The sequence below is a fragment of the Symphalangus syndactylus genome, chromosome 3 (genome assembly GCF_028878055.3).
Source record: "Symphalangus syndactylus isolate Jambi chromosome 3, NHGRI_mSymSyn1-v2.1_pri, whole genome shotgun sequence".
NCBI classification, from domain to species: Eukaryota; Metazoa; Chordata; class Mammalia; order Primates; family Hylobatidae; genus Symphalangus; species Symphalangus syndactylus.
In genome coordinates this window covers 50,425,386-50,483,699 of record NC_072425.2, presented here as the reverse complement: position 1 = coordinate 50,483,699, position 58,314 = coordinate 50,425,386, and the positions used below count along the sequence as shown (strand labels likewise).

Here is a 58,314-nt window from a genome sequence, read left to right as displayed (position 1 = left end):
ATTCTAATGAGTTTTTTTATTGACGTGGACTATAAGTTAATCCTAAAATCCATATGGAAAATTAAAGAATTGCAACAAAAATGCAGCACAGGAAGTGCTTTAGAAGGACTAGCCCTTCCAGATTTGAAAACTTGACAAAGCCTCTGTAATTTAAACAGCATAGTAATGGCACATGAATAGGTCAAAGTAACAAAAGAGCAGAATGCACTTAAAAATGCCTATCAAAAGGTGGAATATCAAATCACTGTGGCAAGTACTCTTTTAATAAATGGGACATTGACTAGCCATTTCGAAAATAATAAAATTCCATTCCTCCCATCATACATGAGAATTTGTAATGGGTCAGAGATTTCAATGTGAAAAAAAATTTTATTTTTTTTCACATTGCTAGAAGAAACATGCTAGATACTAGAAACATGCTAGAAGAAAACTTGGATGAAATAATCTTTAACCTGGTATAGGGAGAGGCTTTCTAATTCTAAATCCAGAGCCAATAAAGGATTAATAAATAATGTCTACAAATACCAAAAAACGTTTGCATGGACAAAGTGTACCGTAACATCAAAAGACAAATGACTACAAAAAAATCTTTATCAACGTGTAAATCACCATACTTTACTGATAAAGGGTTAATCCTGAGGCCGGGCATGATGGCTTACGTCTGTAATACCAGCACTTTGGGAGGCTGAGGAGGGCGGATCACCTGAGGTCAGGAATTTGAGGCTTGCCTGACAAACATGGTGAAACCCTATCTCTACAAAAAATACGAAAATTAGCCAGGCGTGGTGGTCCACATCTGTAATCCCAGCTACTTGGGAGTCGGAGGCAGGAGAATTGCTTGAACCAGGGAGGTGGAGGTTGCAGTGAGCTCAGGTCGTGCCATTGCACTCCAGCCTGGGCAACAAGAGTGAAACTGTCTCCAGAAAAAGGAAAAAAAAAAAAGTTAATCCTTACTTTGTAGATGTTTTAAAAATTGAGGGGAAAAGATTAGAAATCCTATAGAAAAGTGGGCAAAAGACATGCACAGACTCTTTACCAAAAGATGTATAAATATGTGAAAAGATGTTCAACTTCACTCATGGTAAGAGAAACGTAAATTACAACTACACTGAGATACCATTTCTCACCCATCAGATTGTCAAAAATTTAAAAGCTTAACAAGTACTCTCTACGGGTAAGACTGTGGAGAAACAGGCATTTTCATACATTGTTGGTGGGAATGCAAAATGTTTTAAGTCCTATAAAGGGAGGTTGGCAGTATTTAATTATACATACACATACCTGTTGACACAGCAAGCAAGCGCAGGGATAAATAAGAATTTATCCCTTAAGAGTCACCTCCAGGCCGCATGCAGTGGCCCACGTCTGTAATCCTAGCAGTTTGGCAGGCCCAGATGGGCGGATTGCCGGAGCTCAGGAGTTCGAGACCAGCCTGGGCAACATAGTGAAACCCTGTCTCTACTAAAATACAAAAAATGAGCCAGGTGTGGTGGCAGTTGCCTATAATCCCAGCTACTCAGGAGGCTGAGGTACCAGAATTGCTTGAACCTGGGAGGCGGAGGTTGCAGTGAGCTGAGATCATGCCACTATATTCCAGCCTGGGCAACAAAGGGAAATCGTCTCAAAAGAAAAAAAAAGACAGGCCAGGAGCTGTGGCTCACGCGTGTAATCCCAGGACTTTGGGAGGCCAACGCGAGGTCGGCAGTTCAAGACCAGCCGGACCAACATGGAGAAACCGCATCTCTACTAAAAATACAAAATTAGCCAGGTGTGGTGTTACATGCCTGTAATCCCAGCTACTCGGGATGAACCCAGGAGGTGGAGGCTGCAGTGAGCCGAGATCACGCCATTGCACTCCAGTCTAGGCAACAAGAGTGAAACTCCATCTCAAGAAGGAAAAAAAGGAGTCACCTCCAGTGATATGAATTACAGGTGCACATGATTACTTATCAGCATTATTTATAGTCGCAAAATATTGGAAGTTGCTTGGACATTCAAGCATAGGAAATGGATTGAATAACACATGATGGAGTCAAATATAACAATGAAAAGAATGAAAAAGGCCAGGTGCGGTGGCTCACACCTGTAATCCCAGCACTTTGGGAGGCCAAGATGGGCAGATCACGAGATCAAAAGATTGAGACCATCCTGGCTAACACAGTGAAACTCTGTCACTACTAAAAATACAATAATTAGCCAGGCGTAGTGGCACATGCCTGTAATCCCAGCTACTCAGGAGGCTGAGGCAAGAGAATTGCTTGACCCCAGGAGGCAGAGGTTGCGGTGAGCTGAGATCACACCACTGCACTACAGCCTGGGTGACAGAGAGAGTGTTTGTTTCAAAAAAAAAAAGAACAAATATTTTAGGAAGATAATTTTAAGATATGTAAATAATTTTTTTTTTTTTTTTTTTGACAGGATAGGGTCTTGCTCTGTTACCAAGGCTGGAGAGCAGTGGAACAATCATGGCTCACTGCAGCCTCTACCTCCCGGGCTGGAGCAATTTTCCCACCTCAGCCTCCCAAGTAGCTAGGACTATAGTCGTAGTCTGGCTGGAGTGCAATGGCACAATCTCAGCTCACTGCAACCTCCGCCTCCCGGGCTCAAGCGATTCTCCTGCCTCAGCCTCCCGAGTAGCTGGGATTACAGGCATGTACCACCACGCCCAGCTAATGTTGTATTTTTAGTAGAGACGGTTTCTCCATGTTGATCTGGCTGGTCTCGAACTCCAGACCTCAGGTGATCCAGCCACCTCGGCCTCCCAAAGTGCTGGGATTACAGGCGTGAGCCACCGTGCCAGGCCCATGTTAGTTTTTAATATTTTTTTAATATGAGTGTGCATGTAGTTGTTAGTATGTTATTTTATTATCTCTTAAATGACTACGGGATCTGTGGTTATATCTCCTCTTTCATTGCTGGCATTTTTTTTTTTTTTTTTTTTTTTTTTGAGACGGAGTCTCACTCTATTGCCCAGGCTGGAGTGCAGTGGCGCAATCTCTGCTTACTGCAAGCTCAGCCTCCCAGGTTCATGCCATTCTCCTGCCTCAGCCTCTCGAATAGCTGGGACTACAGGTGCCCACCACCACACTCGGCTAATTTTTTTGTATTTTTAGTAGAGACACGGTTTCACCCTGTCAGCCAAGATGGTTTCGATCTCCTGACCTCATGATCCGCCCGCCTCCTCCTCTCAAAATGCTGGGATTACAGGCGTGAGCCACTGCACATTGCTGGCATTCTTAACTTGAATCTATTATTTTAGCATCAGAAGATTATGAATTTTACTGATCTTATTAAAAAACAATTTTAAGCCAGGTGCAGTAGCTCAAGCCTGTAATCCCAGCACTTTGGGAGGCCAAAGCAGGCGGATCCCCTGAGGTCAGAAGTTTGAGACCAGCCTGGCCAACATGGTGAAACCTCATCTCTTCTAAAAATCCAAAAATTAGCCGGGTGTGGTGGCATGCACCTGTAGTCCCAGCTACCTGTGACAGGAGAATGGCTTGAACCCAGGAAGCGGAGGTTGCAGTGAGCCAAGATCACACCATTGCGCTCCAGCCTAGGCATGGTAAGACTCCATCTCAAAAAAAAAAAAAAATACATTAAATTGTATTGATTTTCTCTTTTCAATTTTATTGATTTCATCTTTTAGCTATTATTTCCTGTCCTCTGCGTGCTCTGATTTTATTTTTGCTCTTTTTCTGGTTTCTTTATGTGAAAGCTTAAATTATTGATGTGAGACTTTTCTTCTTTTCTAATATATGCTTCTAACACTGATTATTTCCCTCTTCACAATGCTTTATCTGTATCTTACCACGTTTTATATGTTTTATTTAGGTCTGTATTGTTTTTAATTTCCCCCAAGATTACCCTTTAACTCATGAGCTATTTAGAAGAATGCACTTCAATTTCCAAATGTTTGAGAACTTTCCTTTCCTTCTCATTTTTATATAATTAAAGCTTATACTATAGACACATTAGATTAAAATTCAATTACACTTGTTTAGTTACATTGTATAGGTTGTTCAAGCATCATTGGAGCAAACTTTTCAAATATTAACTTTATGTAGTGGTTGTCAGTCTTTTGCACTTGTAGAGTGGCAAATAAAAAATACCCTGAAAATATGACCCTCAGGCCGCTGGAGAAGCTCACAGAGACAGAAATAGTGGTAATTTTCTGAGTCCTCAGTGCTCATTACTTTCTAGGCCAGCACACAGGGATCCAATAAAGCCAGAGTTAGTGTTCATTAAAGGGCAGTGGGATAGAAGGATGGGGAATGCCCTGGTATCACCTAGCTGGTTCTAATGACCCATGCAGAATCCCATGGTGTAAGCTGGCTTGTAACGTTACTCTTTCAAGACTCCTTCTGCGCATTAATGAGCGAATCTGTATTTGAACATGTTCACATGAACAGATTGGAAGAGATGATAAATTTACCATGACCAATCCCTTTAGGATTGGTTTTAGGAACTTACTGATCCTGTATTCATCTTGGGCATTTGTCTGTTGTATTTGCTGTCACAGAATGTCTTTTAATCCCAAATACAATTCTACAGATCCATCCAATACAAGTCCCTAGTCATGATCTTTGGAATGAAGTAATACATTTCAAAGAACCTTAGAAGGAAGGACTATGGCAGGAGAGATGGAATTGGTCCTTCAGAGGACTGGGATGAAGATGAGAAATGAACCAGCATTAGAACAGCCTTAGTCCCAATACGTTTGCCTAACATAAGCTCAAAGGGCACAGTTGTGTGCACAAAGTATCCTTGATGACATCATAACTCAGAATTCAGTAAAACAGCCCATCAGGTCCCTCACAGGGGATGTGGTAGGGTGCTGGCCACTCTTGAGAGTCTGTGCCCAGTGATGAAAAATAGTATGAAGATTGTTTAAAAATGAAAAATAGAATTACCATGCTATTCAACAATCCTACTTCTCAGTATATAACCTAAAGAATTAAAGGCAGGATCTCAAAAAGATATTTGCACACCCATGTTTATTGCAGCATCATTCACAATAGCCAAGAGATAAAAGCAATCCAAATGACTTTGGTGGATGAAAGGATAAAATATTGTGTATATATGTGTACTTGTGTATATATATATATGAAGACTAAGCAGCCTTCGGAAAGAAGGAAACCATGTCACATGCTAGAACATGGGTGAACCTCAGGCACATTATGCTAAGTGAAATAAGCCAATCACAAAAAGACAGATTTTTTTTTTTCATATGAAGTATTTAAAGTAGTCAAAATCACAGTAGTGGTTGCCAAGGGCTGGGAGTGGGAGTGGTGATGCAGGGATTAGTGTTTAATATGTACAGAATTTTAGTTTTGGAAGATTAAAAATTTCTAAAGATCTAAATTTCTAAAGATTAAGAAGTAAGAATACACTTAACGTGTTAAGTATATTCACAATGATGTAAACATACTTAACATTACTGAACTGTATAATTTAAAATGTTTTAAATTTTTTTTTAAAAAGCAGCAGCATAGGAATAAGTCTTCATGACCTAGCACTAGTTCATGATTTCTTAAATATGACACCAAAAGCACAAGTAACAAAAGAACACATAGATAAATTGAACTTCATCCAAAGTAAAAAACTTTTGTGCTTCAAAGAATACTGTCAAGAAAGTAAATGATGGCCAGGCGCGGTCTCAGGCCTGTAATTCCAGAACTTTGGGAGGCCGAGGCAGGCGAATCACAATCAGGAGTTCGAGACCAGCCTGGCCAACATGGCAAAACCCTGTCTCTACTAAAAATACAAAAATTAGCCAGGCGTGGTGACACATGCCTGTAATCCCAGCTACTGGGGAGGCTGAGGCAGGAGAATCCTTGAAACCAAAGGCAGAGGTTGCAGTAAGCTGAGATCACGCCACTGCACTCCAGCCTAGGCAAAGGAGCAAAACTCTGTCTCAAAAAAAAAAAGAGGCTGGGCACAGTGGCTCACGCCTGTAATCCCAGCACTTTGGGAGGCCGAGACTGGTGGATCACGAGGTCAGGAGATCAAGACCATCATGGCTAACGTGGTGAAACCCTGTCCCTACTAAAAATACAAAAAAAAAAAAATTAGCCAGGCATGGTGGCACGTGCCTGTAGTCCCAGCTACTCGAAAGGCTGAGGCAGGAGAATGGCGTGAACCCGGGAGGTGGAGCTTGCAGTGAGCCGAGATCGCACCACTGCACTCCAGCCTGGGCAACAGAGAAAGACTCTGTCTCAAAAAAAAAAGAAAAAAAAAAAAGAAAGGACAACCCATGGAATGGGAGACTATTTCTGCAAATTATATCCTGTAAAGGATTTAAAAATATATATATATAAAATATGTATTTTCTTTTTATTTTATATATAATATATATTTTTTCTTTTTCTTTATTTTATATATATAATATATAATAAATATTTATTTTATGTATGTATATTATTCACAGTAGCCAAAAAGTGAAAACAACCCAAATGTTCATCACCTGATGAATGAATAAGTTTCAAGATATCCACCAATGGAATATTATTCAGCAATAAAAAGGTTTGGTGTAATGATAGATGCTAAAAACGTGGATGAACCTTGGAAATATTCAACGTAAAATAAGACAAGTGTGAAAGACGTATATTGTATGATTCCATTCATATGAAAGTCCAGAGCATGTAAAGCTATATAGAAAGTCAATTCATGGTTACGTAGGCCTAGGGTGTAGATCGGTGGGGGGCAGGGGGTGATAGCTAAAGGACAAGGGTTTTTTTTTCTTCTTCGTTTTTTGAGATGGAGTCTCACTCTGTCACTCAGGCTGGAGTGCAGCGGCACAATCTCGGCTCACTGCAACCTCCGCCTCTCGGGTTCAAGCGATTCTCCTGCTTCAGCCTCTCATGTAGCTGGGATCACATGTGTGCCACCATGCCAAGGTAATTTTTGTATTTTTAGTAGAGGTGGGATTTCACCATGTTGGCCAGGCTGGTCTGGAACTCCTCACCTCAAGTGATTCACTCACCTCGGCCTCCCAAAGTGTTAGGATTACAGGCGTGAGCCACTGCACCCAGTCTAGGGGTTTTCTTTTTGAGGTGATAAAAATGTTCTAAAGTTTATAGTGATGATGCTTACAAATTCTATAAGTAGACTTAATGCAGTGATGGTTGCAAATTGTATCAATATGTTTAATGTGGTGATGGTTGCAAATTCTATGAAAAACCCAAATTGTACACTTTCAATGAGTGAAAGCACGCTATGTGAATGTCTTCATAAAGCTTTTATTTAAAAAATGAGCAAATGGTAGAATGTTAACATGGCCCACGTCTATGTGGTGTCTATATTGGTTTCTATTATATGTTTTCTATGTGGTTGAAACATTCCTAATAAAATGTGCATAGTTTTTTAAAAAAGAAAACACATCAGTGGACATGAATGCAGAATGTCTTATGAATGCTCACACAGAAGCTCCCATTCCTGAGGAATGCAGCGAAAAGCAGGAGATGGGGTAGGAGTTGGCATGGCCCAGCTAGCTCAGATGACACACGATGGTCCCAGTGGCATGACTTGGTTTGTGCAATTTGTGCTTTGGGGTTTTATTTTGGCACATTATAAAGGAGTAAAGCCTGTATACAGTCAGTTTCTATCAATTCTAATGAAGGACAAGGGGATGAAGGGATTTACCTTGACTAACCATCCACTTACATTGATTAGGAATCTTGTGATCCTATCATCACCTGTGAGATTTCTATGTTGTTTGTGTTTAATGTCAGAGAATATCTTTTAATCACTCATACAGTTTATGCAAATACTGTATACGTGATAAACATCCCTACAACATGATCTTTGGAATGAACTAAGACAAAGGAAATTCTGAGGAAGGACCATGGCATGAAAGGTGGAATTCATCCTTCCAAGGACTGAGATGAGGATGCAAAATGAACCATTGGTAAATACAACCTTAGTCCGGATACATTTGCCTAAAATGAGCTCAAAGGGCACAAGTGTGCAGACAAAGCATGCTCAATGACATCATAACTCAGAATTCAGTAAAACCCAGTGTATCAGCTCCCTCACAGGGGATGTGCCAGGGTGGGGGCCACTGTTGAGAGTCTGCACCCAGTGATGGTCAGGGACTCAGTGACAATGACTCTGGCAGCCCTGGCTGGGTATCAGCCAATTGGCCAGGAGGGGGCAGCCTGGCCCAGATCCCCCAAACCAGGTGACTCTCACTAACATTGCCCAGGGCACCAAGACCTGAAAGACATCATGGGATGCTGAAATTAGAATCAAAGTGCAGCTACAAAAGGGCAGCCACCTGGAGCAAGTTTATCCTGGTAGCTGTCAGAAAGCACTGCATGTTCACTAACGGGGGCCAGCCTTGCTCACATTGTCAGATGGAGTTTCTCAGGAGGCCATGGCTTCTTCAGGGATCTGTCATCCAGTGGTGAAGGGAGGAGGCTAACCTGCCTGGGGCCGCCCCAGCCTCACTGGCTCCCAGGGAGTGACCTGGCTGTGTGAGCAGGGAGGCCAAACCCACCAAGAGCCTCAGCACACCCCCAGCACCTGCCGTGAGCAAGCTGCATGGCTTCCCCAAGCATGGATATGATGATGTCATGGGTGTTTACAGATTCCCTTGCACTGTGTCCCACAGCAGTCCTGGTTTGTGTGTGATACACTGCGCTTGGGGTGGAGGTGTGCTGACAGTCATAAAGAGCCAAGCCTTTCTTCATTCTTTCCCATGGCTTTGATACAGTTTCCAGATACCAGTCAGGAAGGAAGTTCCTGAGATGACGGACGTTGTCCTAGTCACATAGGGCTGCTAGGACAAAGTGTCATAGACTTGGTGGGGGGGGGTGGTGCGTATTAAGAAACAAAATGTATTTGTCAGTCTGGAGGCTGGAAGTCCAAGGTTAGGGTCACAGCAAGGTGAGGTTCTGGTGAGGGCTCTCTTCCTGGCTTGCAGATGGCTGCCTTCTCACTGTGTCCTCATGTCAGGGAGAGAGAGAGAGCGCTGAGATCTCTGCTTCTTACCAGGGCCCTAATCCCATCATTAGGGCCCCACCCTCATGGTCTCTTCTAACCCTGAATAACTCCCAAAGGCCCCATCTCCAAATACCATCACGTTAGGAGTCAGAGCTTCAACACAGGAATTGGGGGGGGACACTTGTTAAGTCTATCAGAGCCCCCCAGTCAGCCCCACTGTGCCCGTTTAGGGGCAGATTGTAGGGCTCAGGTGGGACACAGAGGTGGAGGAAGCATAGGTTCTGCTTCTTGGAAATGGCTCAGCCAAAACAAGGACAGGGACAGTGGGGCAGAAAACAGCTAGTGGGGTAAACCAGCAGAAGCCCCGAGGTGTGACTAAGCCAAGGTATCACTTTCAGACTTAGGTGGGGAAGTTAGCTGAGCACCCACACACACCAGATTAAGGACCACGTTCCCTTCAAACACAGCTCACTTAACATTCCTAAACCCTGCAAAGGGGAGGTGTTACCTTGTCTCCTGAGGATGGCCCTGAATGTAGAGGAGTCACGGGAGCTGCCCACATCACCCACCAGTGACTCTTCTCTCCCCACATTTTCCCTGAGGGCCTGATGTGCACTGAGCTGGGGAAGCCCTGCCAAAATAAACCGTCCTTCCCAAAGGCCAAAGAGGGCAGCAGGCCTCTGACACTGCCCTCGTCGAGCAGAAGGGACGGGGCAGAGAGGCATCCGTCCGGCTGACTGCTGTGTTCCGTGGGCGGATGGGGCCGGAGAGAACCCAAACATGGCTCCCTTTGTCACTTGGCAGAGGGGCCAGGCCGCCATATACCAGACAGCTTTGCCCCATCAGCCTCTGCTGCTGGGCCAGCTCCCAGCACCATGACCACAGCTCTGCATGCAGGCAGTGCTGGGACCAGTGCTCTGGCAGTCACAGCAGTCCTGAGCCAACAAAGGCCCTGGGGAGGAATCAGAACTCAGACTGTGGAGAAGAAGGTGTTGGCCAGGAGGGAACCAGGGCAGGTGCCAGGTCCTGTCCATGCTGGGATCTGAGATTCTGAGAGGTGGGTTAGGGGTAAGGGGGGCAGAGGTCAGCCACATGGGGTGAGGGGAGTTCAGCAGAGATGGGGAGGATGGGACAACCTGAGAAAGAGCAGAGCGTCCTCCCCAGCCTCAGTCCCTCTCCTGATGCAGTCCTCATCTCACTCATAGACTCCGGAAGTCTCCCTTCAGTGAACACCTGGCCCCCAACTCTCAGGGCACTTCTCAGACAGCCAGTACCACATCCCAGGTAGCCCCTGCTCTGCCCTTGGGGTCTGTGCCTGGCAGAAGGGTGACCGCCCCTCGGCCCCTCTTGGCCTGGGCCCCAGCTCCCCCTGGCCCTGTGACCAGCAGACACACCCACCATGGTGTGGAGGAGGAATCATAGCTGTGGAGGGCTCCATGCAGGACCCCGAGGGCCCCTGAGGCCATTCCCTGTGGCCACAGCAAGGAGCATCTGCTTCAGCCAGTTGGACAAGACTCTCTCCTGCCCAGAAACAGGCAGAGGGACTTCCCCTGCTCTGCGCCCCTCGTCATATCCCAAACACACCCATGTGGACGGTCACCTCAGTGTCTCCCCTCAGCCCAGTGCCTGCACTCCTCTTGATGAGGGTTAAGCAGGAGCGGCCACCTCTCTCCAGGTCCATGTTGCAGGCGGCTGCCTTCTCCGCAGCTCCCACCGAGTAGAACAAAAGCCAGCCAGCTCTCTCCATCCCAGGATTTTCCAGGAATACTGATAACAATGGGAGGCACCGAGAAGCCTCCCTAAAGCAGGCGGGGCCTTGTGAGTGGGTGGTAGGAGGGATCAGGGCTTCCTCAGCATCTGTCAGTCCCCGGAGCATCTGAAGGGTCCCCCTATACTAGGAGGAAAGAGTAGAGCTGGCCCCTGTGGGTTCCCAGTGCCTGGCCTCTCCCAGTTCCTCAGCCCTCCCTCACAGACACCCTCCACGGAGCAGCACAGCACCGAGGGCAGAGGCAGCAGCCCCGAGAGCATTTTCCAACACAACTACATTTATTCACATTTACACACAAGGCCCCCAAGGCACTGCTTCCCACCTCCCAGGCCCTCACTTCTCGCCCTCCCCATTCAGCCACCCTCTCCCTCCCCTCCCTTCCCTACCCTCCTCCCTTCCTGCCCTTCCCATTCAGCCACCCTCTCCCTCCCCTCCCTCCCCTCCCCTCCAAAGCTAAGGCCCAGCAAGATCAGCACTGGAGGAGAAGCAACCTTGCTTTGGGTGCCATGAGGGTCCGAGAGTTCAGAGCCCCACCCTTGGGGATTGGCACCAGAGAGCCTGCCCCATGGTGGCCCCTACTGGCTACGGTGCCACTTCTTCTTCCTCCTGGAGACCAAGGGGTCACCCTTTCTCTTTTGAGACTGTGAGGGTCCACCCAGCCCCCAAGCCAGGGATTGCTCCCCAGAGACCCTGAGCCCAGGCCCTGGGTTGGGCGTCTTTTCAGCAGGGGATAGGCTTCCAAAGAGAGGTCGCTTCTTGGACTTGGTGGCAGGAGACTATGCTGGGCTGAGGCCTCTTCTCTGACCAGATGGAGACTGAAGAACTCCCTGGGGTCCTCGCCTTCCTGGGCTGGGAAGGCCCAAGGAAGGGACACGGCTCTGGGACAGCCTCCAGGGCCGCAGCCTATGGTGGGAACCCACGACATAGACCATGCCAGGGAGTTCCCTCTCCTCACTTGACGCATTAGCCAGCCTGTGTGACTCCCTGACAGGAGACCCTCCAGGGAGATCCAAGGTGTCATTGGTCCCCAGGCTGGGGCAGGTGGGTCTGTGGTTCTGGGGAGGAGAGGTTGGCCGGGCAGCCCTCAGCCCGGGGGAATCCTGATATCCCAAAAGCACAGTCTTTGGACCAGGCCATGCCAGTGCGCACTCTGCCCTGTCCCTGAGGGTCCCGGGCAGCCGTCTGGGGTGGGAAGGTTTCCACGCTGACCCTTTGTGGGGGGTCAGGGACGTCTCTCTCTGCTCCTTGGCCAGCTGCAAACTTAGGACTTGAGTCCATCCGGGCCGTGCCATGACTAGGGGCTGCCCTTGCACGCGGTTTCTCCTTCAAGGGTAGGAGGCGCTTCTCCACTAGCTGCGGGAGGAAAGGGGCACTTACTGGCACTGCCCCAGGTGTGAGCAAGGCCCAGGGTGGTGGAGACCAGGGCACTTGGGCTGGAGGCAGGGAAGCCTGAGGCAGCTGGGCTTCATGTCAAAGGGAGAGGGTGTGGCTCTGCTGGGCATCCCGTTAGGCCTCACTGCAGCTTGCATCGTGACTCCCCTCCCTGGCTCCTCTCCATCCTACTCCCTCTGAACCTGCATCTTCCCACCCCAGAGTGGCTCCCCAAGAAGCTGAGCATCCCCAGCAGGGTGGGGTTAGACAATCGGGTGGGCCTTGTGTGCCGGGTCCCTCCTGCCCCTGGGGTACCTGGGTTCCCCTCCCTTCGCTGCTCTATCTGGGCAAGGGTGAGTCCTTCCTCCTGCTCCAGCTCACGGCTTAGGGCCAAGAAATCCATCTGTGGATCTGGGGAAGCAATTCTTCCAGGAATCAGGGGTGAATGACGGCTTCCACCTGGAAACAGAAGGAAGAAGGCGTGAGCTTCCTGGGCAGGGAGTAACCTGGAGCCAAGGACACCCAGAGGAGAGGCAGAAAGCGGGAAGGGCCCCGTCCCCACCCTTCTGGGGCTGTTTCACATCACAGCGACCACCAGCTACACACACAGACCACAGACCTGGTAGCATACACACATACAGACAGAGACACACAAACCACACACAGACACACAAACGGATCCATATATGACACAGGAAAAGACACAGACACAAGTAACATACACATTCACACCCACACAGACACACAGTAACAAATCACAGACACAAACACGCAGCAACACATAGACACACACAATCACATACACAGACACTCAAATCTACAGAAACACACCCACCTGCCCCCTGCTGAGTAGCTAAGGAACAGAGCTTAATTCCAAGGGCCTGGGAGTGCCACCCCCCTGAATCCTACAGACCCCAGCACTCCAGACAAGCCCACCTTAGTGACAAAGTCTTCCTGGGAACACAACTTGTCGATGTAGCTCAGGAGGCCTGGGTCTGGGGTCACCCCATCCTCTTCCTGCGGCTGCCCCACTTTGCCCTCTTCCCATTGTTCCTCAGGCTCCCCTGTGGCCCCAAGGTGAGACCCCAGCAGCTCCTCCATGATGTCCACATACTCCTGCACCACTTCTGGGGGGATCTCCTCAGGGACCTTGGTCTCTGCTGGCCTCTGGGGCCTGGGTGGTGGCAGGCAGGCAGTCGGGGCCTTGGGGCCGGCCTTGCTGGGAAGGTGCACTGAGGCAGAGAGGGAGGAGGCCGGGCGTGGTGAGGGCAGCTGCTCCTGCCTGCACCACACAGGGCAGGGCAGGGCTTGGGGATGTGAAGAGGTTCCAGCTGGGTCAGGACCACCTGAACCACAGTGCCCCTGGAGGAGATGCCACAGGAGGGGCACATCTGGGACAGCATCTCTTGCGAGGAAGTTTGGAGCCACTGATAATGCCATGTACTCTCCCCACTCATCCCTGCTTCCTGGGCAGAGCATATGTGGAGTTTTGGACGGGCGAGGGGAGACAGCAAGTAGGAACCTTGTCCCAGTCAATACCCAACATATGCTCCCGGAAGCTGTCCTGTTGGAGGGAGCAAATCCCCCTCTTGAAGGGAAGCATGGGGTGTGGGGACAGTGGCCTCCCTTGGCCCCTTTGGCCTTTGCCATGGCTCTTGTGGGAATGTGGGAAGCTGTACCTGGCTGCTTGACCACCTCAGGGGCAGGGAGTCCTTGAGGTTCAAGCCTCGGCGGGGCTGGAGGAGGCAGGCACTGGGGCCCCTTCATCCACTGCGACTTCTGAATCTGCATCACCTCCTCAGCCTCAAACTCCAGGAACCTGGGGATGAAGGAGGCACAGGCCATGCTGAGAAGCTCCAGGCCCCCTGCCCCCAGGACCAGGCAGTGGCCAATGGTAAGGATGGGAAGGAGTGCCTCGGGTGGGCTGTCCAGGCCCTCACTGGGTCCCATCTCCCAGTCCCAAGAGGGAGCTGCTCCCAGAACAGAACCACAGTTCTGGCCTCACCCTCCCTCACTCGGCCCCTGCAGAGCCCATGGCATCAACGGGGCTTCCTGACTCAAGTCAAGGCCACGAGGTCCAGGAGGGTCCCGGGGACCCCTCCTCCAGGTTTCAGCTGGCCAGGGGTGGGGTTGATGGCAGAAGGCATCAGGGATGATGCCCAGATGCAGGAGTCCTGAGGCTGGAACTGTGGGCCCCTGAAGGGTAACCCAGGAGCACGAGGCCGGGGAGACCCCTGGTCAGGAGGAAGCAAAAGCTGAGCCCAGAGGACAGGGCCCCTTTCCCCTGAGGCTGCTGTCTGTCTTCATGGAGGGGACTGCCCAGGAGCAAAGGCAGTCAGGCCAGAGAGGGGTCTCATGGTGTCCCGGGCGCAGATCTCCCCTGACCCAACTCCCTGGCCGGGCTGGGATGGGAGAAAACCAACTTCTGGCCACTGCTGTGAGGAGCCTGCCCCCACTCTGTCTATAGTCAATAGCACCCCTTCTCCCAATCCCCACAGCTGGAGGTGACCCCCTTTGGGCTGTGATGCTGGCTGCTCCCACCATGACCTCCAGTGTTAAGGCAGGGTTGGCCCCAGGCCAAGCACCTCTTGGTGCTTCCCAAGAGGGCAGGACAGAGACCCCAGAGCACCCTAGGTGGCAGGAGCAGCTTCCTGAGGGAGCCAGGGGCCCAGGGCATCCTGTGTTTATCCACACCCTCCTCATGCTCCATGCTGAGAAGCCACCGCGGCCACTGGGCCTCTGTCACCCACTCTTACCCTGCCACAGGGGCCCTGTCCCCCATGACCCCAGACTCACTTTTCCGCCATCTCTTAGAAGATCATCCAGTCAAAGTTGCTCGTGTGCTGCCATTCCCACATGGCCCTCCACAGTCCTTCCTTCAGTGTCATGGTGGGCTACTACCGGGCCAGGGATCGGAGAACTGGGCTGTAAACCAGTGCAGTCAGTCCCAGTCTATAAGCCCACCCTCCATCCTGAGCCCACCTGGTCCCAACACCCGGCCCCTGTCCTCCCCACACCTGTCCTGCCACCTGTCCTTGTCCTGTTCTCCCCCATGTGGGCTCCTCAGGCCCCAGGACACGCTCCCAAGATCAAACATCAACACAAGCTACTGAGTGGCCTCTCCGACTGCCTGAGTCCTCGGTGTTATGATGTTGACAAGTGAACTCAGTACTGTGGGTGGAACACGTGTGTCCCCAACATTCCTGTGCTGAAGCCCTCAGCGCCAGTGTTTCGGTATTTGGAGGCAATCAGGGTTAGAGCAGGTTATGAGCGTGGGTCCCAGTCATGGAATCCGAGCCCTGATAAGGGCAGGAGGAGACGCCAGGGCTCTTCTCTCAGCCGCAAGAGGACACAGCCAGAGGCAGCTCTCTCCAGCCAGGAAGAGGGCCCTGACCAGACACCCAATCTGCTGTCACCTTGATCTGGGACTTCTGGCCTCTGGAACTGGGAGACATGAATGTGTCTTGATAAAGCATCCAGTCTATGGGATTCGATACGGCAGAGCCTCAGCTGACTGAGACCCCAGGCACGCAGAATGACCTGGGGGCGAGGGTTAAAGTGCAGGTTCCAGGGCCCCAGGACTGAGCATTTAACCAGCTTCCTGGGGACTCTGGAGCAAGGCAGCCCCTGGGGACACAGCCTCAGGGTCCTGGAGCTTGAGGAGCAGGAGCACACGTCCAGAACCAAAGGAGAGCGGTGTCCAAGCTCAATGCATGCAGACCCTGTGAGCCTGGGGCGGCTCCGCTATGAGAATCAGAGTCCCCAGTGCACCAGGGCTCCACTCCAAGGGGGGATGCAACCAGTTCCAGGGTGCAGGGGCAGCGAGATTGTTGAGGAGGAAGATGGGGCCGCCTTCCACCTACAACCCAGGCAGGGGACTTCCCTAGGGGAGTGGCCAGTGTGTTGCACGGTGGATGTGCTCAAGCTCCTGTTTGCTCATCAGCGGGAAACACAGGGTCACAGAGGTGCCGCAGGGTGGAGAGAGGCAGGGACTGGGAATGAAACCACAAACTCTCCCAGATGCTGACGTTGCTGCCTCAGAGTCACCACAGTGCACGGCTCTGGGCTGCTGGGCTCATGGTGCACTCAGAGCTATCACTGGAGCCTGTGGCTTTGGGGAGCGCTCTCTTAGATGGCCTCGTCCTGATAATGACAGTAATGGGGACAGTAATCGTAATTGCTGTCATGTAATGTGTCATAGAATATGCCAGGTACTGTGCTACACATGTCATACATGAGCTCAAGTCATGTCTTTGCCATCCTCTGAATGAAGCACCATTGTCCTTTTTTTTTTTTTTTTTTTTTTTTTTTGAGACGGAGTCTCGCTCTGTCGCCCAGGCTGGAGTGCGGTGGCGCGATCTCGGCTCACTGCAAGCTCCGCCTCCCAGGTTCACGCCATTCTCCTGCCTCAGCCTCTCCGAGTAGCTGGGACTACAGGCGCCCGCCACCACGCCCGGCTAATTTTTTGTATTTTTAGTAGAGACGGGGTTTCACCATGGTCTCGATCTCCTGACCTCGTGATCCGCCCGCCTCGGCCTCCCAAAGTGCTGGGATTACAAGCGTGAGCCACCGCGCCCGGCCCATTGTCCTTTTTTCTAGGGGGGATTGAGGGTGAAGATGCAAATACCTGCCCAGCATTGACCTAGTGCAGGGCCCAAGACCATCCCCCTGTGCAGGCTCCACCACTACTGTGCTAACTGGACCTCAGCAGAACAGTGTGGGTGTGTGCCAGGTTCCTGATGGGCCCTTTCCCCAGCCCCATGTGATGTGCCCCTGGCCATCGACACTCAGTTCGAGGGAAGGCACTGGGGTGTACACTCAAAGACCTAAACCCAGGGTGGGTGCGGTGGCTCACGCCTGCAATCCCATCACTTTGGGAGGCTGAGGCGGGTGGATCACAAGGTCAGGAGTTCAAGACCAGCCTGCTCAACATAGTGAAACCCTGTCTCTACTAAAAAATATAAAAAATTAGCCGGGCATGGTGGCGGGCGCCTGTAATCCCACGTACTCAGGAGGCTGAGGCAGGAGAATCGCTTGAACCCAGGAGGCAGAGGTTGCGGTGAGCCAAGATTGCACCATTGCACTCCAGCCTGGGTGACAGTGTGAGACTCCATCTCAAACAAACAAACAAAAAAGATCTAAAGCCAAACCGTGGCTCACGTCTCACCAAGAACCCTCTCTGACCTGGGTCTTCTGTAAACATTGTTGTGAAAATTATTGAAAGTAAAAGCCAGGAGCGGTGGCTCATGCCTGTAATCCCAGCACTTTGGGAGGCTGAGGTGGGCGGATCACCAGGTCAGGAGATTGAGAGCATCCTGGCTAACACAGTGAAACCCTGTCTCTACTAAAAATACAAAAAAATTAGCCGGGCATGGTGGCGGGCATCTGTAGTCCCAGCTACTCGGGAGGCTGAGGCAGGAGAATGGTGTGAACCTGGGAGGTAGAGCTTGCAGTGAGCCGAGATCGCGCCACTGCACTCCAGCCTGGGCAACAGAGTGAGACTCCATCTCAAAAAAAAAAAACAAAGAAAAGAAAAAAAAGTAAGTATTGGGGCCGGGCACGATGGCTCGTGCCTATAATCTCAGCACTTTGAGAGGCTGAGGCGGGCAGATCACCTGAGGTCAGGAGTTCGAGACCAGCCTGACCAACATGGAGAAACCCCATCTCTACTAATAAAAAATCAGCCAGGCATGGTGGCACATGCCTGTAATCCCAACTACTTGGGAGGCTGAGGCAGGAGAATCACTTGAACCCAGGAGGCGGAGGTTGCGGTGAGCCGTTATCCCGCCATTGCACTCCAGCCTGGGCAACAAGAGCGAAAGTCCATCTCAAAAAAAAAAAAAAAAGTAAGGATTGGCTGGACTCACAGAACGGTGACAGGCAGTTGACATGAGGCCCCTGACAGTCTGTCCTGAGCCGCAGCCAGATTAATGTTGCTGAAAATGTACCTCCCCATAGTGCAACCCATCACCCTCACAACCGCCCTGCAAGCTACCCTGAACAGCGTGACCTCCTGTCCATCCAGCAGCCTCTTTACATGTGAGCTGCAGGACAAGCTCCGATGCCCCAAGGACACTCACATTAGGAAGCAGGAAAGTGCTTCAGTGTCAGGACTCTGGGGAAGGTGCCTCCAGGCCAGAGGCTTGTAGTGCTGCCAGAGTCGGAAGTTCTCATAGACACTCTTGTGGTTACAGGAGTCGTCCGGCGGGGCCTTGGCCTGGGAGGGAGCCAGGCTGCCCTCTCCATGAGCCCCTTGTGGCCATGGCCCAGCATTCCCTGGGGACACGATGGGGGCCACCTGGGCAGCCAGTGGTGGTGGAAGAGGAAGGCCGTGGGACCAGCCTCCCTCACAGGCCTGGGTGCCACCAACCACCTGGGCAGATGTAACGGGCACCCCAGGAGCAGCTGCCAGGAGTAGGGGAGGTGGACACACGACACCTCGGCAGAGGGCGCCTGGAGCCTGCCAGACGAGGGGAGCCTGAGTTAGGACCAAGGTCTGTGCCTGAGGGGCCTTCACAGGCCCCACTTCTGTCCTCATCTGGACAAAGACGTTGGAAGCCCCGGCCCCACGCGGGCCACAGCCATCCTGTCCTGCCACCAGAGGTGTGCTGGGGAAGGCAGACAGCACCAGAGGGCTGCCTGGAGGAACTGCTGCAGTCACAAGGGGCAGCCCATGTGCTAGGCTGGGAGCGGGTGTGGCGAAGGGCAAAGCCGTGAACACAGACAGGGAGGTGCCAGGGTTCATGGTCATGCCCGGTCCCAGCACTGGGCATGCTGTGGAGACAAAGGAAAGAGATGAATGAGTTGGGGTCTCCAGCTCCGCACTAGTCACTGGGGAATCAGAAGGAGTCCCAAGAGCTGAGGGCGTGTGACAGGGAAACTATGCAGCTTGCAAGTGTCCCTGAGTGTGCATCGGATGCTCTGTTCCTCCACGGGAGAGTCGCTCCACTAGACAGCCTTGCCCTGGTCACCAAGACTCCCTGACCTTTGTCTGCCAAGAAGAAACAGCCAAGCCTTTGCTGTCTCTGAGGGTCTCCCTCGGGTGTCCCTGGCAGCCTGCACCAGCCTCACAGGCATCTCCCACGCCATGGGTCAGGGATGAGTCTCTCGGCTTGGTGGTCCTCAGCGTGCTCAGCAGGAGGTGAGGGGCCTACCCCAGGGCAGTGCTCAGCACTCAGGAGGCCGACGGGAGGCCAGAAGTTTCCGAATATTATGGCCCCATCTCGTCTTCAGTCTTCCTTTTCCTGAAGCTCTTGTAAACCCCTTTCTTTCCTAGCTCAACACAACAAAAGAAAACCACTGGATAGGCCAGGCGTGCTGGTTCCTGCCTGTAATCCCAGCACTTTGGGAGGCCCAGGCGGGTGGATCACCTGAGGTCAGGAGTTCAAGACCAGTCTGGCCAACGTGGTGAAACCCTATCTCTACTAAAATACAAAAATTAGCTGATGGTGCATGCCTGTAATCCCAGCTACTCAGGAAGCTGAGACAGAAGAATTGCTTGAACCCAGGAGGCAGAGGCTGCAGTGAGCCGAGATCGTGGCACTTCATTCCAGCCCAGGTGACAGAGTGAGACTCCATCTCAAAAAAAAAAGAAAACCACTGGATGGAAACTCACCCAAGCCAGCGCCCTAGGAACCCTGAAGATAACCCATAATGCATCACGCCCAGCATGCAAGTGATTGTCCTGGCACCACCCACACAAGTGTTAAATAGGGGTCAGATTCAGGCCACCCATTCCTCAGTGCTCAGTGGTCCCAGCTGCCACTCAGGAAGCTCCGTTCCCAGGGAACAGATCTGAGAAGCAGTGGTGGAGTCCTCTGAGATATTGTCATTGTGTAGCCAGCAACAGCTGCACATGATTAGAACACAGCCAGCAAATGATGAGCAGCAGGGCTATCAGGGGAGGTGTCTAGGGATTTTCACAGCTGCTGGTCATGTTACAATAGGTAGTGGGACAAGGAGCCCATCTCTGGTCCTGCTCCTTTGAGCTCCCAATAACTGAACATAGTGACCAACCAAGAACCAGGGGTTCTTGGGCCACAGGCCAGGTGAGGCAAAGTTGTCTGGAACTCATCCCTGTTCACTAGGACCTCATGCAGTCTCTAGTCAAGGGGAATAAGGGATACAGCACATGCACCTCATCAGTCAGGACACACATCCTAATTTGAATAATAATAATAATAATAATAGGAGTGTCTTCCTATTTGTGCGCTACTCTCCTTCCTCTACTGAAAAGGAAACCAGCCTTTTCAGACCCTTCCACTGAGAACCAGCAAGAATCCACACCTGTCCCCTGTTCATGAGGTAGTATAAGTGGAATGGGGCAAATTCTTCATCTCCACACAAACACAAAGTGCAGAGGACAGGCCACGAGCTAGCAGACAAGAGGAAGTGGGTCTGAAGACCTGAGCTTCCACAAAAGGGCAAACGATTCAGAACAACTCAGGAAGCCCAGGCCCTGTGTTGCCTGAACTTCCCCATCTGTCCCCACCTCTGTTAAATCAAAGCCAATGGCTACCTGAACTGATGGAGAAGCCAGCTCTGGGGAGGGAGCTGAGAGGCTCTGGGCTGTGGCAGTTACAGTGGCCCCCAGCCTTGCCCACCCAGAGGCTGTCACTACATGCTCTGTCACAGCCAACCCACCCAACAGTTTTCTGGCTGAGACCACTTCTCCCCACTCCTCCCTAAGAACTAGAAAACTCCAGTCCAAATCCCTCTAAACACTATGGAAGGGCACCTTCCAGGTGCCTGAAGACACAGCACAGGGCTCAGGCTTGCCCATCATTCTCCCTGGGCCACCAGCACAACACGATCCCACCACTCCCTACAAACACAATGACGTGATCTGTCCCCCTCTAGAAAGCATCAATCCATCCACTCCATCCTTTCCCCTACACGGTGTATTCCCCCAGCCATCTTGGTCCACCTCTAAGGAGCCGTCCTCCCTAACCACAGACTCAGGGTGCCATGGCCATCCCCAGGTGTGATGTCCTTGGGGACATCCAGTGCTCCCTCCCTCCTTGACATCAGCCCTATCAGCTGTCCCCAGGGGCAGTTCAAATTTGAATTCCTAAGGAGTTGAGGCATGGCAGACTCAGATAATGCCCCAGTCCCTACAGGTTCACCTCCATTTGAAGCCATCCCCTCAGGCTGGGTACTGACCACCACTGTCTGGCAGCTTCCGCAGTGAAAAAAGTCAAGGGCAGGACCTAGAGAGTGACCTGACTCAGCAGATACTCCTGAGTCCAACTGAAGCAGGGAAAATTTGAATGTAAATAGGTTTGGAACACAGGACCCCAGGCATTCTGCAGAGGGGGAGGGGCGGTGGGCAGCTGGGCTTGGCAGGGGTGGGGGACATTCTGTGAAGGGCTCTGGCCAGTAGGCAAGAACCTGAGGTTCCCTTCCAACTGGACGGCAGCAACACAGACGGTGTGCGCCTCTTCAGGGACTTTTAAATTTTCCTTCTGACTCACAGCAAAAGCTTCTACCTGATGTCCCCTTTACTTCCATTCTTTATCAACAGACCTACTTTTGTGCCAATCAACCCATGCTCCTTCCCACTTTGGCTCTTTCCCACTCTTGATGAATTTCCACAGGGGCCGCACTTACTTAACAAAATTCAGAACACGTTTTCAGTCTGAGAAACACAGGGGTTCTTAGGAAGGCAAGGGGACCGAGTGTTTGAAATCAGAATGGTCTCAGCCGATCCAGCTATTAGGTGGCTGTGTGCTCATCATTGTTTAGGAGGCAATCCTTGTGCCCCCAGGTCATGTATGTTGCTGGAATCTGTCCACACCAGTAGGCCAGCCTTACTTCCCATCCCCTTTCTTGGGAAGACTCAGTCCAGGAAAGAGTGGCTATGTGACCTACAGCACCGAGACCAGAAATCCTTTCATTTTGTTTCCCAGCATATTGTGCTGGTGTTAAATGTTTATTTTGTATCTTTACATGAGTTTAACTTAACTAAGCAATACTTTTGCATGGTTCCAAATTCAAATTGTGCACAGTGGAATAGGCAGTGACCAGTCTTCCTCCCACCTCTTTTCTCTGGCCACCACATTTTCTTTCCTGGAGGAAACAGGTGTTATCTGATTCTTTTTCATCTTTCCAGAGATATATTATGCAATCAAAAGCATAATGAAGCTATTTTTGCTGTCTAAAAATATTTTCAGGTTCTTTGGGTAAAAATTAATATATTAATATGTTCCAGTATTCTTCTGATATTTGCAGTGACTGTATTTGTCCCAGTAATGTGGTTCCTCTCTTTATTTCTGTAGGCAAATTGCTAGAATGAGAAGTTGGACTGTTTTTTAAAATTAAAAATACATGAAAGAACATAGTGGCCAGATTTAGCAAGTATGAATAAAGAATACCAAGTGGAATTTGAATTGAAGATAAACAGTGAATTAGTTTTTACTATAATTATGATCCATATGACATTTAGAGTACACTTTTACAAAAAAAAAAAAATCTGTCCTTTATCTGTGCTATTCACATTTCACTGGGATCTTGCACTTTATCTGGTAACTCTTTCCAAAAAAGTATAACATATTAGGTAATTATTATTAACTCTCCACTGTGAGAGTGAGAACTTGCAGTAAGGAGACTCAAGTGTGAATCTTGGCTGCACCACAAAAAGATGCTGCACCACAACCATTGCAGAAAACAATAGCAGGCTGATTTGATGAAAGGAAGTCAGGAGTAGCCATTATACCCTTCTCAGCTTCCAGGTTTAGTGGCAGTACGCACAGTTTTAAGGGACAGGAGGGCAGAACACCGTCTTTTTCTTTCCTAACATAAAGTGGCTTACAATTCCTAGAACTCTGATTTCTCCAGGAGTTAGAAATCCACAACCCATGTCCATTCTGAGACAAGCAAGCATGCTAGCCACCAATGTCCCATCCCCATTCCCATGCATCCCCTTGCATGTGTGAATCCTGGCTGGCCTCTCTCAGCTCATTGCTGTCCTCATCTTCATCACAAATGTCATCACATGTGGTTCTCAGCATGGAAATTATTGTAGCCTGTCTTTAAAAAAACTTCATTCTCATTTTCACACGGAGAATTGCTGTTTATCAGCGTCAAAATGACAGGAAAGGGCACTCATGTTCTGTGTTGTGAACAAGGGGAGTGTTAGGAAACTGGTCAAAGGAGATGAGGAGTGAGTACTCAGAGCACAGCAACAAAATCTGAGACACACACGTCACTCCGTGCTGGGCAGCAGTCATTTTGCACTGATGGGTGGGTGTTAGGGAAGGGAAGAGGCCTTCAGCCGGACCAGTGCACAACTGTGAACATTCACTGAAACACACCCTGTTGGCACTTAAGCATTTGCCCCTTTTGAAGACATTTGGACTCAAGAAGGCAGAGTTGCAGAAAATGTAACAGGGGCCACACTGCAGAGGCAGGTGGTGGATTGCAAGTCTCAAGCCCAGGGTTCTCCCCTCCTTGCCCCAGTTGTAGGAAAAAGTCATTTCCTAACTCCTGTCCAATATCCTCATGAGTTCTCGGTTTTGTCCCAACTCTAAACCTGAATGGTCCAGCGAGCATTTCTATGAAATGCCTCCACAGTGGCCACTGGGAGGGGAGTGACCTCCACACAGTGACTGCCTGTCTGGGTGCTCCCAGGCCTTTTGTCCTCTGAGACAGAGCTGCCTCCTCACACGCAGCCCTCTTCCGCTGTGCAACTCTACCTCGATCTTAGCTGAGAAGATCAACGGAGAGCAATTCAAGCAAAATCATGGTAAACTCACCAAAACCAAACCAAACCAAACAAACAGTAAACACTTTGGAGATCTTTCTGAGACTCGATCTTTTATCACGGGGCAAAAACTTAAATGATTTTCAATTAGTAACTTCATCTAAGAGGGATGTTGAGGCAAAATATCACACTCAGGCACTGAAGAAGGGCAGAATTCTTGGTTGCTTCCTCTCTTATCAAGTCAGTCAGCTGATGCTTTCTCAAGATGCTCATGCATGGCTTTGATACAGGATTTGAATGAGTCTTTTTCTGAGCCACTGATAGAAAAAGTATACTGTGGAACAGTGTCTTGTCTCAGTTCTGAAATCGCTTCTGTATGTGTTTGAAGTCCTAGACCCCAGGAGGAGAGACAATCAAATTAGCCAAAGGTAATCTGTGAAGACTGGCCATGGAAGGTGGTGGCTAAAAGTCCTCTGGTCCCTGCTCTCTGAGTGTGCTCACATAAAGTCCTGGGCCGCACTGACTGCTGAGAAAGAACCTCTCAGGGCTTGGATCCCCTGTTCAGAGGACAGATGCTCTTCCCCCCAATCACGGAACGGTAGAGGAATGGCGGCTCCATGCTGTGTTTGGTAGAGCTCTCAGTCTCTGCACTTGAGGCCCAGGGCCATCGTAGATGTGAAGGCTCTTCAGTGTCATCACGTGGAGACAGATGATAGGAATCCTGCAAATGAGCAGAAAGGATCTGATGATGAAAATTTCTTCTGAAGCTATTACAAACTCAAGTCAGTGAGTTGCTTCTCTACTAGTTTTCTTTTTTTTTTTTTTTTTTGAGATGGAGTCTTGCTCCTACCTTGAAGTGCAGTGGTGTGATCTCCTCTCACTGCAGCCTCTGCCTCCCAGGTTCAAGCAATTCTCCTGCCTCAGCCTCTCGAGTAGCTGGGACTACAAGTGCGCGCCACCATGCCCCGCTAATTTTTGTATTTTTGGTAGAGATGGGATTGCACCATGTTGGCCAGGCTGGTCTCGAACTCCTGACCTCAGGTGATCTACCCGCCTCGGCCTCCCAAAGTGCTGGGATTACAGGCGTGAGCCACTGCACCCGGTCAGACTCGCTCGTTTCTAGGAGGGACGGTCTTGGAGGCTCCAAGGAGGAGGCGTCGCCTAGCCCCAGGAAGTGCCCAGGTGCAGCCTCCCTCCATTTCCCGATCTCCTGCCGGGCCCTCCCAGGGCGGGCTCCAGGCCTGCCCCGCGCGCCTGCGCACGAGCCTCGAGGCCGGCGGCGTTCCAGCGCGCAGCCAGCCGCCCTCAACTGCTCCCAGCATAGGTTGCCGGTGGTTCTGGACAGGGAGACGGCGCAGCGCGAGCGGAACGGGCGGTTATCCAACGGCCTTCGCTCTCATGGCGTCCTCCGTGGTGTTACCTAAAAATAAAGTTATTTGTGATTAGAAGGTAATCGCCTCCTGGTCAGGCTTCCGCTGGTCAGCAGTGTCTGCGGGGCGACCCCATCCTTGTGGGAGGGCCTGTGGCTGCGCTCAAGGCGGGAGCGGCCCTTAGCGGGGCCCTGCGGGACGCCCAGGCCGCACTCCTTTCCCTTGCTCGCCTGGCCTTGAAGTGAAGGGGTAAGTTTAACAATGCAGTGGTAACCCCAAAGTTTCTCTCGGCCGTGCAGTGCACATTCCAAACAATGCAAAACTCTTTCCTCAGCAGTTGAAACGTGATGCAGTTCAGCAAAGAAGTAGCTCCTGTCCTCGTCAAATCAGTAAAGTTCCCACGGACGACCTCATTGAGTGAGTTGTGAAGCTTGTTGACTTAATCAGAATGATCAGCCAGCATGCGTGTTCTAATACGCTCGTTTGTCAATGATATGAAAAGCTGAAAAGTGGAATAACAGGCCTTTACTCATAGTCTGTTCACTTGGTAGCATAAGTTGGTTGTGGAAGCAAGAGTGTGGCCAAAGTCAAGAAAAGCTTCTATAAGAATCGCTTACTTATGTGGAATTTAAATAAAAAGTAGTGTGTATCATTATTTGTAAATTGTAGACTACACATGTATTATATCTAAAATTAACTGCACATACGTGTGTGTCTTCTTGGGCAGTTGGTCAGTGTGTGTACTTAATGTGAGAAAGATTTGTTTTGCATTTTGGGGAGTGTGAGATTTGTGGGGGTGGCTGTGTGTATGTGAAAATGTGTTTATATGAATGCTTAGTTTGGAATTTGTTACGTATTTAATTGGTGAGAATCTAATATGTATTCACCTGTGTGGGTTGGTGGTGTCTGTATGGAGATTGCAGATTAAAGAAGGTCATAATTGGGCTGGGCATGGTGGCTCATGCCTGTAATCCCAGCACTTTGGGAGGCTGAGGTGGGCGGATCACTTGAGGTCAGGAGTTTAAGACCAGCCTGGCCAACTTGGCAAAACTCCATCTGTACTAAAAATACAAAAATTAGCCAGGTGTGGTGGCATGCACTTGTAGTCCCAGCTACTCGGGAGGCTGAGGCAGGAGAATTGCTTGAACCCGGGAGGCGGAGGCTGCAGTGAGAGGAGATCACGCCACTGCACTTCAAGGTAGGAGCGAGACTCCCTCTCAAAAAAAAAAGAAAAAAAGAAAAGTAAAGAAGATCATTCATAACTATTCATAACTGCTTTTGTGAGAGTGCGTAGGAGTGAGTGTTTATATTTGGAGGATATGAGGTGTAATATATGAATACAAGAAGAATTGGGGTTTGATATTTGTGATTTGGGTTGTGAAGATGTATTTTCCATCAGTTTTCTCAAATCAATGTTGGGGATTTGTATTTGTCTAATGTTTGGCAGATTTGGAAGAATTATCTTGTTGTGCATGTGGGCAATAATAGAGAAAGTGCTTGTGTCTATTTTTGTGAATGTACACTGTGGTTTACATATTTGGGGAATGTAGGAAGACCATTTGTGTGCTTAGGATATGTTGTATCGTTGTGTGTGTTTCTTTTCACGATTTTCAAGGGTTGTGTATGGCCATTTCAATGTGTGAGGGCAGATCCATGACTACTGGGGGACTGGTAGAATGAATGTGTGCAGTTGTGAGGTGGAGTTTGTATGATTCTGTGTCTTGGAAAATGGAGGAGTTATTTCTGTGTGAGCATTTAGAAGTGTGATTACATATGTGCAGGTATTGTGGGACTGTGTATTTGGGCATATGAGGTGGCATGTTTGCATATTTGTGGCATGTTAGTTAATTGCAGGTATATTTAGGTCATGTAGGGAACTCCGTGAGTATTGAGTTTGTGTGTGTGTTCAAGGGCATGGCAGTTTAGATGAATGTTTTGTGGAGCTATGTGCTTGTATTTTTCAGTAAGTGGTTATTAGTGTTATATATTCTGGGAATGTAGTGTATGTGTCTCTGATAGAGAGATGGGGTTCTGTGTTTATACAGAAGAGTGAGAGAATTGAATTTATATGTATTAGAGGTATGTGATATGGTTATTGGTATAGTACTTGGCGATGTGAGAGACACTCCCCTCGTTTACAAAGCAGTGCCCAGCTGGTTTGTGCAAGTGGAGAATATGGTGGACCAGCTCCTAAGGAACAATGACCTGTGCTACCGGTGAGCAGTAAGATGTGTTTCTTCATAATGTCTTTTGTCATGGACTCCCAAAGTGCTGGGATTACAGGCGTGAGCCACCGTGCCTGGCCTTCCTTAGATAATTTGAACCAGTTTATAACAAAAATTTTAAAACAGACAACAACAAAGTGGAAGACAGACCACCACATAGAAAGTAGAATGAAGTTAAAATTCTGGGCTAATACAATTATGCTGGCTAAACATCGTTAGAAGTGGCAAGGTATAACAGAGAATGTAGATTTTGAAGTCAAACACATTTGTTCACCCCTTCCTTACTGTATAATGTTGAGCAAGTTGCTTAATTTCTGAGGTGTAACATCCTCCTCCACAAAATAATGTAACAATTATGTTGTAGAGTGTTGTGAGAATTAAATAAAATGACATTATGTGTATTCTGGATGATACTTAATAAATCTATTTTCTTTCCCTTAAGCTTTTACTTGAGACAAAAGGGAGACAGAATTATGCAGATTTTGTTGTTGAATATAACTTTTTGTTTCCGTGATTCTCGGAAGTGTGGTTCCTGGACCATCAGCATCAGCATCACCTGGGAAGCAGTTAAAAATGCAAATTATCAGCCGGGTGCAGTGGCTCATACCTGTAATCCCAGCACTTTGGGAGGCCAAGGCGGGTGGATCACGAGGTCAGGAGTTTGAGACCAGCCTGGCCAACATGGTAAAACCCCGTCTCTACTAAAAATACGAAAATTAGCTAGGAGTGGTGGTGGGCGCCTGTAATCCCCCCTAGTCGGGAGGCTGAGGCAGGGGAATTGCTTGAATCTGGGAGGCAGAGGTTGCAGTGAGCCGAGATTGTGCCACTGCACTCTAGCCTGGGTGACAGAGCTAGACTCCATTAAAAAAAAAAAAAAAAACAGAGATGGGGTTTCACTATGTTGGCAAGGCTGGTCTCGAACTCCTGACCTCAAGTGATCTGCCCGCCTTGGCCTCCCAAAGTGCTGGGATTACAGGTGTGAGCCACTGCACCTGGCAACAGATTTTAGTTTAAGATAAAGTTCTTTTTTTTGTTTGTTTATGTTTTTGAGATGGAGTCTGGCTCTGTCACCCATGCTAGAGTGCAGTGGCATGATCTTGGCTCTCTGCAACCTCTGCCTCCCGGGTTCAAGCAATTCTCCTGCTTCAGCCTCCCGAGTAGCTGGGACTATAGGCACGTGCCACCGTGTCTGGCTAATTTTTTGTATTTTTAGTAGAGACGGGGTGTCACCGTGTTAGCCAGGATGATCTCTATCTCCTGACCTCGTGATCTGCCCGCCTCAGCCTCCCAAAGTGTTGGGATTACATACAGGCGTGAGCCACCGCACCCGGCCAGAATAAAGTGATTTAAAAATATATATATATTTTGGACCTTTAAAATTAGGCCATACTATAAAAAAAAAAGCCCACACTCTTATATTCAGCAAATTCATACTAAAATATTCCATTTTTGTAGGATAAAGGCCGAGAAAACTTTACATATGCTACAAGTTTATTACATGTATTTACATGGCTCTTTCTTCCCTAGTTACTTAAAACTTTCACATTATACAACTCTCCAAAGCAAGCTTCCTCTCCCCAAGGCAAGCTTTGCAGAAATGATGAGGTCATATTACTATCGGAATAGCTTAGGCAGTGCCGTAATATAAAAATGTTTTGTTTTGTTTTTGAGACAGAGTCTCGCTCTGTTGCCTGGGCTGGAGTGCAGTAGGGAGATCTTGGCTCACTGCAACCTCTGCCTCCTGGGTTCAAGCGATTCTCCTCCCTCAGCCTCCTGAGTAAGTTGGGATTACAGGCATGTGCCACTGTGCCTGGCTAATTTTTGGTTTTTTTGTTTTGTTTTGTTTTTTGAGACAGAGTCTCGCTCTGTCGCCCAGGCTGGAGTGCAGTGGCGCAATCTCGGCTCACTGCAAGCTCCGCCTCCCGGGTTCACGCCATTCTCCTGCCTCAGCCTCTCCGAGTAGCTGGGACTACAGGCGCCCGCCACCATGCCCGGCTAATTTTTTGTATTTTTAGTAGAGACGGGGTTTCACCGTGGTCTCGATCTCCTGACCTCGTGATCTGCCCGCCTCAGCCTCCCAAAGTGCTGGGATTACAAGCGTGAGCCGCCGCGCCTGGCCTAATTTTTGTATTTTTAGTAGAGACAGGGTTTCATCATGTTGGTCAGGCTGGTCTCGAACTCCTGACCTTCGATCCGCCTGCCTCGGCCTCCCAAAATGCTGGGATTACAGGCATGAGCCATCTTGCCCAGCCATAAAAATGTATTTTGAAAGCTATTGAGTGACCGTTAAATGATGTTGTTGTTTTTTTTAATTAAGATTTTGGGCTGGGCACGGTGGCTAACACAGTGAAACCCCGTCTCTACTAAAAATACAAAAAATTAGCCGGGCGTCGTGGTGGGCTCCTGTAGTCCCAGCTACTTGGGAGGCTGAGGCAGGAGAATGGCTTGAACCCGGGAGGCGGAGCTTGCAGAGAGCAGAGATCGCGCCCCTGTACTCCAGCCTGGGCGACAGAGAGAGACTCCATCTCAAAAAAAAGTGGTTTTGGTGTATTTGTTGGCAGACACATATCCACTGCATTTAGAGAAAGGGACATTGGGGTATACTCTGCCTCGTTCTGATAAACCCCAAGTGCCCTTTCCAGTTTCACCGCTGTACAATTTACTAAAATGCACTATTAGGAAAACTTCACATTTTCTTTTGGCAGTGCATCAGGTTATTGGTGTATTACTGGTTTGAATGCTTCTAGTATACTGAACTTTCAGAAGTTTACCTACTTCTTAATCCTGTGTCTTAGCTAGATGTTTACAATCTGATTCACTTTCAGCAATCTACTATCCATGAATAATAATCTTATATTACTATTTTTCCCCAACATTCAATAGAAAAAGTTGATTCCCTTGCTAGTTCCCAAATCTAAATTTGAATGGTTTCACTTAAAAGTTACTTATTTGAGGCTGGGTGTAGTGGCACATGCCTGTGATCTCAGCACTCTGGGAGGCCAAGGCAGGTGGATCATTTGAGGTCAGGAATTTGAGACCAGTCTGGCCAACGTGGTGAAACCCCGTCTCTACAAAAAATATAAAAATTAGCTGGGCATAGTGGTGCACGCCTTTAATCCCAGCTACTCAGGAGGCTGAGGCAGGAGAATCGCCTGAACCCAGGAGGCAGAGGTTGCAGTGAGCCAAGATTGCACCGCTGCACTTCTGCCTGGGTGACAGAGACTCTGTCTCAAAAAAAAAAAAAAAAAAAAAAGAACTCATTTGAGAACACTTAATAGTTAGTACAATTATTAATTTAGTTACTTTAAGTTGCACTGATGCTATCATTACATCACAGTGCACCCAACACATAGAACAAATGAGATGAAGTCAATTTTATTTTTTGCACTAATTAACAGTTCTACACAAATACTTTAATCCCTTGGTGTATTTGTTTTAGACCAGTTGACAACTATCTGTAAACAAACATAGCTAAACGTGAACATTAGTACTTTATCTTATTTTATACCTGTACTTTAAGTAAGGTTTTAAGTTAAAATGTCATTATTTCCTTATCGGAAGAATTAAAGGAAACAGCTTGGTGGTTTGGGAAGAACGCTTGCTGATGGAGGCTCACTACATTTGGCCCTGGCAAAATTCTGATTAGCTTGAGATTTAAAAAGTAAGCTGGGACCTGAAAAGTTTACAGTTCCAATTTTGATTTTTTGGAAAATTTTTTTTCTTTCCCCCATCTTGCACGGCCTGCCCTGCAGCTGCTGATGAGTTATATCCCTGTCTTCTTTCTTTTTTCTTATGAAGAATCTTCATCGGGGGATTCTGACTCTTGGTCTATTAAGCTGTTGTTGATTCTACTAACATTTCTAGGTTGAGGGGCTGGAATGTTATACCTCTCTCTACCACCCGTCTTCAGCTTCTTTATCACTTGTCCTCTTTCTTAGTGTCAAGTTCAGGACAATAGGTGTTGCTTTCTGACAGATCCTTTCCTTTGTCTCAATACAGAAGTTTTCATGGGCTGAGCTGCTGAGTTCAGCCTGGGAACTGAGGCCAACATCGGAGTCTCCTTGGCACACAAGTTTGAAAGAAGTCCTAGTGACTTCAAGCTCAGAACCATGGACGGCAGGGCTCCCTCTGGATGTGGAATTCTCCGTCCCTTTCCAGGGAGGGAACAAAGCCCACAAGCACCGGTGAGTGAACTGCTGATCACCCCCATGATTTAAAAAATATCCTTTTTTCTCTTATCTTTGCAAAAATACACACTTGATCTTAGCCAAAAGGCCGAGAAGCGATACAAAAATAACATGGCATAAAATTTATTCCTAGCATCCAGCTACCTAGAGATACCACTTTCCCGTCTCTGCCCATCCATGTTATGTCTCCCTGTTTTCTTCTGAAGCCAGCCAAAACCTGTTTTGTAAACTGCTTTCTCCCCACTCAATATATAGTGGGCTTTTTTTTTTTTTTTTTTTTTTTGAGACAGAGCCTCCCTCTGTTGCCCAGCTGGAGTGCAGTGGCATGATCTCAGCTCACTGCAACCCCCGCCTCCAGAGTTCAGGCAATTCTCCCCGCTGAGCTTCCCAAGCTTCCCAAGTAGCTGGGACTACAGGCACAGGCCACCTCGCCCAGCTAATTTTTGTATATTTAGTACAGACAGGCTTTCACCATGTTGGCCAGGCTGGTGTCAAACTCGTGACCTCAAGTGATCCACCTGCCTCGGCCTCCCCGAGTGATGGGATTATAAGCGTGAGCCACTGCGCCTGGCCTATAGTGAGCATTTTCTGTCAATCATAAATATTCTGCCATAAAATGACTTTAAATGTGCGCAATAAATTCTACTAAAAGGCTGGGTGTGGTGGCCCATACCTACAATCCCAGCACTTCAGGAGACCGAGGTGCCAGGATAGCTTGAGCTCAGGAGTTCAGGACTAGCCTGGGCAACATAGAGAGACCCCCCCCATCTCCACACACACACACACACACACAAAATTAGCCAAGGGTGGTGGTATGAATCTGTAATCCCAGCTACTCAGGAAGCTGAGGCAGGAGGATCGCTTGATCCCAGGAACTCCTGGAGACTGTAGTGAGTCATGATCATGCCACTGGACTGCATTCTGGGCAAAGAGTGAGACCCTGTCTAAAAAAAAATTCTGACCGGGCGTGGTGGCTCGTGCTTGTAATCCCAGCACTTTGGGAGGCTGAGGCGGGCAGATCATGGGGTCAGGAGTTTGAGACCAGCCTAGCCAACACAGTGAAACTCCATCTCTACTAAAAATACAAAAAAATAGCTGGGCATGGTGGTGGGCGCCTGTAATCCTAGCTACTCGGGAGGCTGAGGTAGGAGAATCACTTGAACCCAGTGAGCCAAGATCGCACCACTGCACTCTAGCCCGGGTGACAGAGCTAGACTCTGTCTCAAAAAAAAAAAAAAAAGTTTTACTAAACGAATTTCCATGATTTAGAATCAGTCGCCTATTGTTAGTTATTTATGTAGCTTCCAATTTTTCTACCATAAATAGCCTTGCTAAACATCCCTGAAAATCAACGTATGCATACATCCTGGATTGTTTTTCATTTGAATACATTTCTAGATGTGAATGAATGATACCAAACGTAGGTAAGAAATGGAAAGGTTTGGGTGGGCCCGGGTGTGCTGACCGCAGCACCACAACAGCACGGTGACAACAGTGGTGGGGACCTCAGCAGCGCCTACTCCTTTCTTGATTACCGCATTGCTTCCTCCCTCTTCTCCCCAGTAATTATTCAAAGCTTCCCAGAATAAAGCCGGGGCCCTGATTTTACCTGGACAAACAGTGCCAGAGGTTTCCCCTGAAGGAAAGACTGAACCCGGCAGAGAGACGCAGGTGAGGGTGGGAGTTCCAGAGGGGAAGGGGCACAGGTGGGGCCCGGATCCAGATTACGGATGGATGCCCCTCCCAGGTAGCACCCAGGCCCAGCCCTGCCCCTCCCATGCATGGGAGTGGCAGGAGGTTGTGATAGTGGCCCTGACAACAGGTGGCCGACCCTCCTTTATGCCATTGACCATGGAGTGCTGCAGTCTCCATCTTCCTTCTTTCTCCTCACCCTTCCTTGCCCCACACCTTTGGCCCTCCTCCCTTCCCCCTTCACCAGGTCCAGGTGAGTGGGATGAGCCCAGCCTCTGCAAAGGCCTCGGGCTGGGGAGCTGCTGCACACCGCAGGCATCTAGCTATAGGGGTGCCCAGGTTGCAGCTTGGGACCAGTCCTTGGAGGAAGAGATCTAACTAACTCAGTGCTCTTTACCTGCACACTGTAATGGGGTGACTGGTTTCTTTTGGTGGTGTTTTTCTTTTTGGCGGAAGGGGTTCCGGATATCAGAAAGAACTTCTTTTTTTTTTTTTTTTTTCCAGAGACAGAGTCTTGCTCTGTGACCCAGGCTGGAGTGCAGAGGCATGATCTCAGTTCACTGCAAATCTGCCTTCTGGGTTTAAGCAATTATGCCTTAGCCTCCTGAGCAGCTGGGATTACAGGTGTGCGCCATCATGCCTGGCTAATTTTTGTATTTTTTGTGGAGACAGGGTTTCACCATGTTGGCCAGGCGGGTCTCAAACTCCTGGCCCCAAGTGATCCGCCCACCTTAGCCTCCAAAGTGCTGGGATTACAGGCGTGAGCCATTGCGCCAGGCCAGAAAGGAGTTCTTGGTGGGACAAGACATCAAAACCAGCTGGCAGCCAGTTCCCCTATCCTTGCTTTCTGTTTCACTGGTTGTTCAGGGAGTGAAGAGATGAAGCTTTAAGTGCAAGTATGATGCAGGTCACTCATTCACCTGGCATTTCTTGATGTTTTTTCCTTATTCACTTTCCCTAAGTCTGATTCTCCTGTTTATATCCTTCACTGCTGTATAAACTTCTCCAATGCAAGGGACCAGCTCTTACATTTCTTATGTTGTTTCCTAGATAGATAGATGGATACCTATATATATATATAAAATATAAATATGATACATATTTCTATATATTGAATATATATTTTTTAATATATGACATCCCCACTTGTATACTACTGCTTGGGCAAGAGGGAGAGCTAGGAGTAAAACAACAGTTGTCCTGCGTGGCAGTCACCTGCCTCTCCCGCGGACTGCCACGTGAATCGTCACTAATGGGAATGTCCCCTGAGCACTACTGAAAACTGGGGGAATATATAGTTTGATACTTTACCTGGATTACTGCCCTTCACCTGGCTGAATGCCACCTCCTTAAGTCTCAGCTTAACTTTCACTTCCTCTGGGAGAGTAGTTCTGATTTTCCCCCACAAAACTAGAAAACATAAGTCCACAGGAATCCCACTGTTGAATGAACTAGGGAAAATGGGTAATTTTTAGTAGAGACGGGGTTTCACCATGTTGGCCAGGCTGGTCTCGAACTCCTGACCTCAGGTGATCTGCCCATCTCGGCCTCCCACAGTGCTGGGATTACAGGTGTGAGCCACCGCGCCTGGCCTAGGAAACTTTTTGAAACGCAAAAAAACAAAAACACAATTACAGCAGCTCTACCCTGTGTACATGCTTTAGGAAATAATGCTATTTACCTTAATTTTCACATTTTCAACAATGAACAGGCATGATTTGCTAGTGAACAGGACCCGAATTTATTATTTCCCTTATTACTATATTTCTCTATCATTCTTATAATTCTACTTTAAGAAGACATTAATTTAATACTATGGAGTTGTAATTTATTATATTGGATACCTAAAAGGGGTAGAATCAGGTTGAACAAAGAATTTTCTTGGCATAATTAGTACAAATGTTTTGTTTATAAGTACAGCAATATCTCCTTTAGACCCAGGCAAGAGGGACCCTGCTCTGAACCCTGGTACCCCAGCACATTTTATGCACTCCAATACCTATGTTGCTTTGTTACAGGCAAATGGTACTTTCGTCTCTCAGGACCCCATGACCTGTGCTGGCACAGCATGACCAAAAGCCCTGAACACCAATGCTTATGTGCAACACTGCTCACCAAGGGATATCTCTTGACCTATGCTCCCAAAACACAAGATACCTGCATACAAAGGTCATGAGAGTTTGTGGGTTGTATGCCACTGATGTCAAAGCAGATACTGTTCCGATTAGAGGAAGGATTCCAGAGGAGGAAGCACTTAAGAAAGAAAAAAACAAAATTGCCTGCCAAATCCTTACACGTGGATAGCATGAAAGCAATTAGCTCTTGCCTAATTGAAATATTGGTATGCTGAGCATTCATGTTCTTTTCACATTCCAATTCTGATTCCTGAGGTACTTAAATTACTTTGGTATTCACCACAGTTGCGTGTAGCACCTGAGAAACATTTTCTAACACTGAATGATGCATGCTATTCTTACATTTGTATGTATGTAGGACTAGATGTAACAAGCATCTATACTGTCAGTAGAGCATAAATTATGTGCAGATTTCAATTATAATAACATAAGTGGGCCGGGTGCGGTGGCTCACACCTGTAATCCCAGCACTTTGGGAGGCCAAGGCGGGCAGATCATGAGGTCAGGAGTTCGACACCAGCCTGGCCAACATGGTGAAACCCCCGTCTCTACTAAAAATACAAAAATTAGCCTGGCATGGTGGTGCATGCCTGTAATCCCAGATACCCAGGAGGCTGAGGCAGGAGAATTGCTTGAACCCAGGAGGCGGAGGTTGCAGTGAGCCAAGATCGCGCCACTGCACTCCAGCCTGGGTGACAGTGTGAGACTCCGTCTTGGAAAATAAAATAACAAAAGTGAAGGCCAAAAAAAATAATAATAATGCAATATGTATTTTATTACTCATCCCCAAATCATCAGCTTATCATCAGAGCATCCAGACACATTCAACCGTAATCACACTCAATTATCTTGACATTTTGCATTTTTTTTTTTTTTTTTTTTTTTGAGACAAGGTCTCACTGTGTTGCCCAGGCTGGTCTCAAACTCTTTTTTTTTTTTTTTTTTTTTTGAGACGGAGTCTTGCTCTGTCACCCAGGCTGGAGTGCAGTGGCGCGATCTCGGCTCACTGCAAGCTCCGCCTCCCGGGTTCACGCCATTCTCCTGCCTCAGCCTCTCCGAGTAGCTGGGACTACAGGCGCCCGCCACCACGCCCGGCTAATTTTTTGTATTTTTGGTAGAGACGGGGTTTCATCGTGGTCTCGATCTCCTGACCTCGTGATCCGCCCGCCTCGGCCTCCCAAAGTGCTGGGATTACAAGCGTGAGCCACGGCGCCCGGCCCGGTCTCAAACTCTTAAGCCAAGCAATCCTTCTGCCTCAGCCGCCGGGGTAGCTGAGTTTATAGGTGCACACCATGCATTAGCTCCATTTTTTTACCTTAGGAGAAATAGAGCTTTAAACCAATTTTAAAAGTTTAATGTTCTGTAATCCCAGCACTTTGGGAAGCTGAGGTGGGCAGATCACCTGAGGTCACGAGTTTGAGACCAGCCTGGTCAAAATGGTGAAACCCTGTCTCTACTAAAAAATTACAAAAATTAGCCAGGTGTGGTGGCCCATGCCTGTAATCCTGCTACTTGGGAGGCTGAGGCAGGAGAATTGCTTGAATTCGGGAGGTGGAGGTTGCAGCAAGCCAAGATCATGCCACTGCACTCCAGCCTGGGCATCAGAGCGAGTCTCCGTCCCCTCCACCCCTCCACCAAAAAAAAAGTTTAATGTTTTAGAAGGGCACATTTGTCAAGCTAGGAAGATAGAGCATGTTTTCTCTGACAGTTTAATTCGATTTGCAACTTAAATACCTGGATATAGGATATTTGGGCCTTCTTTTGCATTCTTAGTCTGGGCCCTGCAAGTGTTAGGGGAAGGTCTGGGCTACTCTAATGGTTTGATCTTATTTTAAAAATTTTTTGAAATGGAGTCTCACTCTGTCACCCAGACTGTAGTGCAGTGGTGTGATCTCGGCTCACTGCAATCTCCGCCTCCCAGTTTCAAGTGGTTCTCCTGCCTCAGCCTCCCAAGTAGCTGGGATTACAGATGTGCACCACCACACCTGGCTAGTTTTTGTATTTTTAGTAGAGGCGAGGTTTCACCATGTTGGCCAGGCTGGTCTCGAACTTCTGGCCTGAAGTGATCCTCCCTCCTCAGCCTCCCAGAGTGCTGGGATTACAGGCGTGAGCCATCGTGCCTAGCCATAGTTCGATTTTAAATACCAATAACCTTGATATTTTTGAAAGCCTACTTTTTTATTACTTTTCTCTCTGGGATATTGCAACTATTTTTTAAAGAACAATTCAGCAAAATAAAATTCCTGTTTATTGCTGGACAACATTGTTTCACACATATGTCAAACAGGCCAAAAAAAACCCCAGCAACTTTATAAACAAAAACAGGGAAAAAAAAGGCCTGGCACAGTGGCACATGCCTGTAACCCCAGCACATTGGGAGGCTGAGGCGGGCAGATCATGAGCTCAGGGGTTCGAGACCAGCCTGGCCAACATGGTGAAACCCCGTCTCTACTCAAAATACAAAAATTATCCGGGCGTGATGGCATACGCCTGTAATTCCAGCTACTCCAGAGGCTGAGGCAGGAGAATCACTTGAACCCGGGAGGTGGAGGTTGCAGTGAGCCGAGATCGTGCCACTGCACTCCAGCCTGGGCAACAGAGCAAGACTCCGTCTCAAAAAAATAAAAGGAAAAAAAGAAACCTTTTATCTTTGGCCTTTTTCTTTTTGAGATGGAAACTCACTCTGTCGCCCGGGCTGGAGTGCAGCGGCACGATCTCGGCTCACTGCAACGTCCGCCTCCCCAATAGCTGGGATTACAGGCGCCCGCCACTATGCCCAGCCAATTTTTTGTATTTTTAGTAGAGATGGGGTTTCGCCGTGTTGGCCAGGCTGGTCTCAAACTCCTGACCTTGTTATCTGCCCACCTTGGCCTCTCAAAAAAAAAAAAAGGCCTTAGATTACAGGTGTGAGCCACTGCACCTGGCCTGTCTTTTAGTTTTTTTTTTTTTTTTCAGAACGGAGTTTCACTCTTGTTGCCCAGGCTGTAGTGCAATGGCGGATCTTGGCTCACCACAACCTCCGCCTCCCCAGTTCAAGCGATTCTCCTGCCTCAGCCTCTCCAGCAGCTGGGATTACAGGCATGAGTCACCACGCATGGCTGATTTTTTTGTATTTTTAGTAGTGATAGGGTTTCTCCACGTTGGTCAGGCTGGTCTCGAACTCCCAACTTCAGGTGATCTGCCCGCCTCGGCCTCCCAAAGTGCTGGGATTACAGGCGTGAGCGGCCACGCCAGCTGGCCTTTTTAACCAAATCATACAAACCAACTATAGTACAGCTAAATACATACACAAAAAAGTTACTGGAATGGTGGGAATAAGATTGTTTTTCTGGGCCGGGCGTGGTGGGTCACGCCTGTAATCCCAGCACTTTGGGAGGCCGAGGTGGGTGGATCATGAGGTCAGGAGATCGAGACCATCCTTGCTAACACGGTGAAACCCCGTGTCTACTAAAAATACAAAAAATTAGCCGAGTGTGGTGGCAGGCGCCTGTAGTCCCAGCTACTGGGAAGGCTGAGGCAGGAGAATAGCTTGAACCTGGGAGGCGGAGCTTGCAGTGAGCCGAGATCGCGATCGCGCCACCGCACTCTGGCCTGGGCGAAAGAGCAAGACTACGTCTAAAAAAAAAAAAAAAAAAAAAAAAAAAAGCAAAAACGACAACAGAAAAACAATCTTTTTTTTTGAGGCGGAGTCTCGCTCTTGCCCAGGCCGGAGTGCAGTGGCGCGATCTCGGCTCACTGCAAGCTCTGCCTCCTGGGTTCACGCCATTCTCCTGCCTCAGCCTCCCGAGTAGCTGGGACTACAGGCACCCACCACCATGCCCGGCTAATTTTTTGTATTTTTAGTAGAGACGGGGTTTCACCGTGTTAGCCAGGATGGTCTCGATCTCCTGACCTCGTGATCCGCCCGCCTCGGCCTCCCAAAGTGCTGGGATTACAGGCGTGAGCCACCACTCCCGGCCCTTTTTTTACAAGTTTTTTTTTTTTTTTCTCCTTTGAGATTATAGTGAACATGGTCACACCACAAGTAAAGTCAGAAGTAGGACGGAGAACGGTCCGAAGGCTGGTTTGGTCATCCGAGATCATTAAAAGTGGCTTACCCTAACAATATGTACAAAAATATAAAATGTAAATAAAAATACAAACAAATTTCTTTTTTTAAAGTACTTTTAAGAAAAAAAGCAGGGCCTTGGAAGTTTTGGTTCTTTTTTCCTCCCCTGTTGCAAATTCTTACGGTTTAGGTTGGGTGGTGGAGAGTGTGTGTCATCTGTGGGTGGCACTGCCCATGGTGGGCGGGTGGGCCTCAGTACTGGAGGGGACCACGTTTAGATTCTGAGACAGGAAATGGAGAGTGAATAGGTCATAGCGGCGTTTTTTTTTTAGTTTAACTTTTCCTTTTTTGCTGTCTAGTCATCCTTGTCGGTCTTCTGCTTCTTGGTATCGACATCATCATCCTCATCATCTTCAGCTGCCCGCTTGCCTGTAGCCGACTCAGCTTCCTCGTCTTCATCTCCATCCTCTTCCTCACCATCACCTTCTTTTTCCTCCTCCTTTTCTTCCCCACCTTCTTCCCCTTCTTCATCTACCTCATTGTCAGCCTCCTGCTCCCCATTTTCCTTATTAGCATTCCCGTTAGCAGGGGCGTCTCTTCCATTTTCCGCCTCTTTCACAACTTCCTTCTTCTCCTTTAAGTCCTTGGTGATGATTTCAGAGCTGGTGTCTACGGCTGCATCTGACATGGTGGGGCACGCCGGTGATCTGATGCAGGGGATTAAAAGGAAATCGAGAGTTCAGGGACTCCGGCAATAATGCCGCCAGAGTCTGCGGCGGAGGCAAACGCGGCGAGCAAGGAGCTGGAGGAGGAACAATACAAAGACGGCTTTTCAGAGCAGCCAGTCGGGATCTAGAAACTATTAAGGCCTAAAATCATTAGCACTGTTTTCTCTCTCTAAGACATACATGGCTTTTCACTTTATTTTCAACTGAATGCTTTCGCTGTTTTGGGTTTAGCAAGCTTTTGGTCTTAAAAATATCCTACAATGCAGTTAAGAGGCCAAATGACTTTCTGCATGAAACATTTTTAGGATGAGGAATTTTCCCATAGGAAGGTGACCAGATTTGAGGAAATTATTTAGTCAGTATAAACATTTTTCCGGATTTAAACAGTACAGATTTTACTTTCAGGCTTTCCTGATAAAGTTTCTAACAGACCTGGAAAGGAAAAGGAAGAGTAACATCTGTTGCAAAACCCCAGTTACATGTAGGACAAATAAGAATCTGGGAGAGCGGTGACTTGCCCAAGTGACACACCCATTTGAGATATATTAGGGAGAACCATTAATTCTTGTCCATAAGGCTTGATTTAGAATTGTTTTTTATTTTAATGGAAGTTCTGTAGAAAGAAAGGAATACTTGGAAAAACGGAGCCACTTGTAAATACTTGGAAGATGAGAAAAGAGAGTGGTTTAAAATCTTCTTACCATATCCCTATTCTCCTCCTCTTCCTCCTCATCATCAGAATCACAGTCAAAGTTGGCACTTTATTAGTGTGAACAAGGTCAGTATGAAAACACAAAGTATAGGCCGGGCGCGGTGGCTCACGTCTGTAATCCCAGCACTTTGGGAGGCTGAGGCAGGTGGATCACGAGGTCAGGAGATCGAGACCATCCTGGCTAACATGGTGAAACCCCATCTCTAATACAAAAAATTAGCCGGGCGTGGTGGCAGGCGCCTGTAGTCCCAGATACTCAGGAGGCTGAGGCAGGAGAATGGCGTGAACCCGGGAGGCGGAGCTTGCAGTGAGCCGAGATCGCGCCACTGCACTACAGCCTGGGAGACAGAGCAAGACTCTGTCTCAAAAAAAAAAAAAAAAAAAAAACCACAAAGTATAGGGAAGTTGTGACACCCGATGTGTACAATTTCTAAGTCACACCTCTCTGTTTCACATTTATTTACTTCTCAGTTTCACTTTAATATGGTTATAGGACCACCAGGTTCGATTGCCTGTTGCATGGTAACAAACCAATGCACCAAAACAGTGGGGATTGCAGCAGAGAAAGAGTTGAATAATTGTAGGGCAGCTGAACGAGAAGACAAGACAAGAGGAAACTTCAAATCTGCCTCCCTGAGAGGTTTGGGGATGGGGATTTTAAGGGGTCTGGACAGGTGATGGGCTAAAGTATGGGGATTGCTGACTGGTCGAGAAGTGGGGAGTGAAGTCATGGGCCCAGGAGATGCTGAGTCGGTTTCTTGGTAGGGGTTTTCAGACGGTTGGCATCAGCCATTCTGCTGGAATTCAGGATCTGAAAAACACCTTAAGCAATTCTTGGGTAAAAAGGTCCAGTGTCAGATTCTATCTATGGGAGCAATGGAGGAGCAGGTGGTCAGTGTGCTGCATGACCCTCGATTAGTTAGCTGCAGGGAAATGAGTCAGAGCACACCAGTGCATGCTGGTTGATGCCTGACTACAATTCAGCCTAAAGCCTGGCTTGTAATTCTCATTAACCCTGTGAGGGTGGGTTTTCCCTTGGGCTTTTGCCCCATTCTAAGCAACACTTCTATGGATATTTTTGACTACATGTTTTTTGTAGTGCACACTGGAACATATTCTGTGTGCTCAAATTAATTTTTTTCCAAGACTGTTTCTCATTTTAATATCCCAGAGCTTCTCTTACATTTTAGGCTGCAATGGGTAAAGAAAGTTATATCTGCATTCCACTCAAAAATTTATTGAGTGCCTGGGCACTCAAGTGCTGTAATCCCAGCACTTTGGGAGGCTGAAGCAGGAGGGTAGCTTGAGCCCAGGAGTTCAAGACCAGCCTGGACAGGAGGATCACTTGAGCCCAGGAATTGGAGGCTGCAGTGAGCCATGATTGCACCACTGCACTCCAGCATGGGCAATGCAACAATACCCTGTCTCAAAAAAAAAAAAAAAACACCACATTTATTGAGTGCTTACTCCATGGTAGTTAGGCACTGGCCTGGGCACTGGAAAACAGAGAAATATAACATGCCCCCATCTTTCTCAGCATAAAGCTTATCAGACTGTGTCCATTGTGTTTATTTAAGAATATATTTACAATACTAGTGGTTCTGTTTATAGCTATCCATCTTACCTCACCCCCTTCCCCCAAATAAAAAATAAGCAATGTTCAATTTTAAGACACTATCAAGGCCGGGCATGGTGGCTCACACCTGTAATCCCAGCACTTTGGGAGGCCAAGGTGGGCAGATCACCTGAGGTCAAGAGTTCGAGACCAGCCTGGCCAACATGGTGAAACCCCATCTCTACTAAAAATACAAAAATTAGCCGGGCGTGATGGCAGGCTCCTGTAATCCCAGCTAGTTGGGAGGCTGAGACAGGAGAATCACTTGAACCCGGGAGATGGAGGTTGCAGGGAGCTGAGATTACGCCATTGCACTCTAACCTGGGCGACAAAGAGTGAAACTCTGTCTCAAAAAAAAAAAAAGACACTATCAAGTTACAGAAATCAAGGCAGTGTGGCATTGGAGAAGACTTAGACATATAGATCAATGGAACAGAATGGGACCCACACATAGATCCTCACAAATATGGCCAACTGATTGTTTTAAATTGTGGTAAAATACATGTAACATAAATTTACCATTGTAACCATTTTTAAGCATACAGTTCAGTATGGTTTAATATATTCATATTGTTGTACAACTAATTTCCAGAACTTTTTCATCTTGCAAAACAAACTCTATTTCCGTTAAGCAACAACTGCCCCTTTCGCCTTTCCCCAGCTCCTGGCAACCTGCATTCTACTTTCTCTTTCTCTAAGCTTGACTGTTTTAGGTACCTCATATAAGTAATCATATAGTATTTGTGACTGGCTTATTTCACTTAACGTAACGTCCTCAAGGTTCATCCATTTGTCAGAATTTCTTTCCTTTTTAACACTGAATAATATTCTCTCGTATGTGTATACAACATCTTGTTTATCCATTCATTCATGCATGGACACTTGGGTTCCTTCTACCTTTTGGCTATTGTGAATAATGCTGCTATGAACATGGGTATACAAATATCTGTTCGATTGCCTGCTTTCAGTTCTTTTGGGTATTGTTGTACTGTGAAATATATATTTGGTCTTTGTTCCAATTTCCTGGCATACAACTCCTAAGGTCCTTGGAATCTCCAAAGTGATGTCTTTTTGTATGCTAATGAGTTGACAGATGGCTGGCAGCTCCTAGGTAGCTTCAGGATGGGGGCTGGTCACCAGAAATGATTAGAAGGTTGGGACTTTTCACCCTAGCCCCATCCTTTAGAGAGGAAAAAGGGGCTCAAGGTTAAGTTGATCACCAGTGGTCAATGGTTTAATCAATTACGCCTACCTAACAAAGCTTCTATAAAAACTGCAAATGACAGGGTGTGGGAAGTTTCTGAATAGTTGAACTCATGAAAGTTCCTGGAGTGTGGCATGCCTGGGAGGGTATAAAAGCTCCACGTCTGTTTTCATCTCTTACCCTAGGCATCTTTTCATTAATATCCTTTGTAATATTCTTTATAATAAACTGGTAAATGTAAGTTAAAAGTTAAGTGTCTTCCTGAGTTCTGTGAGCCACTCTAGCAAATTAATCAGACCAGAGGTGGGGATCCCCCATTTATAGCCAGTCAGTCAGAAGTGCAGGTAAAGCAACCTGGGGCTTGCAATTGGCATAGGAAGTGGGGGGCAGTCTTATGGACTGAGCACTCAACCTGTGGGATCTGATGCTCTCTCCAGGTAGATAGTGTCAGAATTGAATTGAATTAGAGGACACGCAGTTGGTGTCCACGCTGCAGAGCTGGTTACTTACTTAGTGTGTGGGGAGAACCCCATACATATCTGGTGTCTGAAGTACTCTGTGTTGGGGAGTATAGTAGGATAAATCAAGTTTGGTTATTGTTAGTAGTATATATTATTTAGTATACATTATTATTATTATTTTTTTTTTTTTTTTTGAGACAGAGTCTCGCTCTGTCGCCCGGGCTGGAGTGCAGTGGCGCAATCTCGGCTCACTGCAAGCTCCGCCTCCCGGGTTCACGCCATTCTCCTGCCTCAGCCTCCGAGTAGCTGGGACTACAGGCGCCCGCCACCGCGCCCGGCTAATTTTTTGTATTTTTTTTAGTAGAGACGGGGTTTCACCGTGGTCTCGATCTCCTGACCTCGTGATCCGCCCGCCGCGGCCTCCCAAAGTGCTGGGATTACAAGCGTGAGCCACCGCGCCCGGCCACATTATTATTAATATATACCCAGAAGTAGAATTGCTGGATCATAGTGTAATTCTCTCTTTAATTTTTTGAGGAGCCACCATACTGTTTACCTTAGTGGCTACACCATTTTACATTCTCATGACAACAGTGCTCAAGAGCTTCAGTTTCTCCATATTCTCACCAATGTTACCAAAAAGGGGTCCTGACCCAGAGCCCAAGAGAGGGTTCTTGGACTTCTCCCAAGAAAGAATTCACACAAGTCCATAGAGTAAAGTGAAAGCAAGTTTATTAAGAAAGTAAAGGAATAGGCCAGACATGGTGGCTCATGCCTGTCATCCCAGCACTTTGGGAGGCCGAGGCGGGTGGATCATGAGGTCAGGAGTTTGAGACCAGCCTGGCCAATATGGTGAAACCCTGTCTCTAATAAAAATACAAAAATTACAAAAATTAGCTGGGCATAGTGGCGCGTGTCTGTAGTCCCAGCTGCTTGGGAGGCTGAGGCAGGAGAATTGCTTGAACCCAGGAGGCAGAGGTTGCAGTGAGCCAAGATCACGCCACTGTACTCCAGCACACCAGCCTGGGTGACAGAGCAAGACTCAGTCTCAAAAAAGAAAAAAAAAAAGTAAGGGAATAAAGAGTGGCTATTCCATAGGCAGAGCAGCAGCATGGGCTTCTTGACTGGAGTATACTTATAGTTATTTCTTGATGATATGCTAAACAAGGGGTGGATTATTCATGAGTTTTCTGGGAAAGGGGTGGGCAATTCCCAGAACTGAGGGTTCCTCCCCTTTTTAGACCACATAGAGTAACTTCCTGACATTGCCATGGCGTTTGTAAATGGTCATGGTGCTGGTGGGAGTGTCTCTTAGCATGCTAATGCATTATAATTAGTGTATAATGAGCAGTGAGGACCACCAGAGGTCACTGTCATCACCTCTTGGTTTTGGTGGGTTTTGGCCGGCTTCTTTACTGCAACTTGTTTTATCAACAAGGTCTTTGTGACCTGTATCTTGTGCTGACCTCGTATCTCATCCTGTGACTTAGATTGCCTAACCTCCTGGGAATGCAGCCCAGCAGGTCTCAGCCTTATTTTACCCAGCTCCTATTCAAGATGGAGTTGCTCTGGCTCAAATGCCTCTGACACCAACACTCATTATTTTCTGTTTTTTGTTTTGTTTTACAGTAGTCATTCTGATGGGTATGAGGTGATGGCCAATTGATTTTTGACAGAGATGCAAAAGTAATTCAAAGGAGAAAGGGCAGTCTTTCCAAAACCAGTGTTGGAATAATTAGTCATCCTGCAAAAAAATGAACCTTGACCTAAATTTCACCTTATACACAGACTAACTAAAAATTGATTATACATGTAAATGTAAAAATTCAAAGCATAATATTTAAAAAAGAAAACAGAAGAAAATATTCATGAACTGAAGTTAGACAAAAAGTTCTTAGATATGATGTCAAAAGCCTTATCCACTAAAAAACATGACAAATTAGACTCATAAAATTTAAAACCTATGCTCTGCAAAATACACTGTAAAGAGAATGAAAATACACACCACAGACTTGGAGAAAATGTTGAGACATCACTTATCTGATAAAGACTAGTATTTAGAGTATACAAAGACCTCTCAAAACTCAACAGAAGGAAAATAAAGTTTAAGTAAAAAATGAGTAAAAGACTTGAGCAGATACTTCATCAAAGAAGTTATATCAATGGAAAATAAGCACAAGAAAATATTTTCAACATCATTAGCCATCAGGAAGTGCAAATTAAAACCATAGTGAGGCTGGGGGCAGTGGCTCATGCCCGTAATGCCAGCATTTTGGGAAGCCAATGCAGGAGGATTGCTTGAGCTCAGGAGTTCCCGACCAGCCTGGCCAACATAGTGAGACCCTGTCTCTACTAAAAATAAAAAATAGCTGGGCATGGTGGCACACCGCTGTAGTCCCAGCTACTCAGGAGGCTGAAGTGGGAGGATTACTTGAGCCCTGGAGATTGAAGCTGTAATGAGCTATGATAGCACCACTGCACCCCTGCCTGGGCGAGAGAGTGAGACCTTGCCTCCCAAAAAACAAAACAAAAAAACCATAGTGAGACACCACACCATTAGCTAAAATAGAAAAACTGACCTGACCAAGTGATGTCAAGAATGTGGAGTAACTAGAACTTGCACACATTGCTGGTGGGAATGCAGAATGATGTAGTCACTCTGGAAGAACGCTTGGCACCCTTTTATAAAGTTAAACATATACTTACTATATGACCCACCAGTCCCACTCCTAGGCATTTACCTTAGCAAATGAAAAGTTATGGCCGGGTGTGGAGGCTCACGCCTGTAATCCCAGCACTTTGGGAGGCCAAGGCAGGTGGATCACAAGGTCAGGAGATCGAGACCATCCTGGCTAACATGGTGAAACCCCCTCTCTACTAAAAATACAAAAAATTAGCCGGGTGTGGTGCCGGGCTCCTGTAGTCCCAGCTACTCAGGAGGCTGAGGCAGGAGAATGGCATGAACCCAGGAGGCAGAGCTTGCAGTGAGCCAAGATTGCGCCACTGCACTCCAGCCTGGGCTACAGAGCTAGACTCTGTCTCAAAAAAAAAAAAAAAAAATTAAAATTAAATAAAAAAAAAAAAAGTTATGGTCACATGAAAACTTGTATAGCAGTGTTTCATAAAGCTTTGTTTGTAATACCCCCAGATTGGAAACACTGAAAACTTCTCCCACTGGTAAATGGGTAAGTAATCTTCGGTACATCCATACAGTGAATGGAATACTACCCGGCAAAAAAAGGGACCCAGCAACTTGATTGGATCTCAAAGGTAACATTCTGCGTGAAAGAAGCCCGTCTCAAAGGTTTACATACTGTATTATTTCATTTATATGACAACCTTAAAAATATGCAACTATAAATGTTAGAGAACAAATCGGTGGTTGCCAGGAGTTAGTGGGAGAATGTGGCCTTAAGGGAGGAGCACGAGGGAGTTTCTTAGGGTGATAGAGCTCTTTTGTGTCTGCATTGAAGCAATGGCTATATGAATCTGTATTTTCTAAAACTTCTGGAACTGGCCAGTCGCGGTGGCTTACGCCTGTAATCCCAGGACTTTGGGAGGCCGAGGCTGGAGGATCACTTGAGCCAAAGAGTTTAAGACCAGCCTGGGCAACATGGCAAAACCCCATCTTTACAAAAAAATATAAAAATTAGCCCAGTGTGATGGTGCATGCCTGTAATTCCAGCTACTTGGGAGCCTGAGGTGGGAGGATCTCTGGAGCCCAGGAGGTGGAGGCTGCAGTGAGCTGTGATCATGCCAGTGTACTTCGGGCTGGGTGACAGTGAGACCCTGTTTCAAAAAAATAGATAAATAAACTGATAGAACTGTACACAAGAAAAGTCAATTTTACTGTAGGCTAACTTAAAAATAAAATTAAAATATATAAAATAATGTTTACATGAATACAATAAAAATGTTAACATAAATAACATAGTTATGCAAAAAGTAACTTCACAAAAGAATTTCCAAAAGAAAAAGTTATAGTGAGAAGAATGGTATTGTGTTACAATTTTGCAAAAATTTTTTTCTCTGCCTCAACAGAAGACACTGGATTCAATTGTATATATATAATTATATATATCTTACAGGCTGAGCAAAGCTGTACTGTACACTCATGAGACAATGAAAGTAAATTAGACAAGTCATTCCCAGTATTTTTTTTTTTTTTTTTTTTTGAGATAGAGTTTCACTCTTGCCCAGGCTGGAGTGCACTGGTGTGATCTCGGCTCACTGCAACTTCCACCTCCCAGCTTTAAGCAATTCTCCTGCCTCAGCCTCCTAAGTAGCTGGGATTATAGGCGCTTGTCACCACACCTGGCTAATTTTTGTATTTTTATTGGAGACAGGGTTTCACCAAGTTGGCCAGGCTGGTCTGGAACTCCTGACCTCCAGTGATCCGCCCACCTCAGCCTCCCACAGTGCTGGGATTACAGGCATGAGCCACCGTGCTCGGCCCCAGTATTGTTTTGAGAATACTTTTGACCTCATAGACCATTCTCCTAAAAAACGATTTGGGGATTCTCCAGGGTTCCCTATGCCACACTTTGAGAACCACTGGCCTATGTTATAACTTTGCACTATAGGAAGTACTTTTCTTCTTATGATTGGTTTTAGGGAAAATATTACTTTATCCTTCACAGAAAGAAATCATTTAACATATTTATTGATTGAATTATGATATACAGTCATAATTTTAAAAGTCAAATTCAGATGTTTCTTTTTTTTTTTTTTTTTGAGACAGAGTTTGCCCAGGCTGAAGTGCAATGGCACGATCTTGGTCACTGCAATCTCCACCTCCCGGGTTCAAGCCATTCTCCTGCCTCAGCCTCCCAAGTAGCTGGAATTACAGGTGTGTGCCACCATGCCCCACGCCCGGCTAATTTTTGTATTTTTAGTAGAGACGATGTTTCACCAAGTTGGCTAGGCTAGATATTCAGATGATTCTTATACTTAAATGGTCACTTTGTTTATGATTTCCAGCAATAACCAGCCCTAGGAACCTTAAAAAACCTTCGTTAAAGGTTTTTTTTCAGGCTGGGTGCAGTGGCTTATGCCTGTAATCCCAGTGCTTTGGGAGGCCGAGGTGGGAGGATCACCTTAGGTCAGGAGTTTGAGACTAGCTTGGCCAACATGGTGAAACCTCGTCTCTACTAAAAATACAAAAATTAGCCGGGCGTGGTGGTGCATGTCTGTAGTCCCAGTTACTCGGGAGGCTGAGGTAGGAGAATTGCTTGCATCTGGGAGGCAGAGGCTGTAGTGAGCCAAGATCACACCACTGCACTCCAGTTTGGGCGACAGAGAGAGTTTCTGTCTCAAAAAAAAAAAAAAAAGCTTTTTCAATTATAGGAGAGTAGATGTTTTCACCATATGAGAGTAATGACTTACAAATTATTTACTGTCAAAACTTTAACATAGCCATTTCTTTTTTTTTTTCCCACCCTGAGACGGAGTCTTGCTCTGTTGCCCAGGCTGGAGTGCTGTGGCCTGATCTCAGCTCACTGCAACCTCTGCCTCCCCAGTTCAAGCAGTTCTCCTGCCTCAGCCTCCTGAGTAGCTGGGATTACAGGCATGCACCACCACACCCAGCTAATTTTTGTATTTTTAGTAGAGAAGGGGTTTCACCAGGTTGGCCAGGCCAGTCTTGAACTTCTGACCTCATGACTCTTGACCTCATGATCCCCATGCCTCATCCTCCCAAAGTGCTGGGATTACAGGCATGAGCCACCACACCCAGCTGCCATTTCTTTTTTATTTTTTTATTTTTTTTTATTTTTTTTTATTTTTTTGAGACGGAGTCTTTCTCTGTCCCCCGGGCTGGAGTGCAGTGGCGCGATCTCGGCTCACTGCAAGCTCCGCCTCCCGGGTTCACGCCATTCTCCTGCCTCAGCCTCCCAAGTAGCTGGGACTACAGGCGCCCGCCAACACGCCCGGCTAATTTTTTGTATTTTTAGTAGAGACGGGGTTTCACCGTGTTAGCCAGGATGGTCTCGATCTCCTGACCTTGTGATCCGCCCGCCTCGACCTCCCAAAGTGCTGGGATTACAGGCTTGAGCCACCGCGCCCGGCCTGCCATTTCTTTTTTAAAGTGAATAATGGGATTCCTCGTAAGGAGTGGCCTATCATGGGTGAAAGATGCTTGTATAACCCATTTCAGGGTATACTGCACTGTTTTTTGTTTTGTTTTGTTTTGTTTGAGACAGAGTTTCGCTCTTGTGGCCCAGACTGGAGTGCAATGGTGCAATCTCGGCTCACTGCAATCTCTGCCTCCCAGGTTCAAGTGATTCTCCTGCCTCAGCCTCCCGAGTAGCTGAGATGACAGGCATGCGCCACCATGCCTGGCTAATTTGTTGTATTTTTAGTCGAGATGGGGTTTCTCCATGTTGATCAGGCTGGTCTCGAACTCCTGACCTCAGGTGATCCCCCTGCCTCGGCCTTCCAAGGTGCTGGGATTACAGGAATGAGCCATCGCACCCAGCTCATACTGCACTGTTATGTGAGCAGTGCTATTCTTCTTGGAAGCCATTTGCTGTCTATAAGTCAGAAAGTTTTACTTCCTAAGAAACTTCATGAAATCTATAAGCAGCTTCTTTGAAGGTGGCCTTTTGTAATCTGCATATGACCCCAAATTCTGAAACTGACTAGGACTGATTGCAGCATCAGGAAGAAGGAATTTCCTGCCTCTGTGAGGGTTGGGCAATGCGGAGGTTGGGGCAGGTGCCACCACCCTGGGGCTTAGACTCAGTGAGTTTGCCTGGGACCCAGCTCTGTGAGCTTAACCAATATCTCAGAGTAAAGGCTATTAAATAGGACAATCTGATCTGGTCTAAACTAATTTTGGCCTGGTGCAATGGCTTACGCCTGTAATCCCAGCACTTTGGGAGGTCAAGGCTGGAGGATTGCTTGAGCCCAGGAGTTTGAGACCAGCCTGGGCAACATGGCAAAACCTCGTCTCTACTAAAAAGAAAAACTTAGTGGGATGTGGTGGCACACACCTATAGTCCCAGCTACTCAGGAGGCTAACGTAGGAGGATCACGTCAGCCCGGGAGGTTGAGGCTACAGTGAACCAAGATGGTGCCACTGCACCCCAGCCTGGGAGACAGAGGAAGACCCTGTCTCAAACCAACCAACAACACAAGAAAATCCCATTGTATTTGGAGTTGGTTGTGTTTCCTTCAGTAAGCAGGTTCATTATTGAGAGTTGGAAGCTTACCATCCAGCTAACATTTGTGGATGGTTAGACTGCTTTTCCCTGCCAGTCTCTTGGAAGCAGTCAAGGCAACCAGGCCTTTAGTGGAAAAAGGAGAAGAGACAGTAATACCAGAGGCAGTCCTTCAACCTTGGATTTCTCAGCCTCCATAACTGGAAGAAATACATTCATTTTATTTATAAATTACCTGGTTTCAGGTATTCTGATATAGGTAACAGAAAATGAACCAATATAGTACCTATGGTCCAAGATCTTTAAAGGGAGCTCCTAGGTCCAATATCTGGAGGAAATGTTAAAACTAAACAACAAAAAGATTAAAATATGGGTAAAGGACTTAGACATTTCTCTAAAGATATGCAAATAGTCAACAAGCACATAAAAAGATATTTAGCATCCTTACTTATTAGGGAAATGCAAATCAAGACCACCATGAGGTACCACATCATACCTACAAGGATAACTATAATAATTTTTTTTGAGATGGAGTCTCACTCTGTCGCCTAGGCTGGAGTGGTGGCGTGATCGCAGCTCACTTTAAAAAGAAGGAAATTTTGACACATGGATGAACCTTGAAAACATTGTAGTAAGTTAAATAACTCAGTCATAAAAGGAAAAATACCATATGATTTGACTTATAGGAGGTACCTAGAATACTCACAATCGGGCAGACAGAAAGTAGAATGGTGGTTATCAGGGATTTGGGGGACAGGGAGTGGAAAGTCTATAATGGACTTGGAGTTTCAGTTTGGGAAGGTGAAAAGGTTCTGGAGATGGACAGTGGTGATTGTTGTCCCAAAATGAGAATGTACTTAAATGTTAACCGTGTACACTTGGAAATGATTAAAATGGGCCAGGTGTGGTGGCTCATGCCTGTAATCCCAGCACTTTGGGAGGCCCAGGCGGGTGGAACACTTTGGGAGGCCCAGGTGGGTGGATCACCTGAGGTTAGAAGTTCGAGACCAGCCTGGCCAACATGGTAAAACCCCATCTCTACTAAAAATACAAAAATTAGCCAGGCATGGTGGTGCACACCTGTAATCCCAGCTACTTGGGAGGCTGAGGCATGAGAATCACTTGAGCCCGGGAGGCAGAGGTTGCAGTGATCCAAGATTGTGCCCCTGAACTGCAGTTTGGGCAATAGAGGGAGACTGTGTCTCAAAGAAAAAAAAAAAAAAAAAGGAAATGGTTAAAATGATAAATTTCTGTTATGTATATTTTACCACAATTTTTAAAAAGAAATGAGGTATTGATACTTCATTGACAATGTAGATGAACCCAGAAAACATTATGACAAGTGAAAGAAGGCAGAAATTGAAGGTCATATGTTGTGGTATGGATTCCAATTATATGGAACATCCAAGATAGGTAAATTCATAGAAACACAAAGCAGATTGGTGGGTACCAGGGGCTGGGGGAGGAGGGAACAGCGAGTGACTGCTGGATGGCTACGGGGGTTGGTCTCCTTTGGTTTGAAGAAAATATTTTAGAACTACAAGTGATGTTTGTCACAACCTTGTGAATATACCAAATGCCTCTGAAATGTGTATTTTAAATTGGCTAATTTTATATTATGTGAATTTCACCTCAATTTTTTGCAACAGAGAATCCTTCAGGGTGAGCAAAGTCCTGGAAACCTGTAGGCAGATAAAGAAAAGGAAAGAAAGAGCTAATCAGTGCATGCAGTTTTCAGCTGGCTGGGACCTGAGGCGAGTCACTTGTGGAGGTACCTGGTCTTTATCCCTATTGTCCGGTACAAGGCAGGCATTAATCCTGTGATCCTTATCTGAAGCTCAGGTTTGAGTTTGTTCTTTTCTTAAGTACCTAGTGTTATCCCCAAGCTTGTAATAATAGTTTAATTGTTACAGCCAATATCTCACCTTCAGAAGTAAAATGCTTAGGAAACCAAGACAAGGAACTGTGTGTTGCAAACAGCATCACCCTGGAGAAGAGGTGGCAGGAGGTGACCTACAGAAAATGGAGCAATAGCCTAGAGCAAGAAACACAGAACAAAAGAGAAATGAGGGGTCAGGCAACCTCCTGGAAGCACCAACAGAACAAGCACCATATTCAGGGGCCTCCCAACAGACTCGACTTCCAGCATCCTCAGATGGGGCTAGACATGTTACATAGACATTCAAGACTAGAGAACTCAGGGACTTCTGATTTATATCAAGAAATGCATACACAGCAGACGTGTGCCTGTGGAGTGGAATTCTAGAAAAGCTCACAGCCCAGAACATAATGCAAACTCCCCCAGCCACAGCACCGTCCAATCCTGAGAAGAGTGCTAATTCTCCATCTGAGCACCCATTCTCCTGCAACATCAGGGGAGAAGATTGCACCTAAGGGTCAGACCAGCATCTCCAAACCCAGCTCCCCACCTTTGCCTGTTGGTGGCACTTGTGGGAGAAGGGGAGATGGTATGAAAAGAGCCACAACAGGAGTCACCTGGACAGGGTGGAGCTTGATGGAAACTGACATTTGTGCCCATTGGAGGCAAATGCAGAATTTGGTATCTTCCCTAGCGTCAGGCACATGAAACTCTCCAGTGCCCAAGACTTTTGACAGTGACTTCAGAGCACATCTGGGAGACCCATGTGGCCCAGGCTCCACACAGGCAGGAGCTCTGCTTCACTCACAGCAGGATTCCTAGTGCCAAGAACACCATAGGTGCATAGCAGGTGATCAAAATAATTGTATGTGGCTGAATCAGTGAGAGGTAAGAGAGGGGACTTGATCCTAGCTGCAAACTAAGAGACCTCATTAAAACCTAACATGTGGCTGGGTGCGGTGGCTCACGCCTATAAGCCCAGCACTTTGGGAGGCCGAGGGGTGGATCACCTGAGGTCAGGAGTTCGAGACAAGCCTGGCCAACATGGTGAAACCCCATCTCTACTAAATATACAAAAAATTGGCTGGGCATGGTGGCGGGTGCCTGTAATCCCAGCTACTTGGGAGGCTGAGGCAGGAGAATTACTCGAACCCAGGAGGCGGAGGTTGCAGTGAGCCGAGATTGCACCACTATACTACAGCCTGGCAATAAGAGCAAAACTCCGTCTCAAAACAAAAAACAAACAAACAAAAAACACCTAATATGTGAGGCCTAGCATGGTGGCTCAGACCTGTAATCCCAGGATTTTGGGGGGCTGAGGCTGGAAGATTGCTTGAGCCCAGGAGTTCAAGACCAACCTGGGCAACATAGCGAGACCCTGTCTCTGGGAAAAAAAAAATTACCTGGGCATAGTTACAGTCCTAGCTACTTGGGAGGCTGAGGCAGGAGGATTGCTGGAGCCCAGGAGTTTGAGGTTACAATGAGCTATGATTGCACCACTGCATTCCAGCCTGGGCAATGGAGCAACACCCTGTCTCTCTTCAAAAACTATATATATATATATATATATAGTGTATGTGTGTTTATGTATGTGTATGATATCAGAAAAAAATAACCTATTCATTGTGGGGGGAAAAAAAGAGCCTGACTTTGGAGGCGTATAAGCATGGAGTTGGGTTCAAATCAGGCTCTGATCTTTCTGGCTCTGTGATATGGGGCAGGGCATATTACCAAGCTCAGCCTCAGCATCTCTACCTATGAAATGGGCTTGATTCAGTACCTACCACACAGGGCTGCTGTAGTATGTATGAATTAATGTTTGTGAAATATTTAGCATGGTGCCTGACACATGGTACTCAGTAAGAAACAACTATCGCTATTAAGTGCTTTGCAATTTGGTTTTCACAGAGCTAACAATTTTTACTGTCTAGCTTTGTGTCTTTGAAAGATTTTTGAGCTCTGAGAATGACCTTTTAAGACCTCAACACTTCTGGAAGAGGTCACACTTTGAGCTTCAATAGCTAGCATTTTTGTCAATTAGTTAACAGTGTGCTGAAAGCAAGTCCCTGTAGAGAGTGTTCACGGGCATGAGCCACAGGGAATACAGTGTGAGGCCTGTGGAGCTGGCAGCTGAGGATGTCAACAGGGAAAGCACAGAGTACCAAAGACAAAAGTTGCCCAGGACGGTTCTGTGTTAGCTACCTGGTGGCAGCCTGGACACCCAAAGATAGAGCTGAAGACACCTCTAATGCAAGAGGCGGATGCCCCGGAGACGTGGCTGATTCCTTGGCTAATTTCCTCAGCCCACCGTTGTGCAGCTTTGTGACTTCCTGGAGAGCCCACATGCAAACAGAAAAGTCCCAGGATAAAGAAATGTGGATGTTCCATACACTTTAAAAAGAACTGGAGGGTGGATCGCCTTAGGTTAGGAGTTCGAGACCAGCCTGGCCAACATGGTGAAACCTTGTCTCTACTAAAAATACAAAAATTAGCCCAGTGTGGTAGCACGCACATGTAGTCCTAGCTACTTGGGAGGCTGAGGCAGCAGAATCACTTGAATCTGGGAGGCAGAGGTTGCAGTGACCCAAGATCACACCACTGCATTCCAGCCCAGGAGACAGGGTGAGACTCTGTTTCAAAAAGAAAGAAAAGAGAAGAGAAAAGATGAAAAGGAAAGGTTTAGTTTGAAATTCCGTTACTGAAAGTTCTCGGGGTTGGGGGAGATGGGAGGCAATATCTTTTTGCTATTGTATTTCTTATACTGCAGTGTCAGTGAAACTACGTCATCCTTTGTAAAATCAATAAAATCCCTGTCAATTTATCTGGCCATTCGATACTTTATCATCTATAATTTTTCAAGACATCTATTTGGTTGAAGTGTCTTCATCCATTGATGGACTGTACATCAGTCTGGTTTGGCAATTTACATTGTATTTTCCTCTGAGTTTATCTTCTCTGTTTCATGGACTTCACTAGGGTCAGTGGTTAAGTTGGATGATAAGAAACCCCAATCTTCCACACAGGATACAGTTTGGCCATTGGTTTTAACTCAGGTCATGGCATAGCAGTTGCATTTCTATGGAAACAAAGCTAACCTTGGAAATGGACTCTAATCAAAGACTCACTAACATCAAACAAGTCATAACCACATTAAGTAATGTCTTAAAGGCAAAAATCAATAGTAATTCACTTTGAGCATTTAAAGAGTCAGGCTCTCAGTCACTGTCTTTGAGATTATGAAAGGATAGTAGAAAACAGCTCCAACTGCCTTATTTAATAGATGAGCTCATAGCAATGAAGTAACTCAGTCGAAGTGACATTGGTTTTCATGGCTAAACACAGGAACTAGAAAATAATGGGAGTATTGTTAGAGATTACAATAATATTGAAATTTGACTTCAAACTAATTAGTCAAGTATGAAGATACTAACTTCACAAACTCAATAGCAAACATGTCCTAAGAGATAAGACAATTTTATTTAGCACTATCTTTTTTTGCAAAAGATTTATAATAAGAATAAAGAAAATAAAGTTTATATGCTAAGAGAACAATGCAATACTTCCATAATTTCTTGAACAACTGTAGTGAAGCCAGAGTATCCCAAGCTTCCCCAGCCTGAAACAGTCTACTACATGAACGTGAGGCTGTAACCTCACACCTTCGAGCACCTCCTCACCATCCGCGTCTGCTCATGCCGGTGTTTCGTCCCTACCCGAGTGTCACCCTAGTCTTGTCCACGAGGACAAGCCCAGTGGACTCAAGTGCAAGTCCACCTGTATTCTTGGGCCTCTCTCTCATGATGGTGGCTTTCACTGTGATGCTCCCATGCACTTTGAACCCTGAGTGCAAGGCCAAGCTGCCCCCACAGCCTCCTAGCTGCTGCTGAGTTCCCCACCCCCCAGATGGGAGGTATGTGCCTCCCATTCTGGGTCTCAGTAGATCACCTGGGCCCTGGTCCTCTGAAAACCTATTGAATACAAGTGAGTAACACAAGGCTGTTTTGTTCATTACCCATATAATTCAAGAAATCCAATTTGTGAGACAGTATTGACTTGAGGCCAAAAACTCCAGGGTCATTCTGCCCCAGCTTGAATCCTGGCACCACTTATTGCTATGTGATCTCAGTTGCCATAACTAATCTCTCTAATTCTATTTCCCTGCATTTAAAATGCAGACAATGCCCATGGTTTGCCCTAATGACTCAATGACTCTGTATTAAAGGGCTTACTATTGGCCTGTCATGTCTCAATAAATGTGCTACCGTTCTTTCTGTGTGTAGACACTGGATGTACAATTGCAAATAAAACACACACTTGTCTTCGGGATACTTGCAGTCTAGTGGGCCAGTTGGATTTATTTCAGCTCAACTATTGGTTAACAGATTAACAATAAAAAGTATTGCTGTCAAAAAGATGAACGTCCAGAAAGGAAGAGTCTGTCTGGTATACAAATAATTGTGATAAATACAACAAAAAAATCTGCACAGGGTAAAAAGTAACAGGGAGAGTGACCAGGAAACTTTAAAATGATAGTAATATGATCCAGGCTACATTGACTGGCACTTCCCAAACACTCTCCACAGGGGAACCAGGATGGGATCAACCCTAAGACCTTCTCACTCATCCAACTAAGGCAGCGAGGAATGGGAACAGACAGAAAGGGGTGGTTTAAGCCAACACTCAAAGTGTTCAAATCAAACCAGTGGAAAAGGATCAGCTGACCAGGCTGAAGGGAGAGGCAAACTAACCAAAGGAGGTGCCACAGTGCTCAGTGAGTCAACAGCAGAAAGACAAGGGTCTCGGCTTTGGCTTCCACTGGAGTTCGGAGGTACGGAATTTTCCTCCTATGCGGTGGCCTTCAGTGTTGTGCTTGTTGATCCTTAAAAGAATGTTTGTCAGGTGCGGTGGCTTGTCCCTTTAACCCCAGCACTTGGGGAGGCCAAGGCAGGAGAATCCTTGAGGCCAGGAGTTTGAGACCAGACTGAGCAACATAGTGAAACCAATCTTGGCTCTACAACGACAACAACAACAAACAACTAGCTGGGCATGGTGGTGCACGCCTGTAGTCTCAGCTACTCTGGAGGCTGAGGTGGGAAGATTGCTTGAGCCCAGGAA

At 47.1% G+C, this 58,314-nt stretch overlaps 2 protein-coding genes, 1 long non-coding RNA gene and 1 pseudogene across 3 annotated transcripts; 1 reads left to right on the top strand and 3 right to left on the bottom strand.

Annotated features, from left to right (window-relative positions):
* Window positions 1–11,174: 11,174 nt before the first annotated feature.
* Window positions 11,175–21,667, bottom strand: NUTM2F (NUT family member 2F). The gene is given in 11 exon segments (XM_055271850.2): window positions 11,175–11,830; window positions 11,832–12,069; window positions 12,431–12,502; window positions 12,505–12,541; window positions 13,019–13,314; window positions 13,762–13,901; window positions 14,879–15,007; window positions 18,163–18,856; window positions 21,208–21,365; window positions 21,367–21,529; window positions 21,532–21,667. Coding segments are annotated over 11 exon segments (2,532 nt in total). The 5' UTR covers window positions 21,593–21,667; the 3' UTR covers window positions 11,175–11,286.
* Window positions 21,668–30,880: 9,213 nt separating this feature from the next.
* LOC129478493 (proline-rich nuclear receptor coactivator 2-like) lies at window positions 30,881–33,576 on the bottom strand (annotated as a pseudogene).
* A 5,779-nt stretch (window positions 33,577–39,355) lies between these two features.
* LOC129479180 (prothymosin alpha-like) lies at window positions 39,356–40,194 on the bottom strand. Its single transcript, XM_055271862.2, has one exon. The coding sequence runs from the start codon at window positions 40,126–40,128 to the stop codon at window positions 39,796–39,798; it is 333 nt and encodes a 110-aa protein (XP_055127837.1). The 5' UTR covers window positions 40,129–40,194; the 3' UTR covers window positions 39,356–39,795.
* Window positions 40,195–47,418: 7,224 nt separating this feature from the next.
* On the top strand, window positions 47,419–56,059 carry LOC134736191 (uncharacterized). Its single transcript, XR_010120018.1, has 3 exons — window positions 47,419–47,430; window positions 52,970–53,091; window positions 53,234–56,059. It is a non-coding gene; the product is annotated as an uncharacterized lncRNA (long non-coding RNA).
* Window positions 56,060–58,314: the final 2,255 nt, after the last annotated feature.

Excerpts from the sequence above, each read along its gene's own strand:
- LOC129479180 (XM_055271862.2), bottom strand. The coding sequence starts at position 40,128 with ATGTCAGATGCAGCCGTAGACACCAGCTCTGAAATCATCACCAAGGAC.